Source organism: Pinus tabuliformis, chromosome X (assembly GCF_031772625.1).
Source record: "Pinus tabuliformis cultivar Carrire ecotype Pingquan chromosome X, CPIR1, whole genome shotgun sequence".
Taxonomy (NCBI): Eukaryota; Viridiplantae; Streptophyta; class Pinopsida; order Pinales; family Pinaceae; genus Pinus; species Pinus tabuliformis.
In genome coordinates, this window is record NC_142308.1 from 1,262,712,273 (window position 1) to 1,262,784,361 (window position 72,089).

Below are 72,089 nucleotides of genomic sequence, written 5' to 3' on the forward strand. Positions count from 1 at the left end.
CATAAAGGAGGATTGAGAACACTGGGGAGGATATTAGGTAGGATATACACTAAATCCAACTAGGAACAAAGCCAAAGGCTTGTATATCCATAGAAGGTAAGTCCAACTTAGACGGTCATAAGATTTAGATAGGTCCAGCTTGATCATCATGCCCTTTGATCAGAGACTTTTAAGGGAATGAATAGATTCTTGAGCCATGACTATACCGTCTAGTATTTGGCGACCCTAGACAAAGTCGGTTTGCTTTGGGGATAGTAAAGCCGGAAGAATATGGTTAAGCTGATTTACCATGATAGTAGAGAGTATTTTATAGATGACATTACACAAAGATATAGGCATGAAGCCCTGAGGCTATTCAGAATGCTGAGATTTATGGATTAGAGCTATAAAAGTAGAGTTGAGAGCAAGATGTACCTTCCTTGACCACCTAGATTCTTCTACCAGCTCCAGGATGTCTTTACCCAGGAGTGGCTAGGTTACCTGGAAAAATTCTATTGTGAATCCGTCAAGCCCCGACGCGTTGTTTTTAGCCAGACCTTTTACCACCTCCTCCACTTCTTCCAACGTAACAACTCACATGAGTGCTAAGTTCTGATCTCTGATGACCAACTGGGGTATATGCTTGGTTATCCTGTCAATAACTTCTAATCTGCCAGGGATCGACTCTGACAGGAGGTTTTGGAAATGGATGACCAACAAGTTTTCCATTTCTTTGTGTTGTACCAATCTGTTCCCTCCTTGGTCTAACAACGAGAATATTCAATTATGTTTTCTATGTTGTATCATAGCATTATGAAAGAAGCGTGTGTTCCTTTCTCCTTCCTAGAGCCATTGTACTTGCGATTTTTGCTTCCACAAAATATCTTCCTGCTTCCTCCTTTCCTCAAGCTTGGTTAGGAGCATCCCTTCTTCCATAACTAAGGAGGCCAAGCGTCCATTCGTTATCATTTGTTGTTGTACTTGTTGCATGTGGGTTTGGAGTCGTTCCTAGTCTTGTTGGATATGGCCAAATTCCTGTTTGTTCCATCTCTTAGTCTTCTGCTTTATCTCTTTCAAGCGAAGCTGGAATTTGTGCATGACATTTCTTCCCTGTTCCGAACTTGAGTTCCACCAATCCTTTACTTTATCAAGGAAGGATGAGTCACACAACCAAAAGGATCCAAAACTGAAAGGACGGTTGTGATGCCCATGCTTCAAGTCTACTTCTAGGCGAATGGGCTAGAGGTCAGAGCCCATACATGGTAGAATCGAAGCTTCATAGTAAATGTCTCTACTGATCAGATATTCAGATGCCAAGAACCGATCTAGTTGAGAGGCCACCTGGTGAACCCCTCCCCTCCTATTATTCCAAGCGTGTATTCCATTAATAGTTGGAATGTCTACCAAATGCAGGTTTGCTTGCATAGTCCTGAACCGTTCCATTTCTGGTTCATGTCTTCTTATTCCCCCTTTTTTCTCAGCTAGCGAGGTTATCAGGTTGAAGTCTCCCCCTATCAGCCAGAGTTTTTCATTATGTAGTTGACTTAGCTTCCCTATACTCTGGAGGAAAACTTCCTTCTCTCCTAGAGTGTGAGGCCCATAGATCGCCGAGATTAAAACCCATTCCCTGGTTCCAGTGTGCTGAAATCGCCCTAACAAGATATGTGGCATGCCCATCTAAGAATCCACCATTACCTTTGTAGGGTTCCAGATTATGGCAATACCTCCCGTACTCCCTTTTGCATCTATTGCTATTACTTCATACTTAGGTCGGAATCGTCTAAGTATTTCTTCTATTTTTTCTCCTGATACCTTTGTTTCCTGGATGAGCACTATCTGAGACTTCTCCTTTTTCAAACGATCTTGTAAGTATCTCTTCTTACCTTTGCTATTGAGGGCTCTCACATTCCAGGAGATTACTATCATTAAGAAACTTTGTGTAGTTGGTGGAATACAGATGATAGCGTATTACCCTTCCAGATTTAACTAGCATCTCGCCCACCATTTGGATTGATTCTTGAAGGTTTTTCCTTACCCTTTTCTTCCCTCCTTTTATTTGGCTTTGCCGCTCCTGCAAACTTCCCAATTGCATCCTAGGTTGCTCCACTGGATCTGCTTGTCTTTGGCCTTGATTAGCCATGTATTGCTGGAACATTTCTCTATACAGTTTCTTTTGGTCTTCTGGAATAAATCTATCATCTAGGTGCTGCCACTTATTTAGAAGCCTTTTCAGAAATGCTTCCTCCATACTCAACTCCTCCTTGGATGTATTGACCTCCATTGCGGTGATATCAATTGATTGTTGTGGTTCCTCTTTCTCTGTCAATTCCGTTTGGGCTTTCCTCTTTGGTGCGGTTGTTGATTTGGTGGGCTCTCAGCCATGATCGTGGTCCTCTCCTTTCCCCTTCCTCTTGCAACACTTCAAACCTGTTCTGGATTAACCTTTTCTTTTGATGGTTGGATCCTTGATTCTACTGCCCCTTTGCGTTCTTCTTTTTGTATGGAACCTCCTTAAACCCCTCATTCTTATCTTGTGGTGTGATTTGTTCCTGCGACAACTTTAACTCTTCCATGCTAGGTTCGTTCAGTGAGCATGCTTTGTATGGATGTTCATACTCATGGCAACAGCGGCAACAAAATGGTATGTGCTCGTAGTCCAGGGGTTGTTGCCAAACCTCTTCTTGATATTCCAACTTCACTGACTCTAGGAGGGGTTTCAAGATATTCATAGAAACACAGATGCAAACATAGGAGGTATATCTTCCCCTTCGAGTAGAATTTGTTATTTTCACAAATCTAAGGATTGAGTTACCTATACCTTCCAAAATTTGCAGATCCCAGAAATTGATTGGTAGGGCAAAGAGGCGAACCCAGACAGGAGCCGCAAGGAATTTCTCTTTGTACAAGTTGTAGCATTCCTCCCAGTATCTCATGAAGAGACCTGCGTTATGGTAGAAATAAGGACCATTTTCTAAAACCCTTTCCTTATCTTGTAGATTCTATAGTAAAAAAACCTCTCGCTCCTTGCTTGAGTTCTATATGGCCTTTTGGCTGCCATTTGTTGTTGGATCCATTTGATCAGGTCTTTTTCCGTTGGCCAAATGCCAATAAACTTGCATATCATTGCATGGTCTTTCATATAGCTACGATACTTCTCTATTTTATTCGTTGGTATCACAAATCAAGACTTCTCAGTTGTGTGGGAAGGCATTTCCCTTAGATTCATGGCTGCCATTGGGCTCCAAGAACAGGGCCAACGCTCTCAAGGGAACTAGGCTGCTAGTGTGGTTTACCGCTTGACTCTCCAATGGCTATACTATTGTAGGAGGGGATCTCTCCCCCCCGCTCGGGGCTCTCATCGCCCCGTTGGATTCAGGCTCTATCATATCAATGGCAGGTGATCAGGATGGCGTCTGTGTTATGGCAAGTTTAAGGAACCCTAGCAGAGCCCATCATTTCTGGTCTACCACAAAGTTATAAAAGGCATGTTGCACTCTTTTTCTTGAGCTCAAATTTCACACAGAGAATAGATGATAATAATTCAGACCACAAAGATTAGATGTTGTAGGCTTCAGATCTTCCTAAAGTAGCTTGGATGAAGTGACCTGAATGAGATGATTTCAAGAGCCTTCAATGACGTTTTTCAAGAGAGTAATGGTTGTTGCTTGTATTTATGCCACATACTGATTTGTACTTTTGCCTCACAAAGGAAGTATGTGACATAAACTTTGCATAGTACCTTTAAGTTGCCAACAATCGTGATCTCCAAACTACCTTTCTTTCGCCTTAGCTCTAATACCATGTTGAGAAATGAAAATGTTGGTAGATTAGGATTAATTTCTTTGTCATGATAATTACTTGTGAATTTTTGTTGGCTTTATTAAATTTTTATGTTCTTCTTCTTCATCAAGCAATTACCAAAAGTAAAAAACATGAAGATCACAAGAGAGAAAGAACACAAAGATGTAGGCTCCAAGCCAGGGAAAAACCCCACAAGGGGAAAAGCCAAACGATCTTCTTCTTATAGAATCAGATCAAAGCGATATATCCAAGACCCAAGACCAAGACCAAGACTACCACAAAGAACCCAAGTCAGCCCTCCTCCAAGTCTTCTTCATCAAGTCAAAGTCAACAAAGTCAATGCTAGTCAAACATCTGAAATTTGGTCAACTCATGAAATTTCGGCTCTTGCTTTTTCAGCCTCTTGAAATTTTAGGCCTACAATACTTTAGAAAAATTCTTCATCTTCTTTCTCCTTTGACCCTCTTCTTTCTCCTTTGACTTCGCTAGTTTTCCCTCTTCTCTCAGCACATAAATCAATGTAAATGAGTGAGTGAATGAATTGTCTCAAAAGTGGTCTAGTTTCCCTCTATGTATACAAATCAAAAAGGTTGAATAAGTGGCTCTTGGAGCCCAAGCTGATTCGTTTCCCAAGGAGGGTTGAATTAGCCTTGTGGTGACATTTTTAACTCAAAAATAAATATTTTTATTTTTCATACAAGTAGTCCAAATGAGACTTTGACTCACATACATTTCCTTGACTCATGACAACTTTTTTGTTTGACTCAAATAACCCTAAATGCATGAAGAACCTTCTTCGACTAATAATAATAATAATAACAATAATTTTTTTTTCTTCTTTTGTTTTTACATGAAATACATATTGATACAAGTACAAAGATAATTATGAAAACTGAACTTAATTACATTTTCAACACTCTCCACCTAGGTTCAAGTCTCATTAACATGACTGTATATGGTTATCCTAAAATATGATATAATATGTACCTCTTCCTTGAATTAAGCATGAAAAGACAAATCTACCTAAAAAGCATATATATCCTTGAATTAAGGAAAGAAAGAAAGAAAGAAATAAATTATTTTAATGTCTACGAGGCTAAAGATAGATTATGGGGCAAATTGCTTCCCCATTTGTTTCTTGTATGCGGCCCTTTTCCTGTGAAGCCTCACAATAAACGCTCCTAACTTCTCGACAAACCCCTCGCTGAATAGATTATCCCAAGAGCTAGTTGCTAGAATACCTGCATAACTTTCCCTATTGTCTTCGAAGGCCTCACAATCTAGAATGAAATGCTTTTTTGTTTCCACTCTTATGGAAGAGCAAAAAATACATAGTCCTTCCTCCCACACTTCTTTTGGCCTTTTCCAGCGTCATGTTTCACAACGGAGTTGATGAGAATTAGTCCTTAATTGAACAATAAGAATTTTGGCTCTCGAAGAAATATTGGCCCCTATGTATGTTTTTTGCTAATGATTATGAGTGAGATTAAACTCTTCAATATAATACCTTTTCTTACTCCCTAGCTCCTTATCTCAAATACGCTTGTGGAACTTATCCATAACAAAAGCTTTTATCTATTTACTGTTTATGGGACACATGTTCAAGCAAATGCCCCAATCACTAAGCTATTTGTTATTTTGCCACATCTAAGTCTTCGTTCTTTTGCACAATATGTCATTAAAGACAACCTTAGGCCATTTGCCCTCTTCCATTTGCTCAATTGTTTTTAAATACCTTATGACTCGCACCATCACAATCACTTCAATATGAGCAACTCGTGTTTCACTTAACAAGATAGCATAAGGAACTGCACTTTTAATTTTGAATTTGTTTGTAATCAAATGTTTATAAATTTTTTCAATTTGTTTTCACTGCATGTCAGATGTAATGCTGGCACACAGTTCACAACTGTAGAGAATCACCGGAATCACTAAAAGCCTAAAAAGAGTTAGAATGGTTTTCCAGTCCCATAACTTTGTCTCTCTACACCTATTTTGAAAAGCATAAAATGCTTTCCAACCCCCCAAAGTTCTTTTCTTTCTACAACCATCCCAACTTAGATATCTGTTGAATTCAATTCTGAGGTATTTGTAATCCGCAACTTCTTCTAGAATTTTGTCTTCAAAGTAGGACTTATGTTGGTTATGTTTTCTTTTGTTAGAAAAAACCACTACTTTCGTTTTGCTAATATTGAATTGCATCCCCACCCTTCTACAAAAATGCTCAAGGGAAAGTAAGTTCTCTTGCAAACCAACAGAAAATTTAGCAACCAGAATAAGGTCATCTGCATACAAAAGAAACCTTATAACAAACTTCCCCAAATGAATACCATCACCCCCTTGCAAATTCAACCACTCTTCAAACTTGTCGATATATAAACCAAAATGGGTAGGAGACAATGGGCAACCTTGCTTGACCCCGATATTGCCTAAAACTTTCAGAAATGCGTGTTAAAGTTCTAATTTTGACTTTCACCTCTTCATACAGCTTATGCACCATTACTCTCAGATGCCTATGAACCCCAAGTTACTCCATTATGTGCCAAAGCTTATGCCTAGGAACCGTGTCAAAGGCTTTTCTACAATCAACAAAGTAACAAAATAATTCTTCATTTTTCTCCCAAACTTTTTCAATGACGTGCCTTAAAGTTATACCATAATCAATTGTGGAATGCTTAGGTTTAAAAACTGCTTTCCCTTTAGCACGTTTATCTCTTTCTTTTGCCCACTTGTTGATTTTATTTTCTAGCATGCTTCCAAATAACTTTGCAAACAAGGGGTTTATCATTATGGTCCTATAATTGGAGGGATTATTGACGACACCACTCTTGAAAAAAGGTATTGCCAGAAAAGTTGTCCAATATGTGGGGAATCCCTCTTGTATGACGTTGTTGAATTTTTTGTAATGTGAGGTGCAATAATTTTTAAGCCCCACTTTAGATACTCTACTTGGAATTTAACTAAGTCTTTTGTTTTTTCAATACCCAACTTCTTGATACCCATCTCTACCTCCTGCACTATAAAGAGTTCAATATCAGTGTTGACCAAGGGGGGAGGGTCAACCTCGGGATCATGCTCATAAAGTTGTATTGCATAGTCAAACCGCTTAGAAGTTGTAATACTATTTTTAGTTTGCATCTTTATCAGTTGGAGCTCCTTCCAAAACAATTTGGGGTTATTTTTCCCAAGGAAGATTAGTTCTTCCCTCCTTGAAATAATGAAATCAACCTTTTTCTTTCTTAATATATGTTTGTAAGCTTTGAGCTTTATGTCATCTTTGCTTGACTCTTTCCACATTCTCCTTGCATTTTTGCATTCCTCGTCAAACCAAGCATTGCCCATAAAGCAATTTGTTTTAGACTTCCTATTTTTTGCTTTTTTGCACTTTGCAAGTGCGCTTTGAATTAAATGTGTTAATTTGCAACTATGAAGGGCATGGACTAGGATTTTCTCCTTCTCGAAGAGCCTCTCTAGCGTTATTTTGAAGGTAGTACAATTTTCTGGAGTTAAAAGAATTTTGCCCTTTGGGAGATTTTCTTGAACACTGACTTTTTGACCCTAACTGCTTCTTTCTAGTCCAAGAGAAACTTAAATAAACTGGCTTGTGATATCATTTTAAGTCCCAAAGTTGATCTCCGATCTAAACTTTCTCCATTTTCTCACACAAACCATGCAAAAAAATTACATAATCTACTACACTTGCTTCATTGTAAGTATTGCAAGTGAAATTAGCAGACTTTTCCTATCTAGTCAAACCATTAAAAATGACTAAATCGAAAGCCCCACATAGAGTAAGCGATTGTTCACCAAAGAGATTGCAACCCTTGTCCTCTGAAATTCTTTCCCACTGATGATTACTCTCTCCTATAAGCCAAATAGGGTCACAATCTTCTTTACAACAAAGAATGCTAGTTTGCTCACTGGCAGTCCTAGCATTGAGATCACCCACTATAAGGACTTCACCTAGCTGAGAATATGTTGCAATATCTGCGTTTAACGCTGCAAATGGATCTTTGTGTCAAACCCTATAGTTTTGTAGATTTTTGAAACTTGTGGCACAAAATAACACGCTGCAATTTTAACGTGATTTCCCTTTTCTGATATTTTAAACCAAATGAATTGTTTATTTGAGTCTTCTTTTTCCACTTGAATGAAACGACCTTCTTTTTCCTTCACGAATACTATGATACCCTGTGTCCTTTGCCATTCGTTGCTGCCTTACTCCACATTGTCATCTTCAAGTAACCTCCAAACAAAGGTGTTTTGCACCCTTCATGCTCATGTGTTTCTATGAGACAAATTATGTCTCTATCTTCCGTAATAGGCCCTAACCCAGGGCTCGTCTCCATAAATAACCTCTCTTCCAACCAACTAAAAAATAAATCTATTTTTTAATAAACAAAAAGACATAAAAATAAGAATAAAACATAGACACAACAAAAGCTCAAATTACATCCCCTAAGTCCACCGGAAATGTAACTTAGGTTGTGAAAACAAAACATGAACTAGGCGATTTTACCAAAAATTCAAATGTTATCCCCTATGTCCACCGGAAAGAAAGAAAGAAATTATTTTAATGTCCACGAGGCTAAAAATAGACTATGAGATAGATTGTTTACAATAGCCTATGGGACATATTTGTTACGAGGCTAAAAATAACCTATCGGACAGATTGCTTCTTCATTTGCTTGATGTATTCCGCGTTTTTTTGTGAAACTTCACCATAAATACTACGAGCTTCTCCAAAACAAAACACAAAACATGAACTAGAGGGTTTTACCAAAAAATTCAGAAGTTGAGTTGAAATGAACATCCAGCTTGATAGCGCTGGCTTGCAACATGTGGGAGTTGATATCTTCATCCTGTGTGAGTATTTGGAAATTGATTTGGTAATCCATCTTCCTTTTTGAGAAAATCGAATGCATGTATTATCAGTAAACGACTCTGATGTTTCCTTCTGTCCTGCTGCAACTGCAACTTCATTTCTACTTTCTCTAACCTGTTCAAATCCCCTTCATTTCTACTTCCTCTTAGGGCTTGTCAATTGCAATCATGTCGCCTGCTGCAGATATACTTTCTACTCTTCCAGACCCATTGCTTGGCCTCATACTTTCTAAAATCCCAATCAGGGAAGCCGTCAGATGCTCCGTTCTGTCGAAGAGATGGAGATTCCTCTACACCCAAATTCCCCAACTCACTCTCTCTCCCATTCTTCTTCTGCCCAATATTAACCCAAATTCAGATCCATTTCCAGATCCAGATCCACTCTCTGCTGCAAGGGTGGAGAAAATAATCTCCAACCTTCTGCTGTTGCATTCGCTAGATATTGAGGCTTTTCATTTGTTCAACGACATTACCCCTTGTTACTATCTGCAGTTTACTCGTGAAAGCGTATGGCAATGGGTGAGATACGCAGCCTCTAGGAATGTCCAACACTTGACTCTCTGTGGTGACCCTTACGTTTCCTATGATTCAATCCCGCCTGCCCTTTTCTCATGCACTCGTCTCATTACACTCAGGCTCTTCAACTACTATCTTGAGCGACTTCCGTCCCATTTCTCTGGATTCAACCGTCTCATTACTTGCTCCTTCGAAGGCATGAAGTTCACAGATGAGTCTCTAGCCCACTTTATCTCTCATACCCCGTTCCTTGAGCATCTTAGCATATTCGAAGACGATGGCCTAAGGAAGCCTGTTATCTCTGCTCCCAACCTTACACATTTATCTATAGATAGCGTGTTGGAGGTTTTAACAGTGAACTGTCCGAAACTTAGAACGCTGGAGATGAAGTTAGGTGGCATACGTTGTCTGAGATTAAATGGAGTGTTGTTTCACGAAGTTTCGTATATAGTCTCTAAAATTAAAATGCAGTGTGGGAGCAATGTTGCTGAATTGTGGTTGGATTTTGGTTATGGGGCCATATTTCAAATTTCAGTAGAGAGAGTTCTTGAGATAATGGGCGATTTCAAAACATTGAAGAAGGTCGACATCAATGACAGGTGGGGACGCCAAAACCAGATGGTTGTTCTCGTTGATAATATGCTCGAAAGGCTTCCCGGACTTGAGCGACTACGAGTGAGCAGCATGTTTTATCTGGTAAGGCAGTTTTACGCTCCTGACTATTTGCGATGGATGTTTCAATGGTTATGCTTTTTCGCTTCTGCTACTATTTGAGTGGCCTAACCGCAACGTCGTGGCTTGTGGTGTGTTTACGGACAAATATAATTGTGGGAAAAACTGAGAATTGCTTTATATGGGTCTATTTATATAGCTTGCGATGTGATTTTTGGATTAATATTAATTTTCTCGGTGATAGTTTGCATGGTAATATTTAAAAATTTTCAGGCAATGCGGAAAAAGATAAAAATGAATAGGGAAAAAGATAAAAATGGTTTTAAATTATTGTTTTCTGTAAAGATAATATATAACCTAATAAAGAATATATAACACAAATATTATCGTCTTTTGCTTTTTACAATAGTTGAGATTAACAACATATTTTTAGAGACAATAGTTGGGATTAAAGACATTTTTGGACACAATAATTGGAATTAAAGGCATGTTCATAAAAATGTTTTAATCCTAACTGTTCTCTCTAGGCAATAATAAAATATATTTATAGAGAACTATTTTCTCTAGACAATAAAAAATTGTAGCTAAAGACAGTACAATATCATTTTGTTTCTGGAGACAAATAAATATCATTATTGAAATAAATAAAATAAATAAATATAAAAAGTATTTCATAAAAAATAAACAATATCATTGATTAATTCATCTTAGGACACAGTGGAATCAAATCACCACTTTGAAATCAAATCACCTTTTGCTTATAAAGCAGGCAAATATCAGACAAGTAAAATTGAATCACCAACCTCTTGCTTATAAAGCAGAGCAGCATAAGATAGATGCTTTTCCATTAAAGTAACCCCTTTAAAAAATTATGGTTAACAATATCAAGGGGCTAAACAAGTAGCCTATAGAGAGTGCGCATCTATTAGACTATGAGCCGCACCTATTATCAGACTATGAGCAGACGCATACCAAAAAGAATTGAATCAACTTGTCCTCGTGCGCATCTATTAGACTGTGAGCCGCACCTATCAGACTATGAGCAGACGCATACCAAAAAGAATTGAATCAACTTGCCCTCGTGGTAGTATTCAGCCAAATGCTTCCAAAAAACAACGAAGTTTTTGGTATGAAACATTGTGGGATTTTTTTAAAGCCGAGAAAGAAGCATAAAATGTCAAATGGTTAGGCCTGGTCTACCATCCAAGCATTTACTAACACATCTAACATGGGAGATGTTGTTGTATGTGCAACAAATTATAATGAAAGCAAGATTCCCGGCAGTACTCAGCAACTACTAGTAGTTACTTGTGTGAATATATGATGCCTACCGTAGAAAATCAAGGCTTTTTTCAGGATACAATAAATAACATGCTAATGCTGGTAGTATGGTGTCAGAAATTCATGGAACCACAAATAATGAATACCAAGAAAAGGGTTCTAGAAAATATAACCAGTCAATGGCTTTAAAAGGAAGGATGTATGTACCTACAACAAATTATGATGAGAACAAGTTTCACAAGAAGTGCTCAACAAGTATTATTCTCTAAATTTATGATGGTAAGATAGAAAGTTCAAACTTTTTGCAGGATACAGAGAATAACCATTCTAGGGCTGCTAGCATGGCTTCAAAAATTTGCGCAACTACCAAAAATCAAAACCAAAAGAACATATGAGCAGATGCATACCAAAAAGAATTGAATCAACTTGTCCTCGCAGTAGTATTTACTATTTAGCCAAATGCTCCAGGAAACAACAAAGTTTTTGGTATGAAACATTGTGGGTTTTTTTTAAGGACAGGAAAGAAGCATAAAATGTCAAATGGTTAGGCCCGGTCTTCTATCCAAGCATTTACTAACACATCTAACATGGGAGGTGCTGTTGTATGTGGAACAAATTATAATGAAAGCAAGATTCCCAAGCAGTACTCAGCAATTACTAGTAGTTGCTTGTGTGAATAGATGATGCCTACTGTAGAAAATCGAGGTTTTTTTCAGGATACAAACAAAAAAACATGCTAATGCTGTTAGTATGGTGTCAGAAATTCATGGAACCAGAAATAATGAATACCAAGAAAAGGGTTCTAGAAAATATAACCAGTCAATGGCTTCAAAAGGAAGGATGTATGTACCTGCAACAAATTATGATGAGGACAAGTTTCACAAGAAGTACTCAACAAGTATTATTCCCTAAATTTATGATGGCTAAGATAGAAAGTTCAAACTTTTTGCAGGATACAGAGAATATCCATTCTAGGGCTGCTAGCGTGGTTTCAAAAATTTGGGCAACTACCAAAAAATAAAACCAAAAGAACATATGACCAGATGCATACCAAAAATAATTGAATCAACTTGTCATCGTGGTAGTGTTCAGCCAAATGCTTCAAGAAACAACAAAGTTTTTGGTATGAAACATTGTGGGGTTTTTTTAAAGCCAAGAAAGAAGCATAAAATGTCAAATGGTTAGGCCAGGTCTTCCATCTAAGCATTTACTAACACATCTAACATGGGAGGTGCTGTTATATGTGCAACAAATTATACTGAAAGCAAGATTCCCAAGCAGTAGTCAGCAACTATTAGTAGTTACTTGTGTGAATATATGATGCCTACCACAGAAAATTAAGGTTTTTATCAGGATACAAACAAAAAACATGCTAATGCTGGTAGTATGGTGTCAGAAATTCATGGAACCAGATATAATGAATACCAAGAAAAGGGTTCTAGAAAATATAACCAGTCAATGGCTTCAAAAGGAAGGATGTATGTACCTGCAACAAATTACGATGATAAAAAGTTTCGCAAGAAGTACTCAACAAGTATTATTCCCGAAATTTATGATGGCTAAGATAAGTTCAAACCTTTTGCGGGATACATAGAATATCCATTCTAGGGCTGCTAGCATGGTTTCAAAAATTTGCGCAACTACCAATAATCAAAACGAAAAGAACACTTCTAGAAATATGAACAACCAACACTTTCAAGAGGATGGATGTATATTAATGATCGTGGACTAATGTGCGGGCTTTATACTCAGGGAGAGCTCTTTGAAGTCCTTAGAAATTGTTTCCTTCCAAAAAAAACTTCCTGTTTACATAGTTCTCAATGGAGGACTTGGTGAACCTATATAATGGAAATCCCTATTCTATTGTGCAAACACAGAACTGTCAAGTGCAAGTGAGCAGACATAACTTTGATTTAGGCTCATTATGTCCAAATTTTATCTTCTTTATCTAGCCAAATGTTACCATTGGGGCATTGGTCAAGTAATGCATCTCAGAGCCATTCTTTTTCCTGCTCTGGCACATCACAAATGCAGTCAAAGCCACATATGAATGTTGGTGTCCAATATGAGCCTTTTTCAAATTCACAGAAAGAGTGCTGTGCAAAAACTAATAGTAACATTTCACTGATTACTACCCTACGGGAGAGACAGGTTTGCATCCAAGATGCAAGTAGAGAAGCTAGTAGCCATCTGATGACATCCTTGATGAGGCCTGATGGCATCCTTTGATGAGGGAATGGATGGTAGATTGAGTAGTCTATTCACTCTCTCACAACTCTCTAACTGGCATTCAATGGGATATATTGACAGTACATTAGAGGTCTGTCATACCAATAAGAATTTTGGGTCCCACACTCTTGAGTTTCTACTTACAGTGCCAAAAAGTGGTGGGATAAGCTTTTTAGAGATGGAAAATGACACTAATGATGTTTTTTTTTTGTTTTCTTAAGAAGATTTTAGCTGAAACTGTTGAAAATCCCCATGTAGAATTAAATTTAGGGTGTGTAAGGATAGCCCATCAAGTTGTTTAGATGAAGAGATAATTTGTGATGGTCTTCAATTCTTAGACTTGAAGAATTGGCACTGATGTACGAAATTGAATCGAGAAAGGTGGCAAGCTGTCGATAAACAGTCTACACACAAAGAGCAAATGATCAGGCATAACAGTGGAAGAATTTTCTGCATTCCACCTGAATTTGTTAGAATTGGGAATTTAGTCCATATCCAATCTTGTGCCGGGCCAGCATATGTGGTTTATGCGAATAAGAAATACTATCTATGGTTCCATGCGAGAAGGAACTCTGGGCTCACTGCCCACTTTGAAACAGATCTTGTAAAAGGCTCTGCAACTAACATATATTCAGATTCCTGTCCTTCATGAACAGAAGGATCCTGTACTCTCTACCTAAAATGAAAATGAGAGAAAGCGCTTCTGTGCAAGTAAGGTGAAATGATGGTAGTAAAGTTTATGTACCCGAAGGCTGAGTAGGCTGAACAGAAGAAGAAGAGAGACCTGGATGACTAGAAGAAGAGCCATGATTAACATGTGGTCTTACTAGTGTATACAAGGCTAAAGGCATGTTAACCAAAGACCAAACTGGGGTATCCAACAAAGAATCCACTATTACTAATTCTGTGACTTTGATACCTTATTCAGTGGCATAAGAACACCCTAGGGGTTATGGAACTTGAGACCTCTTTTACCTAGATATAGATCCTTAGTCAATAAACCAGACCGAGGTCTTGAGGTAGTAACTTTTGAGACACCTGTGTTCCTTGTGTGCAGGGGCTCTCCCTCTATGCCTGTGGGCAACAACGCCTGTGGTGGGTTGGATATTGTCTGACATCATAGACACACAAGTAGATGGACCTGCTTGCATTCCTCCCATTTCAGGGACACTCCTGATATCATCATCACTATCAATGCTGCAGCATTTTTCATGTTAGCTCAGCTAATGATCACAAAAAAGAAAGAGCAATTGCACCTTAGAAAGGGTAGGCACTAGAATGGTTCGTCAATTTTTGGTGTTTACATGTCTGTGTACAGAATTGTATGTTGAATCTAAACAGTACATTCTGCATAATGGGTACTGGCAAAACCCAGGTATAAGATGAATCTCCTCCAGCTTACATAGTTATACAAAGTGTGTTTGGAGATTACATGAAAACATATCAAATATTAAAATACTTGAGATATTTAGCCTTAATCTACTCAAATAGTGAAATATTCCAGAGTTCAGCTATGCAACCTGTCTTACAGACATCACCTATTGATTATGTTGAAGTATCTTCTGAATTTGCTATCCACAGAGATATTTCCTCAACAAAGAGTAATCCATCAAAAGGATTTTACAATGTCATATTTTTACGTAGTCTAGTCCCAGAGAAGGCATTTGTACCTGTAAAAGGATGAACTCTGTAAGGAGACTCTACACCTTCACCTTGGACTTTAAACAAAAATCCACCCATGCTGGTTTGCAAAATGAGATGCCCTGTAGCCAAATCCGACATCCTTGGTAAGGAAACAAAAGTAATTGAAACCATCTTGTGAGGGCTACTACCATCTCTTCAAAACTGTAGGCATAAAATTGTGAATTTGCACTAAATGGCTTGAAGACATGAAAAACAGTATCATGCAGTTATTCATCACTGTCAAGAATGAAACTGAAGGGGAAAATTAAGACTGAGGCTCCCAATCCATAAAGGATGGGTTGATTTGCACGTTGGGAGATGAAGATCTTTCATAAGGTGCAGGTTGAATCTGTTCCAAATTCTCATTCTTAATAGATGAGATTTTGATTTCAATGGTATGCTGGTGAAGGAAAGCATGAAACTGTAGTCCTGCCGTCTATTAGTCTAAATGTGACATTCTTTGTTGATTTGACTTGTTCTTGCACCATATTCTCATTGGAGTCCATGACTTGTCCCGATTTTAGTTTATTTACCCTGTTTCTAGTGGCATCCTCCTAGGATATCTCTCATTCTTTTCATTTTAAGCTTTTGAAACCAGCCAGTGTGCATGGAAAACACAAAGCTCGAGAATCACTACATATATGCTTACCCTTTGCTGAAAGTTGTTGTATATCATTATATTATCCATGTTTTATCATCTAAACTAGGATTAGCTCTAGCCTTGATACGATCTCCACATGCATTAAAATCTATATAGTCCTGCACAGTATTTTGCCTGGAGAGTAACTAACCTGCAGGCTACACATTATTTTGCCTAGAGAGAAAGTAACCTATGACAAACTAAACTCTGACAGGGTGAGGTGTGCAAAAGAATAGTGTAGGTTCCAGAGCAAGTAGGAGCAAGTATGCTATGCAATGTTGTTAATTTTTGGTGTGTTCTATGCTTAGAGAAATTTACTTCAATTTTTCATATTAGCTCAATAACAATATACAGATTAGCAATCACATCAGCATGGTAGTAAAGTGCAGATAGAACATAAACATAAACAGCAAAAGTCAAGCCAAGACAAGAGGACACAAGATGTGGCACCAGCCAGGGACAAACCCCAATGTGGGGAAACCCTTGATCAATTCTTCTTATATTCTTCAATAATTCAGCAGAGAGAGAGATAGTACAAATATACAAGACAGACAATTAATGCCAGCAGCAGATAAGACCTTCAACAGAAAGCTCAATGTATTTTCCTTGCTGTTTGGAAGATGGCAGCAACAGACTGCTGCAATCATGATTCAATCTAGTCAACACGTTGACCCAACACTCCTTCACAAAGTGCTTCTGTCCACCATTGTTTGCTTGCTGCTTCTGCAAGTCTGGTTAGGGCAGAAGAAGAAACCCCTTTAACTTTTCACGCTGTCTGTCAACTAAGCCCTTCAAGGGCTGCAGTCCACCTAGGAGAGTCTCTCCTAATCCACGCTGCTTCCTGTGATCAATGTATACTGCAATGTTGCCTTGGGACAGCCTTAGCTGCTTGCTATGGCTTGTAGCCTAGCAAAACAGCTAGCTGTAGCTTCAGATTCTAAATGAATCCTTAACTCATGCCTAGTCATAACCTTTGTCACCTACATCAATTCATGTCTCCTTCAAGCTACGGATCAGACCCTCCTTGCCTGCGGATAGACCACTTTTGGACAGCGTCTAAAATCCTCTTGTCTGCGGCTAGGTGACCTTGCTTTTGCTGTATATAAGGGCTATACTTTACAATGTATGGGAGCTTCTCTTAACAGCATATTATGGCTTCCTTTGAACAGCGTATTAAGGGTCTTCAAGGACTGTGTAATAGCTGCATTTTAAACCTCCTTTATCTGCGGAATTGGGTCTCTTCTAGATTGCGCATGGGAGCCAACCCTATGACTGCGGCTAGGGCTTCCACTGACTGCGGTTAGGGCACATTAAGACAGCGAATTGAACCTCTTCTTGCTGCATATAAAACCCTCCTTAAACTGCGGCTAGGACACCCTTAAATGCTGCGGATATGGTGCTTTCTTAACTGTAAGTAGGGCTTCTTTATGACAACGTTTAGGGCTTCTGTCGGCAGCATATAAGTCCTCCTTTGACTGCGTCCTAGTCTCTTTCAGAATTACGGATTAGGGCAGATTGTGACTGCGGATTAAGGCATGGCAGATCCCCTTCAACTGCGTCTAGATGATCCTCCCTTGACTGTGGCCAGACTGCTGCTAGGGCTTCTACCTTTTCGAACTGCGGCTAGGGATAGATCTCTAGGACAGCATACTCTCTTAGAGACTTCTCCTTCCAACAAAACCCAAACAAGTTGAGAGAGAGAGACTACATGCAATATTCCTAATTAGCCCTAGCTAATTGGAATATTTGATTTTGCCAAATTTTGCCTTCTATAGTTATTTTGTAAATAAAAAAAGTGAGAAAGGAGGACATAACTCACTTTTAGAATAAAAGTCACTTCCTAGTAGCACAACGTTGTAACTTAAAGGGAGAGCCAAGGGGGCCAAAAGCGGGACGCAGAAATGGAGCCCACGCAGACACATGGAGGGACTGTGCAGGAGGGGAGGAACACGTGGCAAAAGGGGAATCACGCAGGAGAAGGTGAGCATTGGGATTGAAAGAGGCAAAAGCAATAAAAGAGAGAGGAGCCCCCTCATTTTGATCATTCGGTTATGTGAATTTGTGATAGTCATTTTGGCTTAGAGCACGTTGGCTGTTTAGCTAATCTACAGCACTGTTTAGTGCATTGAGTGTCTCTGTTCGGAGATCTCACCCTTAGCCTCGGGGGACTTCGAGTGCCTGCTCGGGCAAGGTATTTTCGTTGGCATTTCAGCAGCAGTGTCTTCAGCATTTCAGCAGTGGTTTTATCAGTGTTCTAGAGGACTGCGCGGCACTGGGAGAGGGACGCAGTTCTTTTTGGGAGTAGTCTGGATTGAGGGTTTGTGGAGGATTTGACTAAGGGATTGAGCAAGAGATCAGCTCTTGCACATTGGAGGAGTTTGGCAGAGTTCTGGGCTGAGTTTCGGAGGGTTCTATTCAGTGGCAGCGCAAAGCAATGAGGAACTGCGCAGAACCCCAAGGGGGTGATTTTCGGGGGTCGGCCATTCCAGGAAAGCTTTCTGGGTTTTTCTGGGTTTCTTGAGTAGAGTCCGATTCCAGAGTTTCAGCTTTTTCTGAGGAGGGGAGCAGTCCCAAATCCTCGTTTGATTTCTAGTAGCAGTAGCAGCGCAACAGTTTTCCCAACAGCTTGGACGCAGATCAGAGAGGGGCCATTCCTTTGCTATTCTGAGTGTATTTCTTCACTTGCCTTGTGCAAGTAGAGGTGCCATCTTCCTGATCACCTCCTGTACTCATTTTATTACTCAGTATAATAAAATGGCTTAGCATTCTCTCTGCATTTCTTATGTATCTGTTTATGGTTTATTTGATATATATAGTATCATTGTTACTTGTATCTCTGTGAGCATTCCCAGCTATTATACCACTTGTGTGTTTCTATTATACTCTTAGACAGAGTCTGGAAAGGGCCAGGTAGCCTTCGGATCTCGTCCTCTTTTTAGAGGCGACATATCTGGGAAATGCCCTCCCAGTCCATCTCTGGTTGGAGTTTGCTTATGTTTGGGGTATATTCCTGATATGGGATATTCCAGTCGTATCAGAGCATAGATCTGGCTAAGCCTGTGGAGCTAGCAATCTATGACACCGGGGGAGAAACCCTATATCTGTTACAGAGGTCGGAGATACAGAGACGTTGGGTGTAGGTTGGAGAATACCTACGGAGAGGGAGACCGTATTCCGGTGGTGGACGCAGAACAGGAGGAGCCTGTAGTGGACGCAAAACAGATGGATCCAGTGGTGGACGTAGAGCAGGAGGCTCCAATGGCAGGTGATGACGGGAAGAGATTTGCGGATATGCTCCTCAAATTAGTGCAGGATCTGTCGAGGTTAATTGAGGTGACGGGGCAGAGATTCACAGCAGTAGAGGCTAGACAACGTGAGAGCCCACGGGTTTTCCAGGTTGATGAGGGATCAGGTGCATCCCACCATTTGCCAGAGCAGCGTGATACTGCGCAGTAGGTGGCCTCACATGCCCCTACACGCTCTACCATGCCCACTTTCTTAGGAGCAGACACGGGGGTCGTAGCCCAGTAGGAGGCAGAGCCTTGACACATGGGTGATTATTTTGCAGAGTACGAGGCCTATGGGCAGGAGTTCAGGGAAGCCCTCTCATTCTGTGATTTTGTTCAGCTCCAGCGGGATAGTAAACCCCGCGACCATCACAGAGGGTACCGACATTATCATGATGGTGACACCCACCGTACAGTGAGTAGATTCCACTTGCCTACGTTTGATGGCTCTTCAAACAGTTCGACAAAGTCTTGGGTGGAGAAGCTGGACATTTATTTCCAACTTAACCAAATGTTGGAGACAGAGACCATCAAGGTGGCGACATTTCATTTGGATGGTGAGGCCCAGGATTGGTGGTTTCATGGGATGGTTACACTAGGACACTCCATGGTGACGACATATGTCGAGTTCACCAGGAGATTGATAGAGCAATTTGATCGGAGGGATCCAGAGTAGCATTTTGTTGAGCTGACAAGGCTCAAACAAACAGGGAGCCTAGAGACCTACATTGCAGATTTTTTGAGGGTCTCAGTGATGGTGCCAGATCTATCCACGGCACGGAGGATCTATATGTATGTTGAGGGGTTAGCAGAGCCACTTCGGGGTCTAGTCAGATCCGCTAGACCAACCACCCTTCAGGATGCTATCACTAGGAGCCGGGACCTACAGGATGTCTTACCCAGGACCTGGACACCTTACCCCCAGAGACAGACTTTCCAATCTAAGGGGAAGGATGTGAGGATTCCACCTCCAAAAGGGAATCCAGGACGAGTGCAGATTGACGATGATGTCAAGAGGGAGCTAAAGAAGAAGCGGTTGTGCTTCACATGTCAGGAGCCATGGGCACCAGGACATAGATGTGCTGTTGGCAAGGCACATTTCATTGAGGTTTTCTCCGAGAGCAGTGGAGAAGAGGATGACGAGGATGGTGTGGAGGTAGGAGATAGCCATGATGGACAGGGACCTTTGCCACCTCCACCGCCAGCAGCAGGTGGTGCATCTTTTGCACCCACCAGAGGGGCCCTTGTCGCATTACGAGGAGTTCCCAAGTATCTGACGCTACGCGTACGAGGGATGGTACGTGACCAGCAAGTGTCAGTTTTGGTCGACAGTGGGGTGACCCACAACTTCATCGATGCACAGATGGTTGAGCGGAGAGGCATACAGACAGAGAGCTTCGATGGGTTTTCAGTCTTGATTCTAGGAGATCAAACCATGACGTGTGCTCGATACGTTCCAGAGCTTTCAGTGACGATGGGCACCTACACATTGACTGACCACTTTTTCGTGGTCAATATTCCAGACACCAACATGATACTGGGTGTTCAATGGCTCATCACTCTAGGGAAGGTCACGACGGATTGGAAGACCCTAGAGATGGAGTGGGATGATGAGAAGACAGGGAGGCATGAGAAGATACGGGGATAGCACACGTATCTGCCTCAGACTGTTTCGGTTCATCGGATGGAGGCAGTCTTCCGGAAGGGAGACATAGAGTGGGCAGTAGAGCTGCATGCATCGGAGGCAGGGACTACCGGGCAGACAGTGCACCCAGAGATACAGTCCATCCTTGACCGGTATGCCATAGTATTTGGGGGGATTTCGCCAGGTCAACCACCAGATTGGGGGTTTGAGCACACTATTGAGCTTGAGCAGGGCATACAGGCAGTGATTACTACCCCCTATAGGCATCCCAAGGCCTATCAGGACGAGATAGAGTGGGCCATTCAGGAGTTGCTGGCTCTTGGGCACATCCGACCGAGCACGAGTCCTTTTGCTTCTTCTGTGGTGTTGGTGAAGAAGAAGGATGGTACATTGAGGATGTGCATTGACTACAGGGCCCTGAACAAGAGGACACTGAAGAACAGGTACCCCATACCCAGGATCGATGAGTTGATGGATGAGTTGAGAGGAGCACGGTTCTTCTCAAAGATTGATTTGAGATCAGGGTACCATCAGATTCGCGTGAGGGAGCAGGACATTCCCAAGACCGCCTTCAGATGTCACTATGGGCACTTTGAGTTTTTGGTGATGCCCTTCGGGCTAACCAGCGCCCCAGCTACATTCTAGTCTTGCATGAATCACATCTTCCGTAGTTACTTGAGGAAGTTTGTGTTGGTGTTCTTTGATGATATACTCATTTACAGCAAGATGTGGGAGGAGCATCTCCAGCATGTTGAGACAGTGTTACGCATCTTGGAGGAGCAACAGTTCTATGCCAAGCTCTCCAAATGTGAGTTCGGGTTGACGGAGATGTTATACTTGGGACACATCATTGGAGTGGACAGAGTGAGGGTCCACGAGGAGAAGATTAGGGCCATCAGAGATTGGCCGGAGCCGAGAAATGTGACGGAACTTCGAGGATTCATTGGCATTTGTACTTACTACCGGAAGTTCGTCAAAGGTTTCTCACAGCTTGCTGCACCCCTGACAGATTTGACGAGGAAGGGGCATTCAGTTGGTTGGATACAGCGCAGCGAGCCTTTGACAGGCTCAAGGAGGTTATGAGCAGCTGCCCAGTGCTTGCATTGCCAGATTTTATGCAGCCATTTGTTTTGGAGTGTGATGCGTCGGGAGAGGGGATCGGCACAGTATTGATGCAGGGAGGTCACCCTATAGCCTTTGAGAGCCAGAAGCTCCTTCCGCACGAGGTTGTATTCTATATACAACAAGGAGATGATGGCCATCATGCATGCATTGGCTAAGTACCGGCAGTATTTGGTGGGGAACAGGTTCAGGGTGAGGACTGATCACAACAACCTTAAGTTCTTTTTGGCACAAAAGCAATTGTAGGAGAGGCAGTAGAAGTGGATCAGTAAGATCCAAGCATATGACTTTGACATTGAGTATGTCAAGGGTAAGAACAACGTGGTAGCAGAGGCCCTTTCACGTAGACCAGCCACGTTGTCTCTTATGAGCTTGGATACAGACTGGAGGGCTCGACTCTTAGTAGAGTACTCCAAGGACAGGTTTGCATGTGAGATTCTGGACGGGCAGGTGGCAGATGACAGGTTCAAGGTGATCGATGAGATCATCTATTACAGGGATCGAATCTTCTTGACTAAGGGGTCTCAGTTCAAGAAGAAGATACTCCAGGCATCACATGATTCACCATTGGCAGGCCATCAGGGGTTTACCAAAACCTACAGGGCCATTAGAGAGAGGTTCTCTTGGAAGGGCCTCAAGGAGGACGTAATTCGGCATATCAAGGAGTGCGATGTTTGCCAGCGGAACAAGGGAGAGATGAGCCATCCCGCGGGTTTATTGTAGCCGCCACCCATTCCGGAGGGGAAATGGGAGAGCATTTCGATGGACTTCATCACAGGATTGCCCACGGTACAAGGCAAGGATTGTATCTTTGTCGTTGTTGACCGACTGACAAAGTACGCGCATTTCTTTGCCATATCCACACACTACACAGCAGCACCGGTGGCCGAGTTGTTCTTCAGGGAGATCTTTAGGCTACATGGTCTTCCTAAGACCATTGTCAGTGACAGGGACAGCCGTTTCATGGGCGGGTTTTGGCAGGAGCTTTTCCGGTTGGTGGGGACGGAGTTGACTCCGAGTACCAGTTATCACCCATAGATGGATGGGCAGACAGAGATAGTTAACAAGTGGCTGGAGGGCTACTTGCATAACTATGTCAGTGGGCAGCAGTGAGCATGGCTGAAGTGGCTGCATCTGGGGGAGTATTGCTACAATACTTCACATCACATATCCATTGGTATGTCACCATTCTATGCCTTATATGGGTATCATCCTTTATCTTTTGTTGACTTGATGTTTGGTGATAGCAAGGGTCCAAGAGCCAAGATTTGGATCCAAGAGAGTCAGGATATCCTCCGAGCTCTCAAGGATAACATGGCTACAGCGCAGAACCAGCAAAAGCTGTATGCTGACAGGGGTCGGGTAGAGAGGCAGTTCGAGGAGGGGGACATGGTCTACCTACGATTGCAGCCATACCGACAGTCGTCACTAAAGCAGAAGGGGGCTGAAAAGCTCAAGCCCCGCTTTTATGGGCCATACAGGGTGATACGCAGGATTGGACAGGTTGCATATGAGTTGGAGTTGCCCCAAGGCAGCAAGATTCATAACATTTTTCACGTATCATGCCTGAAAAAGGCATTGGGGCAGCAGGTAACAGTGACAAATGAGCTACCGCCTATGGATGATGAGGGGCATTTGGTATTGCAGTCGGAGGCTATCATTGATACCAGGGAGAGGCAGCTGCGGCGCAGGACGATCCGAGAATTCTTGGTGAGGTGGAAAAATTTGCCAGATGAGGATGCCACTTGGGAGAATGAGAAGATCTTACATCATCCATCACTTCAGTTGCTTGAGGACAAGCAACATTTTGTCGGGGAGACTGTAATATTCCTAATTAGCCCTAGCTAATTCGAATATTCAATTTTGCCAAATTTTGCCTTGTATAGTTATTTTGTAAATAAAAAAAGTGAGAAAGGGGGACATAACTCACTTTTAGAATAAAAGTCACTTCCTAGTAGCACAACGTTGTGACTTAAAGGGAGAGCCAAGGGGGCCAAAAGGGGGACGCAGAAATGGAGCCCACGAAGACACATGGAGGGACTGCGCAGGAGGGGAGGAACACGTGGCAAAAGGGGAATCATGCAGGAGAAGGTCAGCATTAGGATTGAGAGAGGCAGAAGCTATAAAAGAGAGAGGAGCCCCCTCATTTTGATCATTCGGTTATGTGCATTTGTGATAGTCGTTTTGGCTTAAAGCACGCTGGCTGTTTAGCTAGTCTGCAACATTGAGTGTCTCCGTTCGGAGATCTCACCCTTAGCCCCGGGGGACTTCGAGTGCCTGCTCGGGCAAGGTATTTTCGTTGGCATTTCAGCAGTAGTATCTTCAACATTTCAGCAGTGGTTTTATCAGTATTCTGGAGGACTGCGCAGCACTGGGAGAGGGACGCAATTCTTTTTGGGAGCAGTCTGGATTGAGGGTTTGTGGAGGATTTGAGCAGAGGGATTGAGCAAGAGATCAACTCTTGCATATTGGAGGAGTTTGGCAGAGTTTTGGGCTAAGTTTCGGAGGGTTCTATTCAGTGGCAGAGCAAAGCAATGAGGAACTGCCAGAACCCCAAGGGGGTGATTTTCGGGGGTCGGCCATTCCAGGAAAGCTTTCTGGGTTTTTCTAGGTTTCTTGAGTAGAGTTTGATTCCAGAGTTTCAGCTTTTTCTGAGGAGGGGAGCAGTCCCAAATCCTCGTTTGATTTCTAGCAGCAGCCGCAACACAACAATTTTCCCAGCAGCTTGGACGCAGATCAGAGAGGGGCCATTCCTTTGCTATTCTGAGTGTATTTCTTCACTTGCCTTGTGCAAGTAGAGGTGCCATCTTCCTGATCACCTCCTGTACTCATTTTATTACTCAGTATAATAAAATGGCTTAGCATCCTCTTTGCATTTCTTGTGTATCTGTTTATGGTTTATTTGATATATATAGTATCATTGTTACTTGTATCTCTGTGAGTATTCCCGACTATTATACCACTTGTGTGTTTCTATTATACTCTTAGACAGAGTCTGGAAAAGGCCAGGTAGCCTCCGGACCTTGTCTTCTTTTTAGAGGCGACATATCTGGTAAATGCCCTCCCAGTCCATCTCTGGTTGGAGTTTGCTTGTGTTTGGGGTATATTCCTGATATGGGATATTACACTACAAGAGATGTGTGTGTAAAATGACTTGCAAGCCACCTTTATTTATAATAAAACGTTGAGGATAATTTGGGGTAATTTGGTTGCTGGCCGACCTTGACAAATTGTCACATAACACAAATAAATTCATATCTCTATGAATACATGTCGGAATCGGATGATCTTTAGATCAATCCTACACCTCTCGATGAGAGGAATCCAAGAAAAATATCAACTACCATAAATAAGATGATCGACATGGAGTTTGGCCCTAATTTCCAATTTTAGCACTCCTCAACTAGGGAGAACTCCATTTGCTAATCCATTTGCCAGTCTGTACTATCTTTGTCATCAATGCAATGACCTGTACTGCCCTGCTTTGCTCTGCTCTACTGAACTATGAAGAAGAAGAAGTGCTCGAGAATGTATCATACCATTCTCTACTGACCCGAAGTCAATCCCATATAAAGAGAGTGTATCATACCACTCTTACTGATCCGAAATCAATTCCAAATAAAGAGAGTATCTCATACCACTCTTACTGATTTAAAATCAGTTTCAATTGATCCCAGATCAATATCATCCTACCATAGGGAGTATCATAGTACACGATGCATCCATGGTAGTGCTATGGTCCCTATCCTCATTTCCCTGCTCATTGGCCAGATGTGAGGTACTTCCCATGAATCCCAGACTGCATGGGTAGGATGTCTCAGCAGGAGAAGGATGGACCACTCATCTTGCCTACATGTCACCATGGGGTATCCCAAGGGAAGGCTGAACCAATCACCATGTACACAAAAAATCACTAGGGGAAGGCTGAACAACTCACCCTATGATTGTGTCTCAGCAGGAGAAGGATGAACCACTCATCCTGCCTACATAGCAAACCACTAGGGTAAGGCTGAACCACTCACCCTATGGTTGCTCATCGCTCCAAGAAGTACCCATGCCCCCTGGAGCTCCCAGAGTTCGATATATCATACATGACCCTCAGGAGAGGGTCTCTCCACGACTCCTAGTCGTTCTCAGAAAGTCAAGAATTTGATCTTTCCCAGGGGTTTCATTTGAATATCGGCGACCTGCACATCAGTCCCAATGCGAAGGAGTCTTATTGCTCCTCGATGTACCGTATCCCAGATAAAGTGGTACCTGATGTCTATGTGCTTGGAGTGATCATAAAATACGGGATTCTCCGACAATCGAATCCCACTCTGGTTGTCACAAAGGATCACGTGTCCAAACAACTCACTGAAGAGCTTCCTCAACTAGACAACTTCGCAGGAGACCATACTGGCAGCTATGAATCCGGCCTCAGTGGTGCTCAAAGCAACCGACTTTTGCTTCCTGCTCATTGAAGCAGAACCCAAAGAGAAGTAGCACTCAGAAGTGCTCTTGTGATCCATCACTCTGCCTGCCCAATCAATATCAGAATAACAATGCAGCCTCACAGCTCTGACAATGTATCTCAATCCATGAGTGATTGTGCCCCAAAGATATCTCAAAAGATTCTTGGCACCAATCCAATGCGAGTGATGAGGCTCAACCATATGTTGGCTCAAGATGCTAACTGCAAAGCATATATCCGAACGGGAGTTCACCAAGAACATCAATGCTATTATGAGTTTATGAAACTCAGAGGCATTTCCCAAATCAGGTCCAACAACACTACCGCATAACTTCTTAAAGTTAAGCTCCATCGGGGTAGGCACGGGCTTGCAGTCCACCATTCCAAATTTGGAATCCAACTCCCTCTTACTTTTGTAAATGAGAGGGCCTGTACCTGTCAGAAAGAGGTCGTCCATATAAAGTACCAGTATGAGAGGTCTATCATCCACAACCTTCAAATGGATCGGCTTCACTCCTAGTGAATCTCAGCTTCATCAGATAGCTATCAATCCTCTCATACCAAGCCCGAGGTGCTTGCTTCAAGCCATAGAGGGGTTTCTTCCACCTACATACATGAGATTTCCGATCATGAATCTCAAACCCCTAGGGTTGTTCCACCTCCGTGGTCTTGCTATTACATGAGGGGAATGGTCCCCTTGTAAGTTTCCTTCGGTACATCTCAGACATGTACCTTATATTGAAGATGGGCAAACCTCCGGTGCCATAGAAGAGATGTGTCACACGACATGGTCCCCAATGGACTTCCTGCAACTTGATACAAATTGCCAATTTTGAACCCAAGAGTAAAATCATCTTTAAAATTCTTTTTCCAAACACTTACCTTTCCATCAATGAATGCCACCTTGTAACCTTTGAATTCCATTGCCGAAATGGACACCAGGTTCTTCTTGATATTAGGTACATATAGAACTTCTTGAAAATGAATCGAGTTAGCCTGATCTAATTGAAGAGTAACATTCCCTACACCTTTTACGGGATAGGTGGCATCGTCTCCAAGAATAATCTCCAAGTTTGTCTCCTTCTCTATCAAATTAGAGAGAGCTTCCTTATATCCGGTGAAGTGCCTTGAAGCACCACTATCAACAAGCCAATTTCCTAAAGTGTCTGGAGGAGAGGTAGTGGAGAGAGCCGATATAAGATAATACTCCTTTTGCTTATCAGAAACAACATTTGATTCTTCATACCTGGAGTTCCTTGCTTTCTTGGAGGGTCGACCATTTCCTTGATGTCTCGCATTCCTTTTTCCTTTGCCATTATATCTGTCATTCCTTCGATCATTGATGTTGCCCCTGGAATGATTGTGATCATCAACATGTGACGTGTCCTTTCTATTTGGACACTCCCTCGCATAGTGGCCAAACTTATTGCAAGCAAAGCATCTGCCTCTCCTTCCACCCTTAGATTCAGGCTTTCCATTGAAATGACCTTTAGGCCCTGCATTATTTCTCCTTTTTGTGTGAGTGGAGAAAGCAGTAGGGTTACCTCTATTAGAAGGCATTTCTTGCTCCACCATCCTGGTTTCTTCTTGAATGCATCTTGACATCAATTCTTAAAACCCTGGAATTCGATCATTATTGAGAACAGTGTTGATAATATCGCCGAAATATAGGCGATATTCGTCAATATCGCAATATTTTCGGCTCCCAAAAATGTCGCGATATTTCCAAAATATCGCCGATATTTCGGTAAATATTGCGCGACAATCCAAAAGATTGCCCAGCGATCGTCAAAAATTTCCGCACGGGCTATAAAAGTCCAATTTTGGTTTTTTTTCAATCATTTTCATTTCTAATTGCTGGAGAAGAAAGGGGAGAGCTATGTGCTTGCTGCTAAGGAGGGTTTGAGCGTTCCATAGCTATTATCACTACCAACAACTAAGATTTCATTGATCTAAGCTTCAAGAACAGTGAGACAATTTCATTTCTTCCATTAACAGGTATGTTCAAATAAACCCCTATTTTAATGAATTTTTTGTTAGTTTTAGGATTGTTCTTGCTTGCCTATTTGCCTACAATCATTTTGCTTGATTTTTTCTTCCATTTGAAAAGATTTTCATGCCCATGAGCAAATGCAAGGGTTTTAAGTTTTTAAGTTTTCAAGTTTTCTCCATATTTGGAGAGCAAACTCCATTTTTTTTTGAGTTCATAGCTACAGAGGGTATTTATTAATTTTATTATATATTAGGGGTTCATCTCTATAAAATTTCTTCACCTTAGAAATTAGTTTCTTATTGTGCAATGTGAAGTTGTGAACAGTGAGGTAGGTTTACCGTTTGCCTATTTCTAAAAGTAAATTCTATGTACGAATTTTCAATTTTCAATTCACATTGCAAAATTGCAAATTTGCAAATAATGTAGCAAAAAAATTGTTTTGTAAAATGATGTGGTTATTAGTATAACTTATTAAGTTACTAATTCCAATTTTTTTTGGGTGCCCTAGGTTTGAGTTAGCCCACTACAAAATACAAATATGCCAAAAGCCTTGGACCCATTTTGGGAGTATGGGAACCCTGATGGTGGGACAAATCGTGCATATCTTACATGCAAATTGTGTGGGACCAGGATGACAGGTGGGGTTACACGACTGAAATACCATCTTGCTAGACTCAGTGGACATGATGTTGGGGTTTGTACAGTTTCTAGTTCGGAGCTTATACAAAAAGCTCGAGGCAATTGATGAAAAGGACAGAAAGAAGGAAGAGGCAGAAAGAAACAAAGCTGAACGTGCAGGTAGATCTTTTGGGATATCTTCTCCTGATTTTGATGTTAAGGGTAGTGGCCCTAGTGGGAGGGGCCCCACAGCTGGCACACCATCACCTGCTACTGCTAGTGCGACTGTGAGGTCATCATTTTTTGTTCCACGAACAGGACCTGGAGCACAACCTAGCATAAAATCGCTTGTTAAAAAGAAGGAGAAGCAAGAAGCAGATAGAGTCATGGGGAGGTGTATTTTTTGAAGCGACTTACCTCTCAGCATCACCAAAACCAATCCATTTTGTCAGCCAATGTGTGATGCTATTGCTGTTGTGGGCCCAGGGTACAAAAGTGCCACATATGAGGAGTTGCGCGAGCCAATTCTTCAAGCAGAAAAGCAGGACATCAACTCTAGATTGGCGGAGTTGAAAAAGACATGGGAAGTTACTAGATGCACAATGATGTTTGATGGTTGGACAGATAGGAAGGGTAGGGCCCTTCTAAATTTCTTGGTACATTGTCCTAAGGTACCATGTTTATTAAATCGTTGGATGCATCAGAACATATCAAAGATGCAGCAACGATATGTGAGTTGTTAGATGGGTTCATTCGGGAGATTGGTGTGCAGAATGTGGTGCAAGTCATAACAGACAATGCAGCTAATTATGTGTCTGCCGGCAAAATGCTTATGGAGAGGCATTGCACATTGTTCTGGACTCCGTGTGTAGCACATTGTCTCGATTTGTTGCTTGAGGATATGGGGAAACTCTCCTTCATCAAGGAAGCGGTTGATATGGCTAGGAGCATCCCCAAGTTTATTTATAACCATGCTTTTGTTCTTAGCCTCATGAGGAGGTTCACTAAAAACAAGGAGTTGCGGCGTCCTGCCATCACACGTTTTGCCACAAACTTTATTACTCTTCAGTCTTTGCTTCGATGTCAGTTCGAGTTGAAGCAAATGTTTGTGTCTGATGATTGGCGTAATTGTAGATACAACAGGAGACATGACGGGAAAGCCATTGCAAAAATGGTGTACTCTGAGACATTTTGGCATGGAGTAGAAGAAGCATGTGCAGTTAGTGAACCTATAGTAAAGGTTCTTAGATTGGTGGATGGGGAGAAGCCTGCAATGGCTTATTTGTATGAGGGCATGGATAGGGCCAAGGAGGCCATTCGTTCCTATTATGCAGACAAGGGTTCTGTTGGCCTTGATAGGCAGATGATGTTATGGGATGTGATTGATAGTCGGTGGACAGGGATGCTTCATTGACCCATTCATGCAGCAGCACTCTTCCTCAACCCCACATTTTCATACAAATGCAACTTTGATTTTGATGGCGAGGTGATGGAAGGGCTCCATTCCTGTATTCAAAAGATGGTACCTAATCCTGAGCTTCGTAGCAAAATCAATCGCGAGATGCAGTCTTATCGAGATTGTGTTGGCCTATTTGGCTTTGATGATGCTATTAGGGTAAGGACCCTCTTCATGCGACGTAAGTGACAAGTCATCACTCATTAGAAATTAGAATTTTCAATTTAGAATTTCCTTACTTATAATTCTATTTTTTTTAATTCAATTATGTAACTTTTATTTGAAAGTTTAATTATGTTTTAAGTTTTTGAATTTTTTATTTCATTATTTTGTTGTAGATATTTGGTGGCGAAGCTATGGTGCAAGGGCACCAAATTTGCAGAAATTGGCCATACGAATCTTGAGTCAAACATGTAGCTCTCCAGGGTGTGAGCGCAATTGGAGTGTACTTGAGAAAATACACGCAAAAAAGCACAACAGATATAACTTTGAACTCCAGCCTTCAGTTGAGCAATTACACTTATTGTAATTTTTAATTTTTAATTTATGACCTTCAAGCGTCAAGAGTCAAGAGTCAAGACTCATTAGTTTTTTTGACACTCTTACAGGTTGGAGTTCACACACCTCAATGATTTAGTGTATGTGCATTACAACATCCAACTTTGAGTGAGGCAAATAGAAGTACCAATAGATCCAGATGCCATTTCCTTAGACAATATTGATGTATTGTCTCAGTGGAGGGTGGAGTCTGAAGAGCCCATCTTGGAGGAGTCACCTTCATGGTTAGAGCTAGATGATCCATTAGAACCCAAGAACCCAAGCACACGAAGAACCTGAAGAACCCGAACAACCCAAGAACCCAAGCACCCGAAGAACCCAATAACCCAAGAACCCGTTAAAGGAAAAGAACCCAATTTTTTTTTTTTTAAGAACTCGGTTCTTCATGGAAGAACCCGGTTCTTCTAGGTTCGTCTGGGAAGAACCCGTACACGAATCCGGTACTTTGGTGCGGGAACCCGGGACGGGTTCGAGAACCCCACCCCCGGGTGCGGGTACCCGTGCAACACAGGTAATATACATGGACAGGATAAACTGGTAAATACTAAATATTTAACGTTAACAAATTAATGCTAGCATTACTTTGTTTGGAGTGTTCCTGCTTGCTTGGCAGGACAAATTCTGTTCCTAGGTGTGACCTCCCTACTCTAGGCGTGCCTTGAATGGGACCAATGGGATGGGAAGGGAAGAGGTGACATTCAGAAAGCAAGGGCTTGGCACTTTTGATTCTCGCTTCCCTTATTATTTACCTATTATAAGGGGCAAGTTGGCAGGTATGGGTATCCTCTGGGGCTTACTATTACTATGCCTTATAGATAGTAGGGCTTTCTCTAATTGTCGAAAGGTTTCGAGGGACGACATGTGAGGCTAATTTATTTAGTATACTTGTGATTTGGGATTTTATTATTTGGTTTCTCCAACAAAAGGGATTTCTTCAGGGGATGTCTTCATGATTTAGGAATGCAAGTGCTTCCTATACCTGTCATTTTGTCATATCTTCTTTTATTGATTTGGCATTGTTCTATAATAATCTTATTATTATTTCTCCCAATGTGTCTTTCTTGTTATCCTTTCTCTATTTTTGGAAGTTTTAACATTTTACAGCACAGTCATCATTCCCATGGTGTAGTAGAGCACACAATTCATATCACACACGCAGATGAACCATTAAGCTTTCAACAACAATGATTGTGGAAATACAAAGAACATTTGACACTATTCCATGCATTAATTAGATAAATCATGTACATGACTTATCAAGCCAAAAGAACAGCTAGGTTTAAAGCCAATATGTTCACTAACATGAAAATTTTCAAGCTCACAGACTTTGCGGGGGTTTCTTCAAGAAATGGAATACCCTTCTTTGTAGTTACTTTTCCAACAAGAGAAAGCTGAAACGTTTCCTGGAGGTCACAGGTTGTTTATGTCAGAAGAATAAAAAACTCACCGGTAAAGAAGAGTCTGAAGGTTATAAGTGATGGAGACAACTCCATAAGTTAGAGCTCTATCGTAAAGCTCTTTCAAGCAACAGAATACGCTTCAGGTCTCTTAGTAAAAGGCAAGAGGCCAGCTAAAGGAAACGGGGGAGAGCTTTCATTGATCCTCTTAGCAAATCCATCAATGGTTTAAGATTGAGGCATAGGAAGCAGTAGACTATTGTAAAAGTAAACATTTTTTTGCAGAAAAGGTTACAAGAAACTCCCCATCATAACATTGTACCTTGAGCCAAAGGAATAGCTGTAAGTTATTGTACATTGCTTTCCCCAAAAAGAAAAAAAATGAAGAAACTATTCATAATTTGATTGGAGAAATGACACAAGCTACAATTTTTCATTGAGAAAAACATTCCAAACTTGTAGCAGTTATTGACTCTTCAATTTTTTTTTAGGGAAAGCGTTCTTGGGATTTGGCTTTGTATGGAAAAGGAAACATGGGCTGCACATATCTATTTTGTAACTGCCCAATATAATACGTTTTGAAAGGGAGATTCAAGGTGTTTGTAAGCATCATGCAAGGCTTGCTCATTTGTGGTCATTTTGAATGGGAGATTCAAGCCCAGGGTACTTCTAAACATCACGGAGGGCCTCTTAATGTTTGCAGTCAATCTCCATTGTTTATTTCATGAAAGTTGAAGTGCCTACAAATTCAAACCTATGTTATCATCATTCAATGATTCCATAAGTAGAGTAAATGCACTATTCTAAGAACATGTCTACCAGTCAATTTTCTATTCTGGAAAAGAACTGGGATGCCCAATATAATACATTTTAAAGGGAGATTGTAGGTGCTTCTAAGCATCATGCAGGGCTTGTTCATTTGTGGTCATTTTGAATAGGAGATTAAAGCCCAGGGTAATTCTAAACATCACGGAGGGCCTCTTAATATTTGTAGTCAATCTCCATTGTTCATTTCATGAAAGTTGAAGTGCCTAGAAATTCAAACCTATGTTATCATCCTTTAATGATTCCATAAGTAGAGTAAGTGCACTATGCTAAGAACATGTCTACCAACCATTTTTCTATTCTGGCAAAGAACTAAGATGTATATGGACTTGTCTCTTACCAATATGGATCCATGGGATTGTCCCATCCAGAAATCTCGAGCAGAAGCTAAAGTAGTTTAGTTGGTGCATACATCTGCAATTAATAATAGCATTCAAATTAGACAGTCATGAACACTTGAAAATTTTATATGGCTAAAAAACTCTCAGCTTACAATTCATTTCACCTGCATATATAAAAGATCAACTGTTCCTCCATTTCCATTTGAGAAAGTAGTAATAACATCCACACTTCAGCAATCCCGAAGCTAAGATGTGCGAGAATCTCTGCAACCTGAATTAAACAACAGAACATAAGCACCTCCATGCTAACACTCTTTCGAATCCATCTTTGGATCTAGATAGTCTGGATCCAACTCAACTTGGAGCCAAACCAGAGTGCATTACCTTGATAGTTACATGTTGAACTCTCAACTAAATCTTAAGTCATAATTTTGGAGCATGACTACAAGTTAGGTTAGTGTTGTTGACTTTTATGGCACTAGGATCCTGAGATCTACGGTCAATTAGTCAAACAAGGCTCATTGTAGTTATCAAATGGTTGGACTATGCCGTGTATTATATATCTGTTGTGCATCAATTCATTAATATTAATATTTAAGTGTCACGGTTGATTAGAATCAGGCCAATTCCAATCCGACCTATTAATGCCTAAACAAGATGTATCTGGAGTAGTAATACTCAAAATTTTCCCATCTACAATAATGACTCAAATTAACAACACCATAGTTTCAAATGTGAAAATTCCTAGATCTAACAATCTCTGGAATCCTACTGCAACCAGCGAAATCTACTTCACCTAGATCGTAAATTACATTACAAACTTATTTAAGATTTCTTCTTGAAACATTGAAGTAAATTATTGAAGCAACCTACACTAAATTAAATATGATTCTAAAACATAGAAACTGAGCAAGGAAAATAGAAACACATAGGACACCATTATTATTGGATAATAGTCCCCAGAAAAGCCCAATGCGGGAAAACCAGTGCAACAATTTTGAGGGTTTTATTATTATGCAGGAGAAAATCCGAGTATAATTCTAGGATGCTCAACTAGCAATCCAATACAGAGAGAATACTGGACAAAAAGAATGGTGAAATGATCTCACCCAGTCACTGGGAGAATCAATGACTGATCCTGCTGAACTGGAGGCTTTGGGTCACCCTCTGCGTGGCCTCTGCGCAGAATTGTGTCACTCTCGATAGTTTCTGTGTCACCCCTACTGGGTATTATGCTGCCTCTCTTCTGGATCCTCTGTTGGTTGAGAAAATCGATCTTCTGCCTCCCAGACTCACACCCCGACTCCCGACAACTGAAACTCGACTTCCCTTAGCAGGAAACTCGACTTCCCCTCAAGGACTATGCTGCCTCTGCATCAACACTGCATGGCCCAACGTTAGCCTTCTTCTGGACGTCTTTCTGTCCTCCCTATGCCTCGTACTCTCTGAAAATTCCTTTTTCTGGATTCTCACTGCCCCTTTGTTGCAAGAAATCTCCTCAATTGATTTTTCCTCTTGAGAACTTCTCACTTTAGAAAATTGATTTCCTTGATCTCTCAGTGTGTTTTCCAAATGATCTCAAGCCCCTTCTTATATCTTTCTGTTGGACAACCAACGACCTAGATTAAATTTTAATCAAAGGCTCAAATCTTTTTGGCTTGATCAGTGTCTTTTTTCTAGAAGTTTCTCCCATGATTAGATTAACACCCATTAATATTTTAATTTTCCTAAGTTTAGACTTAGGAACCCTATTAAAAATATTAGTTATTTTAATAAAATCACTTATGGGTGGAATTTCCAAAAACGCTTTCTGGGTTCTTTGGAATACATGTGCCCAAGCCTCCCTGCAAAATTTGAGGCTCAGAGCACATCCGATGCTACCCCAAATCAACATCAAACACATCTTTACCAGACATAAGCAACCAAATGATGCACATCATGTCCCTTACCAGTGCAAAATTGGTGATAAGATCAGGTTTTCTTTGCTGAGAGATTGTTTTACCAGTCATCAGTATCCAAAGCCTCTTTCGTCCAGTGCCTACACTGTCATTAGGGCGACCAACTTGATTTAATTTTTTAATATAACATTATGTTCATTCATTCGTTTACTTGTGACAACTTCTCCTCCATACTAGGCTATAGAGCACGTCACTGCTCTGGTGCAACATTGTATTTGAGGGACCATGCTGACATTGAAGAAGCTTATGGGAAATTTAAACATCAACATTACTGCACTCAAATTCACACTAAAATTCAATCAAAAGTGAAGTGGCAAACTGATTACCTGATAAGGTGGTCCACAATTGATAAAATCATCCACCATTGATAAAATCCACTTTCCTTGGCTGCTGGCATAGGCAGGTTTCTCCTTTGCTCATCAGTTAGCTTTGCAGCTAGTTTAGCAGCCTCTGTTGTAGAAATGCAATCCTCTTCATTCCCTCTCTTTTCCATGATGGACCTACCAATGCATCATCCACAAACTATTAAACACTAAAAGAGCTTGGGCCATGAGAACAAACAAGGTAAAGAATTTAATATGAAAGATACACGATGACCATGTTTAAGTTCTTGTCAAATGAATGTAAAAAGAATCATGAACATGCTCTTTAGTTTGAATAATCAAGTTATAAACTATATTTATATGGAACTGTAGTTTGCAAGTCTAAAGTCACTGTTATGCATGAGACTAACACTTCCAATAATAATTTACCTCAGTATTACATTGTGATAACATTGAAATTATCACAGAAAACCTCTGCTTCTGGATGGTTTAGCTTGAAAGCCTCCGCAGTAGGCTCGTCATACTCAATGGTCCACTTAGTGAAGCTCACCCATACAAAATCCCATAAAAAATTCAGTGGTGTAGTATTGAAGCAAAAGCAAGTCAATAATACGTCTAGAACTGTTTATGAATGACTTTTTCCAAAAGATGATATCCACTGACCCCATCTACAATATACATTTTATTAAGTCCAGAACAGTTGTTGAGAATTGTAAAATAGTGATGAAAAGACAGATAATGAAATATAGTAAAATTATTCAAATAGTTCATAACATACTGCCACACATGACTATGCTTTTTGACATCAAAGGATAACTTATGTCACCATGTCCTTTTCACTTGTATAATTTTTACAGCCAAACATGCCTAAGCATCTTAAACCATTGGCAACAACAATCATCTACAGTCTTTATTGTCGTTATGTAGACTGATTTGAATTTATTGTTGCATATTATGTGTGCTCAAAGCCTGCATAAATAACGGGTAAACCATAGGTACCTGATTGTTCTAATCCATGTGACAAACCTCCACATCCAGCAAAGATGTCTAGTGTTGCAAGGTAGTTCTGATGAGAACTGTCCATTTTGTCTCCTGCAGGAACTTGCAGGAAGTTCCCCTACAATAGACTTTCCCTTCATCTTCACATCTCCCCTATCCACATGAGACTTGCCCTTTGCATCTGCCATACCTTTTGAGGAGCTCTGCTTAACAATGGCAAGCAACTACAAACAGAACCCAGTCAATTTCATGCAATGCAGAGGTGCAATACAAATGCACTTCCCTGTTGACGAATTAGAGTGAAAGGAAGAGGGAACCCACCCAAAATTAAAAAAGAAAAAGAAAAAAAACAACTTACTAACAAATACACCTTGCCCTAGCCAATGACAAGGTTCAAACTTCAAGCCTGGATGCTCAAAAAAGGCATGTTATGCTTGTACGTTCTTGATGAAGGAGAGCTGCCTACTCCCAAGGAGTCTTGGAAACCTCCAAGGGAGGGGAAGATAAAGATCAATTTGAATCGGATAACAAAAGAGAACCCCAGAAAGCATGTTGTGGAAGAGATCTCCTACTGGATCACGAGGGTCAGCTCAAAACAATCTCAATGAAAGGATTAGGGGTTATACAAAAAAGCAAGCCAAAGTCAATTCCTTGATTGTAGAGATAAGAGTTTGCAAAAGCTTGGTTTCCAAGATATTGGAGTAGAAGGGGACTCTAAGATAATCATAAACACCAAAAAGGCAAGGCTATCCCCAAAATTGGAAGCTTTTAAAACAACTAATAGAAGTACTACCATATGACTAACAGATTTGGTGGCAAATCAGGCACTCAAGCTAGAAGATAGAGATCTGAGAGTACTTAAAAATTCAGAGATGAACAAAGAACAAAGCTGGGAGGGAATTTTGTAGATCTTAGGAGAGAATCTGAATCAAATCATATGCGGATAAAACCCATATCAAATAAGAAGGAATTGCCTTTGGTTTGACTAGCTTTGATAACCTTAGCATCACCTTGGCAATATGAAATATTATCTTGTCCCCCTTGAAAGAGTACCACCTTTTAAATGAAACACAAATGCAATAATTAAGGTGGCACAAGGGTTGGCCCAAATATGAGGATATTGAGCATTAACTAGACCACCTGTATCACTGACTATGCCAACCTGTATCATTCACTGTGCCAACTTGGACTAGAAGCAGAATAGGAGAATGAAAACATGGCCCCAACATTCCATCAGCTGTTTCCTGCACTCTTTATTTATACACCAAGATTTACCCCATATCTACCCCCACAAAATTCAAAATTTATTTGGGATTAATATGGGATTGAGCAAAAGCTTGGTGACATCAATGGAAAGCTTAACAAGCAGCCAACAGACTAGTCTGATTCCACAAGCTTTGAGGAAGGATGTCTGTGAGCTGCTGGAAAGGCACAAGGAAATTCTAATAGAGCAATTGCAATTGGAAACCCACTATCCTGACCAAGTTAGTGGAGTGCACCAATATTTTTTTATTTTTTTAGTTGTGGTGAATCAGTGACACTGGAGCAGTGTTGTGAACATTGCGATCGGGATTAAATCGGCGAGGGGAAAAATTGGAAAAAATCGTAAAAATGGGGAAAAAATCGGAAAATACAAAAATATTCATTTTTTTTAATATCTAAAGCATCTACAACATAAAATAAATACATTGACACATAAATATGATAAAAGAACTAATATATAAGATGTGTAATATCATTTCTAGTGCTACATCACACATAACAATGAATAATGTCTTGAATAGTAAGCCCTGTCTCCTGAGTCCCAATTCAGCCTCAAAATATCAACAAAAAATATAATAATGTATCTCATATCATGAGTCATAATGTCATATACAATGAAATGAACCAAATAACTAATATTACTGATTTCCTCTGCCCCTCTTGCGAGAAAATGCAATAGCTTTCCCTTTCCCTCTACATGTAGATGTTGGTGGAGTTGGCAGTGGACTCTGTTGTGCTTTAGAAGTTGAAGAACTAGGAGCTACAGGAGGTAGACCACGTCCTCTACTGGTGGCAGGGGTAGCTTGCGTAGGTGGTGTCACCTCCTCCTCCTCCTCCCTCGCCCCCTCTACGCCTTCCACTACCTCTTGCCCTAACCAATCATCGACAGACTCCATGAGAGGCCTCTCGGCCTCAACCTTCCATGTAGCAGTGGTGTCAATCCCATCCAATGAGATGGCCTCCATATCAGGTGTCCTCTCAAGTTGCCTCACCCACAATCGAAGATTGTAGTAGACGTAGACCATGTCATTAAGTTGTTGGGACTCCAACCTGTACAAAGATCATAAAATAATAATTATAAAAAAAAATATATTATTTAATGAATTCAAAAAATTAATTGGAAATTTGGAATATTTTAAATTTTAAGTTTAACCTGTTGCGCTTCTTGTTGTGTATTTTTTCAAATATACTTTAGTTGCGCTCGCATCCTGAGGAGTTACATGTTTGGCTGAGGATTCGAATGGCAAGGTTTCGCAGATGAGGTACTTTGGCATCATAGCTTCTCCACCATGCATCTACAACAAAATTACAAATAAGATAAACATAAGAAAAAAAATGAAATTTGAAAGTTGAAGCAAAGTATGAAGTTATGAACTTGAAGAAACAATGAAATTTGAAACAAACTAAAAAATACGTGGCATTTTAGTATTCCTATCAACCACAGTGATCTCAAAGCTAAATGTGCCACCTTGTATATCTCCGTTTCTTTGGAGATTTCTGCACGTTTTGCTGGAGATGGCACCATCCTCTGAACACAAGTGAAGAATCCATCCATGATCTCAGCATCAAAACCCATAGGGGTAAGAAAATGTGGGGTTCAGGGAGATCCCTGCAGCATAAATGGGACGATGGAGTGTGTTGTTCCATCGTTCATCAATCACTTCCCATAGGAGGAGTTGTTTCTGAAACCCTTCATAACCCTTATCATCATAGTAGGCACGAATGGATTCTTTGGTCCTGTCCATGGCCTCATACAAGTAGCCCATTGCGGGCTTGTCACCATCAACTAATCGAAGAACCTTTACCAAAGTTTCAGTAATGTTGCACACCTCCTGCACTCCCGCCCAAAAGTTTTCCTGGTATGAAACTAATCTGCATATGGCCTCTCCCTCTGGTTTGCGGCAACTAATTGAAGAACCTTTACCAAAGGTTCAGTGATGTTGCACACCTCCTGCACTCCCGCCTAGAAGTTTTCCTTGTATGAAACTAATCTGCATATGGCCTCTCCCTCTGTTTTGTAGCTAAATGTCAATGCAGTCCACTCATCTAAAAGAAACATTCTCTTCACATCCCACATAGAATTCAAGAGGGATCGAAGAGATATAAAACTGGTGGCAAACCGTGTAATGGCGGGGTGCACCAACTCCTTGTTGTTGGTGAATTTTTTCATCAAATAAAGCACATATGCATGATTATATATAAATTTTGTAATGCTTCTAGATGAGTCAACAATATCTTTGACAAAAGAAGTCTTTCCTATGTCCTCCAATATCAAATCAATGCAATGTGCAGCACAAGGTGTCCAAAATAAAGTAGGATGCCTCTCCATAAGCATCTTTCTAGCAACAATATAATTTGCAGCATTGTCCGTTATGACTTGGACAACATGTTCTGCACCCACCTTCAAAATAAACACATCCAACAAATCACATAATAATTTTGCATCTTTGATATGTGCAGACGCATCAACGGATTTCATAAACATTGTCCCCTTGGGACAATTAACCAAGAAATTTATAAGGCTTCTCCCTTTTTGATCAGTCCAACCATCTGACATCACAGTGCATCCTATGTGTGCCCATGATGCCCTAAACTCCTCCAATATTTTGGTGCAGTAAACCTTTTCATCTTGAAGAATGCGGCCTCTAAAGTCATCATAAGAAGAGACTTTGTACCCTGGGCCAACAATTGCAATAGCATCAACAATAGGCTGGAAAAATGGATTATTCCTTGCAACGTTGAAAGGAATATCACTCCAAAGGAGAAACTTGCCCAACAACTTGTCAGCTTCTTCTTTTTCCTTTCTTTTAAACATTGAAGAGATAGATGGTTGTGAACCAGCGGTGGTTCTAGGAACAAAATATGATGAGGTAGCTACAGGTTTGGTTGTAGATATTGATGCTGAAGTAGAACCAGTGCCACTTTCATATTCACCTTTTAACACTCTCCCTGCTAGTTGCTTTCTTAAATCTGAATTGGACAGTTTGGCTTGCTCTAATTATTCCAATGATCTGAGAGCTCTTTGGATGATTTCTGGAGTTGTATTTTTGCAAGGCCCTACTTCATGTCCAAGGATTTTTGCAAGGTGATACTTCAATCTATAAACCCCCCCGTCATATGATGCCCACACAACTTGCAAGACAAGTTTGATCTATCAAACCCTCCATCATACTCACCAAATTCCCATAGAGTGTCCAATTTCCTTGGCATGTTTGTCACTTGGTTGAACTCTTGAGTTTTAATGTAAGATAAAGTTTGAAGTTGAAACTTGAACCTATGGCACAAGAAGAATTGCAAGTTAAAAAAAAAAATTACATATATCACACAACACATTGAATTTTTGACAAAAAAAAAACTTCAACTCAATCCAAAAATAATAGAAAAAATGCACATTCAAACTCAAACAAAAATGATGCAAAAAAATAAAGCACAAGAAGAAATTAAACTAATAAATCTAACAATCAAGTTTTTGCATTTTTTAATTAAAATGAACCCTCTCCACTCTATGCAAAAAAAAAAAAAAAAAAAACACAATCAAATCCACTAAAAATCATTGATAATCAATGGGTTATAGAAACCCAAGCAAAAACAAGAAAAAAAAAAAAAAATGGCCAAATTTGGTGCCCATACCTGGAAACCACAGTTCGCTGAAGAAATTTGGTCCAAACACGATTTTGTCTTGCTTGGGATGCCAAAATCTTCCATTTTTCTCCTCCTCTGCCCTAGTAGTCACCTTCCTCTCCTCCTCAACTCTCAAACAAGGCCGCTGTCTGCAAAAAATGAGAAATAAAAACCAAGAAATCGCATTTAAAACACGCTGTTTCCGACCAAGGTGATTTTTCCCATCGAATCTAGATTTTTTGGAAAAAATCACGATGTTTTCACAATCTTTTTGGGAAAAAAAAACCCGAAGAAATCGCCCGATTTTATCGGCAAGCCAAAAAAATCGTGATTTTTTGAAAACATCGCGATGTTCGCAACACTGCATTGGAGTAATCTGAGCCATGGTGAATCAGTGACACATTGGAGTACTCTGGGCGAGGCCCAAGATCAAAATCTTCTGGCTGTGACAAACTTTGACATGAGTGAATATGATTTGAAAACTATTGAAAGCTGCACATTGCCCATAGGAGCTGCAAAGCGTCTCAAATCTGAAGCTGAGTCAGCTGTGGATGGACCAGTGAATAATGGTCTCAGTGCTGACGAGGAGTGCACATTGAGGTCACAGACAGAGACAACTAATTATATTGGCAAAGCAGCTAGAACTGAGTGGCTGCCTCTTATATCGCTCCAGCGGAAATGAAACCCATTGCAGGTACATCATCAGCTGCAAAAAATGCCATTATACAATCAGGATCTCCAAATGCAATTGCACAATGTTAATCTGCAGAGGTAGTACTCATGAGCTACACAACCTCATCAGCTTGGGATCTGCTGTCAATAATAATAGTAATAATGGTAGCAGCTCCACTCCAGGAATTTACACCAATATCTCCAATTCTCTAGCCATCAAAGGTATAATGGGGGCCAATCGCTCTGATTATAGTGCAGTCATCTTCGGTGAAAATTCTGAAGGGTCCGCTGCTCCAAAATCCTTGACTTATGGAAAACATGCTAATGCCTCCAGAGTAGTTTGCAAGGATTAACTTACGCTACTTATCCCAGCAGCAACAACAGTAGCAATCTCCAGGTCTTGCCAAAGCTGCCTGTGATAATATGGCATATAACAATGGGATGGAAGCAAGGTCTAATCTCAAAGTAGCTCATGGCCCAATTTTCTCAGTTTTTGGTGATTCACAGGGCTAAAGTTCTGTGAGCAGGTTATAATTATATATATTTGCATTATAATTTAATTTAAGGTCTGTCTTTAGGGCTAATACATTAGGCCTGGTTTGGAATGTTAAAGTTTCTCAGGCCTAATAGCTAGTGGGTATTAACAACAAAGAGGACTTGTAGAGAAATCTGCAAGCCAAGTTGCCTGGAAATGCATTTTGTGGTAGCATTAGGTCTCCAAGCACATGAAATCGTTACTGTTAGTAGCTTCCTCTCTTTTTTTTGTTTGTAAATAATATCCTGATTTAATTGTGATAGAAACACTGCATTTCGTCCCTTCAGCTACAGCTTAAGGAGAATATCTATACATATTTATGTACAAACGGTTTATCATCTCTAATGCCATAATGCCATTGATTGAATGTATACAGGAGCTATTTAATTTGGCTCTAGCTTTGATATCTTGGAATTATTCAAGCAACATTGATTAAAAGTTTCAAAGGATTATGCTGCTTACCATTCCTTAATAATTTGCTTTATTCTGTGTACTTGATTTCAGCTGTTAAGAGGAGTAGAAATGAATATCTTTTATTTGTCTGGGAGCAAGAGCTATATGTAATAATTCCATAAGAGTCCATGATCTGATCATGGCATAAGCACTTTCAATTGACATAGCATATACATAATTCCATAAGAGTTCATGATCTGATCATGGCATAAGCACATTCAATTTACATAGTATAGCTTAATTCTGTGTTGTACACCATTATCATGGTCTGTCTCTCTCTCTCAAACAAGTCATGCATCTATGTATGTAAACTATGGTTATGGCTATAACAGGCCTCTCTTAAATCCATACATAACATGGAAGGCTCAGTGTTTGGCATAAAGCTCATGAATTCAGTGAGACGCCCTGTAGCTAAGCATGAGAGATGCTGGTACGTTATCATCAAATTAAAAAAATAATGCCGGCTGAATATTGTCGATATCTTTTTGGTTAGCCAAGGTGTTGAGGTAGAAATTTCAAGGAGGAAAGGCGGGCTCCGGGTAGCTCTGTATATATAAATTGACCAGGGAAAAAGGCTATTGTGTATTAGTTAGGCTATCGTTAAATTTACGATCCTTTCACTGTCCAAATATAGTTAATTTACAAGAACTCTCCGAAAAAGATTGCATGGACTGATTACGAAAACAGCAATAGTAACTAATAAATGTAGAGCACAGAAACCTAATTTGAACTGATCCTTCTCGCCATTTACAGGTACTGTTCTCTCAAATATTCTCGTGGGTTCTCTTGCATGGTTTAAACATAGATGGAATTCTGGATCGTGAAACATTCCAATTTATGATTCTAGGCAAGATTCTGCATGTTGCATAATGTTCAGGCTGGTTCACACAATCATGGCCGAAACATTCCAGTTTAAAACACTCCAATTTATAATTCTAGGCAAAATTCTGCATGTTGCATAATGTTCTGGCCAAATACATTCCAATTTATGATTCTAGGCAAAATTCTGCATGTTGCATAATGTTCAGGCCAAATATACCGGATGACTTGTAATTGGCCCCAATTACATGAAGCCAACCCTATTTATACAGGACTGGAACCCTTGTGGTGTGTACAAAATAACAGTCACCAAACCCTTTAAACTTTAGTACAAAATAAAACACTAGACAAAACCTTCAAAATATAAAATAGCTTGTTTAATTTATACGAGAAGCAGTCTTGACACAAAGTCACAGTTACATAGAACTGATGCAACAATTAGATTCAAAATCTTTTTTCATCCCTGTTCAAAATTTTTGACATATAAATTCTTTTAAACTAAACTTTCATGTTCCATATTGATCATCATTTTTGACAAATTTGAAAATGGTTTAATCTAGAAACTAATATCTATTGATAACTACCTTCCATCATTATTCTGGAACTTAACAGAAATTTCCATTGATATCAGAAAATTTCTATCCTGGAAGGATTGCTTCCCAAAAAATGAGGGTGAGGAAGAACCAAAACTGAGTGGGAAAATGAAACAGTAAAGAAGAAAATTTCGATTAGGACATCACTCTATTCCTTACCAGAACAGAGAAAGGAGAAGAGGGCATTTAACAGAGCTCAAGGTAAAGTTCTTCCCGATCTATGTTATCACTACTTCGTATCTAGCTATTTGAATGGCCAGACAGATTAGTAAGGCTGGCCTCAGATTCAGCCCTCTTATTTCAACTACTTCAATTTAGCTATTTGAGTGGCCAGACAAATTAGTAAGGCTGGACTCAGATTCGGCCCTCCTATTTCAACCATTATTCCCCATTCGGTAGGAACAAATATTATTCTCTAATTACGCATTAGGGTAAGAGCCTTGTCTAAGTGTAAAATTAGGGTAAGCAGATTCAAGAGTTGGGCATTGCCTTTCAAATCAGGAGGATAAATTGGAAAAGAGAGTATAGCATTTATCCCAGGAGCAGCGTTTATCTCATCACAACAAAGAATCTGAAAAGTATCAAAAACAACTTGCCTAATTACTATTTACCATTGTAACAGAGCACAAAATGATCTTGTGAGTACAACGAGAAACCAAATCCACACAACATTCCAGCATAGGCCTCATCTTTCTTGAGATCCCTCATCAAAATTTACTCATAATTCTGCCAAATTTTCATTTTTTTTTTTACCAATTTCACTAGATTTAACAAATTCTTTCACAAAAATAGCTAGAACTCAAATCTAAACAAAAGAAAAACAGGAATAGACAAAAGTAAATTATTGTGTTGGATTGGATGACTGAATTTCCATCCTATAACCTATGTCCATAAATTATTGTATTGCGATGTTGCCATCGTATAATATATGTATCCATGAGTTATTGTATTGTGATGGACTAATGTGTTGCTATTGTCTAATGGATATAATATCCTGACCATAATCCTGTATATTGATAATGTGATAGTTATTAACGGGAAGACCAAATTTAACTTGTACATGGTATGTAAATGCAGGTGTTAGTAAGAGATCCAACACTACCCTGTGAGATCTCTCTACTGGGTAACCTTCGGAAAGTGAAGGTACGTATATACCAATTTGATAAAGGGGAAATAACCATATTGGATAAGTTGCTTAAGAGCGCTTCTGCTCTTGAAATAATGGAAGTGGAATTACCATGTTTATCCAAAAGGCAATCGGCTGTTGGGACAACTTCTTCTGTAAAGAAGGAAGCAGATACCTTTCTGAAAAAGCTATTGTATCTGAATGAAAGTGCTTCAACTCGAGCAAGAATATGTGTGAGCTTTCAGAATTTTGAATGAAAATATGCAGCATACAGAAACTCCAAAAGGCTCTCTGCCATCCTATAGTCCATGTTTTAAGTGTTGACCTCCTTGTTGCCATGGCTAAGGAGCGGTAAAACATTTTTAGGTAATCTACATCTCTATTTAGTTATGTCTGACGATAAAATATTTCTTACATAAGTTAGCAGATCAATCTCTGTTTCCTGATGTACCGTTGGATGCATTACAGTGTGAATGTCTGGACTTCCGGAAAATTTTTGTCCATTACAAATCAAATAGCATGGTGTTATCAACTATATGGGTTGCATTTCACCTAATTCTTTGGCTGACAATATTGTTTTCATGGGTTGTTAGTTTCTCCTCGACGAAAAGCCGATTTAAAAAAGCAATGTAACCTCTTCCGGAATACTTTATTGCCATTAAAGCTGGTCATTTCATAAAGAATTTTGTTAGTAAATTTTTTTTTCAAAGCATTTCATGTTTTGTAAACATTATTTTTTTATATGGTTTTAATTTATTATTTAGTGGAATAGTATGATTATAAAGGAAATGTTGTTATTATATAAGTGTTATATAAAATAAGATAATATAATTGTATTTATGTCCAACTAATGACTACAAAGTAGGTCAAAGGCACTGTTGAGTATGATGATGTCTATGAAATGCGGGAGAACTAGACAGTCTCCTATAAAAATTACAATGCATGAATATAGAAGGTACAATGCAGGAACATAAGAGATACAATGTATGGAATGCCCTGATGAAGAGGATCATACCCATCTCTCCTAACATCCGAGACTGACTCAAGAGCACTGAAAAATTTCCACAAAGTTTGCTGGCCTGATGAATGGTCAATGGGAGGTACGGACTGTCCACTAACTCGTTGTCTGGGGGAGTTTGTGCACTGCTGAGGTTTGGAGGACCTAGTCCGTCTCCCAGGGATGGATCTGAGACGATTTAGCTGTTGGGGTCTCGTGTGGCGAGGTGAGGTCCCACGAATCCTCATTGGTCTACAGTGTAGATATGAAACGATATCAATTGTTCTCTTTGTGCCCTTATCTGAAGGTAGTACCCTGAAAAATGTCGTGATCCTTTGTGTGGGGTCTGGTCTGATGGGAGGCTGAAGAATATGTGCTCGAAACCTAAGAGCCTCCAGCATATATAGGGCCAAACATCTCTGATCGGGATACCTGAAAAAGTCTGCGAGGGTCTGAGAGTCTCTGAACAAGCAATGAAACCTTCCTCTGATCTCGTAGTAATTAATTTTGAGGTTTAGTTTAAATATAGTTAAATTAAAGTAAAAAACAATAAAGAAATAAATATTTTATCAAATAATTTATATTAATAAAAGTTACAACTAAAAAAATGGATAATTATACTTTATCTTTCTTCTTGAGAACAAAATTCTTTTAATTCACTCTTTGGATCAAGCTATTACAAAATAAATAAATAGTGTTTAACAAATCTTGACCACTCAATGCTTTGGATAAGTGGTTGTCATTTATTTTTTTGAGGGTACAGTTCTTCAACTAAACCAAATCATTACATAATAAGATTTAACTAAACCACCATCCACCTTACCTGACATTCACTGGGCAAGATGAAACCATTCATGGTTCGTGGTTCCAACCTACTTGGTGATAGTTTGGGTCACTTACATTTAATTTTGTAGCAATCATATCTTCCATTGACCTAATCCAGTGAAATAAGAAGTCGAAGTTCCCATTGATCCAAAACTCTAATATGTTGGTTTAGAATTTGGGCAAAATATTAACATAACTAAAAGTTCTATTGCATTTTTATTACAAAATTGTCACTAGAAAAAGATTTATTGCCTATGAGATTAACTTGTATTTAAACATTAACATAGCATGTAATTGAATGATCAATGACTAAAACTTTAGTTGACAATTCAATATGGGTTGGTTTAAAATTTGGGCAAAATATTAGCATAACCAAAAATTCTATTGCATTCTTATTAAAAATTTGTCACTAAAAAAAGGTTTATTGCGTATAAGATTAACTTGTATTTAAACCTTAGCAAAGCATGTGGTGGAATGGTCAATGACTAATATCTTTTAATTCATTACTAAACCATCAATGATTTATGTGTTTTGATTTCTTTATATATTTGTATATATTTTGATTTCTTGTTTCACATAACGGTGATGAGAGTATTGTCTTGCAATTTAAATTATCACCAGATTATTTATTTATGATCATGGAGAACTAGGAACTAGTGTTAGGCTACATTCCTGGCTTTCACATCTTATCGAGGGGTTGGTTGTTCCTCGAAGTGAGGCAGGATGTGGATAGAGATAAACTGTTGGCTTCTAATTGGCGCTACGGAAAACAGGTTTAGTCTTGAAGTGTTGGAGAATTGATTTTGATGCTAGGAGAGAGTCGCTCAATCTGCATCAAGTGCAGGTTCTTTTACCAGGCCTTCCAATATTTTTATGGAACCACTCTTTCTTCAAAGCCTTAGGAAACAAGCTAGGCCGATTCATTGGCTTGGAGGAAAATTGGGATAAGAAACTGCACAGACGATGTACAAAAACGTTGGTGGAGTTATATTTAAGAGAAGGATTGTTTGAAGAAGTCACGATAGAGATGAACAAGAGTAAATGGTTCAAAAAGCTAGATTATTGGAAGTTTCCCTTCCATTGTTTCACATGCAGAGAATTGGGCCATCTAGCTTAGGAGTGCTCACTGGCCAATCAAGAAGTCGCATAGAAAAGGAGGACGAAGAAGGTCTAGGTGAGAAAGCAACTAAGGAAACTTGCGCGACCCCTGTAGAGGGACCTTCACACTTGGAAGAAGGTAAGGCAGAGGCGAAAGGTGGTGAAGAACAACATGCAATTAGCACGTTGAAGAAGCCAACCAACTACGAAGGTTTTGTAGCCTCTGGGGTGGATGTTGTGAAAATTCTTACACTGGAATCCTATTGCAACAATTGGTATTATTTATTTTAATTATAAATTAATTATCAATTTATCTGTTACGACAAATATCAAAATAAACACACTGTAACATTCACAAATAAATTTTTGAGGAAAAATAAAACGTTGGAAGTTGAGAAATGTTAGCACACACACATAAAAGTAACACAATTATTTTTGGACAAAAGTCCTCAAAAAAACCCAACTTAGGAAAACTGGTGCAGTAGTTGAGGGTTTTTGTTATTATGCACCAGTGAGAAATTATGAGTACAACTGGATGCTGAAATCTGGCAATCATACAGAGAAAAACATTGGCAAAAATCTAGTGAGGAGATTTCCTCACCCAACAGAGGAATCCGGCTTTGAAGACTGACCTCTGTAACCTTCTATGAATTGCCTTGCATCACCCTCTATGTGGGCACTACGCAAGGTCTAATATGTACGACCCGGATCTCAAATTGATCTGCCTCTTTTGCTTGCTTCTAACTTTGGAAATGCTTCTCCTGGCCTTTGCAAAATTCTTCTGCAAATCGAACTACCTCTAGAAGCTACTGTGCAGTGCATGCGTTGGCTTCTCTATGGTTCTTCTGCCTCTCTACAAATGCACTCGCTGGATCTGGAAAACTTCCTCTAGCCTCATTGTCCCTGCCTCTCACTAACTGCTTCGATCTCTGGCTCTCTTCGACCACTGAAGACTGCTACTCTGGAAATCAATCTGCCAAGGAAATTGAACTGCATAAGTGTCTCTGGTGCATTCTCCATCACCACATCGATCCCTTCTTATGTCTTTCTATTGGGACTCCAACGACCAAGATTAAATCTTAATCAATGACCCAGATCATCTCTCGATTGATCCGTGTGAGTTTCTAGAGAATTCTCACATTGAGTTAATTAATTCTGATTAATTAACCATATTACCTAAGTTTAGACTTAGGAAATATTAAAAAATTTGGTTAATAATCTAATTAAGTCATTTCTAGGTGAAATTTCCAGAAACCATTTCTGGGTTTTGGAAATCCCATGTATTCTAGTCTCTCCACCAAATTTTGTGGCTAGAACACATCTGGTGCTACAAAAATTAACACTCCCTCTTAGGGAGGAATGTGTTCTAGTGCTGCAAACCCTGCCACAACACCCTATCTTTGCATCATCTCCTGTCACGCTATTGATGTCTGGTTGTTGTTGCCCACCAACTTCTATGCAACTCTGATATACGTTGCATTTGTGTTGCAGCTGACCCTGCTGTACTGCTACCAACACTGCAACTCTATTGATGCTGCAATTGTAACATTTGCAACTGAAAAACATCCAAAATACCAAATCATCTGTGAGTAGTATGATGCATCTGTCTCCCGAGTCTTTCACTGCTACTAGCCTCTACACTATCACTAAAGAATCTGCGTTGTTGCTGACTCTGCATTGCGCTCTCTAGCATATCACTGTTACTAGCCTTTGCAAGTCACTATGGCATCTAAATGCATGTACTGCCACTGATCCATCTTGTTATTGAATATTGTGGGCCTCTGTAGCTAGGTGCTGATCCATGAGGTGGACTCCTCAAGGACCCTGCTCATCTAGCACACTTGGAGCCTCATACTCCTCCTCTGCCTAGATTTGGTGCCCCACTACCTCTTTTCGATCCTTGTCCCTTACTAGGACCTTTCTTCACTTTGCAACTCGCACTAGACAACTCATACTTCCTTTGACACATGTCTCCGACAACTGGAAGTCGATTTTCTACCCAGCTCTGCATTATGGCTAACTCACACGGTCTCCTCTGGCAATCTCGTCTGATCATCCCTGTAAAGCTGCAAAATCTATGAAATTCAAAACTAGAAAAAAAATAAACCCAAGAATCACCCTCTTTCCCACTGCTTGGTTGCTGGATCGATCTACTACTCGCACTCCCTTATGGAGTGAGAAGATCTGCTCGCAACTACTGCCAATCTGCGACTGGAAAAGTTAGATCTCTAAAACTCTAGATCCCCTGAGAGAAATTTTCCCTCTGTGTGTTATTTTCTCTCTTCCACCCGACGTTGGCTTCACTCTAGCAATTTGTTGAGAAACCCTCTGCGTCCAGCTAGAAATCTAAGCAACAAAAAGCTTGAGCGATTCCCTCTGCATCTGGAATCACTCAATTTGGAAAATCAAATTTTTTTGTCGCTCTGCTAAGAAAAATCGGACTTCCTTAAGCAACTCGGCCTCCCTGGCAATGGACTGCGCTGCTCCTGGGAATTTCGGCCTGTTGCCCTTGCTAAGCAGTGGAATTCCTTTACTTCGTTTCTGAGATCTCTAGCTGATCAACTGTACTATGGTACCATGTGAAAATTCCTACACTAGAATCCTATGGCAACAATTGATATTATTTCTTCTAATTATTTATGCTGAGGGTTTTTATTATTATGCAACAGTGAGAAATTCTCAGTACAACTAGACGCTAAAATCGGGCAATCCTACAGAGAAAAATACTAGCAAAAATCTAGTGAGGAATTATCCTCACCGCACAAGCAAATCCAGCTCTGAAGACTTTCCTCTGAAACCCTCTAAGAATTGCATTGCGTCACCCTTTACGTGGGCACTGCACAGGATCTAATCCGTACAACTTGGATCTCAAATCGATCTGCGTCTTATGCTTGCCTCTGACTCTGGAAACACTTCCCCGACCTCTGCAAAATTCTTCTACCACTGTAACACTGAAATGACTTCCTGTATTTGCAAATCACACTGCCTCTAGAAGCTACTGCGCAATCCTTGCGTTAGCTTCTCTGTGGTTCTTTTGCCTCTTTGCAAATGCACTCACTGAATCTAGAAAACTTCCTCCAACCTCACTGTCTCTGCCCCTCACTCATCGCTTCGATCTTTGGGTCTCTCCGACCACTAACCACTGCTATTCTGGAAATCGATTTGCAAAGGAAATCGAACTACTCAAGTGTCTCTGTTGCATTCTCCATCACCACATCGATTCTTTCTTATGTCTTTCTGTTGGGATTCTAACAAGCAAGATTAAATCTTAATCGATGACTCATATCATCTTTGGATCGATCCATGTGAGTTTATAGAGAATTCTGACATTGAATTAATTAATTCTGATTATATAATTATGATTATTCAACCATATTCCCTAAGTTTAGATTAGGCAATATTAGCCACAGAGTTCAGGGCTTCAGCGATCGAGACTTAGGGAATATTAGCGTGGAGTCCTCTCTGCATAGCATTAGCCACAGAGTTCAGCCTTCGGCCATCAAGAAGGTCCTGGAGTCCAGGAAGGATAGAGCCGTCTACACAGTGATAAATGTTTACGGTCCCTTTTAGAATAGAAAGACCTTTTCGCAAAACCTTTTTGACTATGGTTGGATGGAAGCAGATGATATAATCCTAGGTGGAGACTTAAATCTTTCTCTTTTGGTCAGAGAAGTGTGGGGATCACAGGCTGCGGTAGATCAGCTCGCAGAGTTATTCTCCTCAAAGTTTGAGCGCCATAGATTGGTGGATGTTCAGCCGACGAAATTAACGCCAACATGGCGTAATAAGAGGGGGGAGAAGATGAAGTGGCAAAAAGGTTGGACCATTTTCTGGCAGCTAAGGCTTTAGTCAGAGGGCAAAGAAAAATCAGATCCTGGGTGGAAAAAGGGGGCTGATCAGATCATGTCTCTGTAGTGCTCGAAGTGACGTATAAGGAGGAAAAGCCACCTGCTCCCTTTAGGTTCAACCCCGCGTGGCTAAAATCTGAGGAGTACAGGGCCTTAATAACCTCCACTTGGCGCCCCTTAAGGGATCCCTCTTTGGTTTCCTGCATGCAACAATTCGCCTCGAACCTGGCCAAAATCAAGGAAGTATCTAAGCGCTGGTCGAAAGCCCAACAAGTTAAGGAAAGGATCTCGCTAAAGGGAGGTAGAAGAGGACATAAAAAAGTTGTACGAGGAAAACTCTCAAGGTATTTTCAGTGCAGAGACCAGGGAAATCCTGGAAAAAAGGCGTTAGGACATTATGGAAAATGAGGAACAACTCTGGAGGATGAAAAGCAGGGCCATTTGGGTGAAGGAAGGGGACAACAACAGCAAGTTTTTTCATCATTTTGCCTTTCACCGCAAAAACGTAAACTACAATCCTCAGGTGAAAAACGTAAACTACAATCCTCAGATTAAGAAGAACTAGGAGGGAGTTTTTGTCAAATCCTTCAAAGAGAAAGCTCAGGCAACCACTTCCTTTTTCTGCTCTTTGTTTGCGGCTCCGATAGGGTGCCCAATCTCGGAGATGTTGGAGGTTCTGAGGCTTTTCCCGAGGTTGGTAACAGAGGAAATGCATGACTCCCTTTTGGCAGAAGTGACGGCGGAGGAAATAAGGTCGATTCTGTTTTCCTTTCAAAAAGATAAAAAGCGTAGGCCTGGATGGTTTTTCGGCAGAATTCTTCGTGGGCTTCTACGACCTACTAAAGGAGGACCTGTTAAAGGTGGTAGCAGAGGCAAAAAGACCAGGTAAAGTCTTGGGTTCCTTAAACGCCACCTTTCTGGCTCTTATCCCCAAGAAGCAGAAGCCAGAGGTTTTTGAAGATTTCAGGCCCATTTCCTGTTGTAATGTGATATACAATTTGATCTCCAAGGTTCTAGCCCACAGACTCAATCCCATCGTCAAATCCATAATTTCAGAAGAACAACTTGGGTTTCTGTTTAACCGTCAAATCTATGACGCGGTCTCCCTAGCTCAAGAAGCCTTGCACTCTATGGTTAGGGCAAGGGCCAAAACCTTTGCCCTGAAATTGGACCTATCCAAAGCCTATGAAATTGGACCTATCTATCCAAAGCCTATGACAGGGTGAATTGGACTTTCCTCAGACTTTTCCCAATTCATATTGGGCGGCAATCACCCAATAGATTCAATAAATTGGATAATGGGCTGCATCCAGTCAACCTCTTTTTCCTTTCCAGTCCTTATAAATGGTTCCCCGTCTCCCTTCTTTTCCCCCGTGGTCTAAGACAAGGCTGCCCTGTCACCTTTTCTTTAACATTTTCTTTTCGTGTGGTTGCAGAGGCCCTGCGTAGGTTGGTAGCCAAAGCTGTCCAAGAGGGCAAGATTAAAGGAGTAAAAGTATCTGACAAGGAGGCTATCTCTCGTGCCATGTTTGTTGATGATGTCCTCTTGCGGGGAGAAGAAACATTGCAAAATTTTCAAGGCTACAAGGACATTTTGTATCTCTATAACACTACCACAGGTATGCAAATAAATGCAGAAAAGGTCAGTTTTTTACTGTAATGCTTTTTCCGATGATCTTCTTGCATAAGCCAGCCGATAGAAGAAGGCATGAAGTACCTGGGTTTCTCGTTCAAGCCAAATGCTTACGACTTTAAGGATTGGCTTTAAGAGAGTAGATTTATGGGTAAATCAGTTTATGTCGAGGGGAGGCCGACTAGTCCTTTTGAAGTCAATTATTCAGAGTATTCCTGTATAATGGGGCCTCGATATCTTATATCCCAAAACGAATTTTAAACGAGTCCTTTGAAAGCTAAACTAGTTCTTTGGCTCGCTTTACATAACAAATTGCTGACTTGTGAAAATTAAAGAAAAGAGGATGGCATGGCGCAAGTAGATGCCCCCTTTCTAAAGTTGCAGAGGAAGACAACTCTCATTTGTTTATCCATTGTCTTTACGCAGGGGCAACTTGGAAGGAAGTTGTGAATAGTTTACATTTTGGCTCAAGATTGGGAAAGTCCTCAGCTGGATCAGAATCCGAAAGCTTGGTGGTCAGATCAGATAGTCCTTCCATATGAAACCATTTCTTCTCTTTTCATTTACTACGGTATATGGAGGCAAGGAATGCGACAATCTTCCAAGAAAAGCTTATTCCTATAGAGATATCCGTGGCTATGATTTTGACTTGGGCACAGGAGTATAAAAGGGACCCCAAGCGGTCGAAACCCAGAATTCCAATCATGCCCACATCATATACAAGTTAACTATGAAGGAAATAAATATTAAAAAACAAAATAAGTATATGTAAATCAAAAGTAAATGCTATTTTAAACTTAAAATATATAAAACGAAATAATTATTATATCTTTGATTAATTTCTTAATTTGTGTTACTGTAGATTGAAAATGTAATGAAGTTTGAATGATACCACATTCAAACTTAGATTCGACCCATTTTGTTTTTGAAATTGGGTGATTTTTAAAGAGGAGCTCATATCTATAATCTGTTTTTTGAAATTCTGCACAACAACTTCAAAAAATGATAGGAGAGTCGTCATTCATCAAGTTAAAAGTAATCATTTTTATAACTACAATGTATGATGTGGAGAGTCGTCATTCATCAAGTTAAAAGTAATCATTTTTATAACTACAATGTATGATGTGTTAATAGAGGTATGTTTTCTTAAAATACAAATTATGCTAATTAGTGACAAAATTATATGTATACAAATAAACTTTTATGGACAGTAGAATTGAAAATAATTCAAATTTGGAAATAATCCAGTAGCAATTCATAAATGATTAAGCAAGTAGCATGTACACAATTCATCATAAAAGATTAAGCAAATTAAATTTCATATAAGATATAATTACAGCGAAAAGTAGTGGGGAATCTGATTAAGATGGGAAATGTTGAAAATATAGCTAGTAATTTCTAATTTGAATTAAGAGAAATTTGAAATTCCACATCAACAAACAATTTGAATGAGTTAACTAAGGTGATATAGTTGTTAACGCTCAGTTAGCTTAGTTAATTCGAGCTGGAGGCATGAACTTAAGTTGTGTACAATGATTCCAAAATTTTAGGAGCCTAGGTTGAGTTAATTTCAGTTGTAACAATTTAATTCAGTTAAATTGAGTTATGGTCAGTTAAACTAGTTCTTAATGTTAGAAGAAGAGTTATGGTCAGTTAAACTAGTTCCAAATGTTGGAGGAACTAGTGGAAGGTGGTGTAACATCAATGATCAACCAATTAACTAATCAATAAGCTCACATTAACTCATGCATGCAAAGAATTCAAGTTATTAAGTTGAAATTGGAGCTCAAGGACAATGTACTATCAATTGTAAATTATTCCAAATTTTACACGTGGTGCATTTAGTCAGAGATTGCCCTAAAAGAATTGTGCAATCTAGATTGAGGAATTCCTAAATAATAGGGACTAATTCCTTGAGGAACAATGCAAAAAATTAAGAGATTGGAAAGGCTTGAATTTGGCTAAAGTATTGGTCAGGTTTAGTCAGTGAGACATAGGATAGAAGATACAGGTGCAGGTTGTGCTCAAGCTTGAGCAAACATATTGTATTCATCCAGATTCTTTGATTGATGCAATACAAATAGGAAGGGGTTTTGAGCAGTTGATTTCCCCTAGATAAATTTCTGTGTATGCGTGTTGAATCATGATGCATGTTTTTGATATGTGTTCTCTATCGTGAATTTGCTTTTGCAGATGAGTAGAGTAGATTCGAGTCTTATGTTTTAGTAAATTACATGAGTAGTTTTGAATCTACATTAAAATTCTACATGGTATTAGAGCATGATTCACATTAGAACCAGTCATTGAAATCCTCATGTACAGTGGTGATTGAAGAACTAATGAGCTGTTAGGAGGCAAAGTTTATGGAGCCCTAGTTTAGGGCAGATCCAGAAGACCCTATGTGCATACTTCTTAATGGAGCAAGAAGGTTGTTGTGGTCATATCAGTGAGCCAATGTTTAGTGACACAAAAAGGAGTTGTGATCATTAATATTGGCAGATTAAGGGGCAGATAGATTTCCCACTGGGAGATCGAGACTCAGAGGGAGTTTAGTTTCAGAGGGAGCAACCCTATGGAAGCTAGTACTTTAGGATTTGGGGAGGTCATACTTATTATTGCAGTGGTTGCAACAGTAGTGCGAAAATAGCAATAGAGCAGTAGCAAAAACAATATGAGTAGATTAGATTTCGCCATGCACGCAAACATACCTCCAGGAGTGAGGTGGGGCGATGTAGATCCTTGGACTAAGAGTTGCAGAAATTTGGGCAGGGTCCATTGAGGTGTTCTCCTCATGGATCATTACCTTGCTACAGGGGCCCACATTATTCAGTAGCAGGTGGACCAGTCTTGGTAAGATATTGACGAGTGTAGCGGAGTGTTGATAACATAATCAGAGGCTCAGTAGCAGAGTCAATAACACAATTTTCTCGGTAGACAATTGTAGACACATTTGATTCAATTTGTTTCTTTTGGATGCTTCTCAGTTGTATATATTGCAATAGAAGCAACAACAGTGAGAGGTGTTGCATGGAGTACATTCCACAGGTACAGGATTGGGGTGGTTGATAATATCTTTCTTGATGAGAGGGAGTGTTGAAAATACAACAATAAATTCCTCATTTATTTTTTCTTGATTAAATTAGAAAAAAAATTGAAATTCCACATCAACAAACAACTTGAATGAGTTAACTGAGATGATATAGTTGTTATCACTCAATTGTCTTAGTTAATTCTATTTGGGGGCATGAAATTGAGTTGTGTACAACGATTCTTAAATTTTAGGAGCCTAGGTTAAGTTAATTTCAGTTGTAACAATTTAATTCAGTTAAATCAAGTTATGGTTAGTTAAACTAGTTCCAGTTGTTGGAGGAACTAGTGGAAGGTCTAGTAGTGGGGTGTAACCTCAATGATCAACCGATTAACTAATACATCAACCTACATTAACTCATGCATGCAGAGAATTCGAGTTACCCAGTTGAGATTGGAGTTCAAGGGTAGTGTACTATTAGTTGTAAACTATTCCAAGTTGTACAGATGGTGCATGTTGTCAGAGATTGGCCTAAATGAATTGCCCAATCCAGATTGAGGAATTTCTGAAATAATAGGGGATAATTCCTTAAGGAGCAACACAAGGAATTAGGAGCTTGGGAAGGCTTGAATTTGGTTAAGTATTGGTCAGGTTCGGTTAGTCATGCAGAGGATAGAATATACAAGTGTAGGTTGTGCTCAAGCTTGAGCAAATAGACTGTATTCATCCATATTCTTTGATTAATGCAATACAAACAGGAATGGGTTTTGAGCAATTGCTTTCCCCTAGATAAATCTCTGTGTATGTGTGTTGAATCAAGATGCATGTTTTTGATATGTGTTCTTGATCATGAATTTGCTTCTGCAGATGAGTAGAGTAGATTTAAGTCTTATGTTTTAGTAAATTACATGAGCAATTTTGAATCTACATTAAAATTCTACAGGAAAGTTGATCCTAGGACATAAATCGAATAATGCGTATACCAACACCATAAGTTAAGAAGATAAAAAGAAACTCAGAAAAAGACATCAAAGTCATTACGTTAAAGACAAAGAATAATATGTGCAAAAAATTGATATATATGTGAAATATTTAAAATAATATACACAAATGTGTGAGGACCTTATCCAGACTATATACTCTTTTTTTTTTTTTTAAAACAACAATGACAACCAGAAAGAAATGCATTGAAATTCAAATTTATTTAGCATACATATTCCTGCCACTCATTTCAGGAAACATACCATAACATTTTCATACCTTTAACTAAGATCAATAATAATGAAATACATATGTACCGTTCACCAGAAGGCGAGACTCCGCTTGCTCTGCTGTTGCTGGTATTCCCTTGTACCTGGTCACCTCCGCGAGTGAATGATGGCGCACTTGATCCGAATGCGAAGACTCACCGGTTAACCTCCCAGCCTACTCCTTGGGTACTCTTCTTCCCCGCGGACCCCCGAGCTGCAATGGGGTTGTACAATGGAGACAAGCACTAGCTAGTAGAGGAGAGCACACCTTGGCTCAAGAGTCCCCTCTCTAAATCCTCTACCTCACCAAACTCACTATAGCTTCGTAATCACTGCTCTCACAACATCTTATCCATCCAACCATAGGGTTCCCCCAAAAGTCCCTTCTTCCATGGCTTGTCCCTTCTTTTATATGAGTCCTCATAGGTGACACTTGTCATGTCATGCATAATTAATTATATTTTTTTTTTATAATTCAATAGCTTGATTATTCACCCACCCATGTGTCATTCTCAAATCAAGGGTCTCCCAAAATTAATTACTTAAATTTTTATTTAAAACTAATATTTTCCCCACCTCAACAAGATTCCTATTTCTTCTCCTAGTTGTCTCTTTATTCCCCCCTTTTATTCCTTAATTTGTGTTCATTACTTGAAGTCCATTAATGAGTCAAGATTTTATCCCCAATCTACTCCCTAATTTAACTCAAGTTATCTCCTAGATGGATATTCTTATGTTGGTTGTTGACACATGGAGCTTCTCTACATTTCTCTAAATTTAATTTATTATTCTCATTTTAATTCACCTTCCCCTTTTCTTAATTAGGTTTAAATTAGTTTAGGATTAATCTTTATCCTTACCATTATGTTTGTCTTTCCCCTTTTTCCTAATTAAACCACATAATCTTCCTAGTATTTTCCAAAATGGGAAGGGTAGAGTTTTTAAGGTACTCTATTTTAATTCTTCCTATGATCCTCCTTATTCCAAGTTTTATTTTTGATTTAATTACATTGGTTTCTAATCATCATTTACCCTTGATGTAAATTTACCTAGTTTTCATTCCTTACTTATTTTTATTTATTATTATTTATTTTTAATGATTCCAAGGATGCCAAGTTTGGTTGTGCCCTTCAAGAACTTCCCTAGAAGTTCCAAGGGTGCCACACCTAATAGTTTATTTGTGATGTCAAGGGTGCCAGTTTGGTTGTGCCCTTCAAGAACTTCCCTAGAAGTTCCAAGGGTGCCACACCTAATAGTTTATTTGTGATGCCAAGGGTGCCAAGTTGGTCGTGCCCTTCAAGAAATTCCCCTGAAGTTCCAAGGGTGCCACACCACTTGCCCTTCAAGCATCCAGTGATTACGAGGGGAAAATATAGTGCAACGTCATAGACCACTATCATCTCTTATGTTGCCTGCTATAGTGAGACTAATGGTGTCGGGGATCAAGGAATCCGCCTTGATGCGCGCCCCCCGGTAAAGTCCTCATGAGCGGCCCAACTTTGGAACCTGCCCTCATGGCATCGTGATCTTCAAGGCGAAGGTGCTTCAACCCTTCCAGCCCAAGTCACGGCGGGAGTGCTAGTGGGTGGGATCAGGGACTCTGTCCCACCCCTCCCATGTAGTTCCATCCACTTGTACAACCCCATCACCCATATGTGAGTCATTCGGTCAAGCAACTAATCTGTGCCTGCAACCATTAATATATCATCAGAATATAGTTAAACATATATGGCAGATTCTAAGATCGACTTAGACTTTCAAAGATAAAATAATATGAATTTTCGTCAAACCAGGTGTCATCAACTCGTCATATGCGAGTGCCTCTGATGGTTCCCTGCCATACTCAATAATCATCAGTAACACGGTTTCTCAATGTTCGCCATGGGAAATTTGATCCAAAAAGGACCAAAGGCAGTAACAGGGAAAGGCCAAACACTATTCCCCAGAAATCCCTAAGGGTTGGAAAGTTGTCATTAAGTCTTGCAAAAAGAGTCATGGAAAATTCGAATGCTAACTATTTACCACTTAGTTGAAACAAAGATTTGAAAAAACTCATTGATAAGAGCTACAAAACATGGAGATAAGAAGTTATCAGAATTCTGTCAAGTCGACATCCAAATCAACTTCCTGTTGGAGATATTGAGGGGAGGGTAGGGGAGGAGAGGGGGGGGAGGGGGGAAGGGGAGAGTTAATTGATATTTCTTATTACAATTAGTATTTATTATTTTTTAGAGCAGTAAACAATAAATAACCTTCAACACATAGAAAGAATAGTGCACACAAAATTTTAAGTGGAAACCCTTTCGGGAGAAAAACCACCAAACAATTTTCTAATATAATTTTTGAGTACAACACATAAGCTCCAATTGAAAGAAAAGCCCCAACTCCCTAGTACTCTAGAAAATTATTCAAGATTTATCAGGTAGCTCCAACTCCTAAAATGATGCTACAACACCTTGCTTTACCAACTGCTACTAGAAGGATGCTCCGACACCCTGCAAGCTACAACTTTTCCCTAGCACCACCCTACCACCTTGAAGTTTATTCAGATTACAACATGAAGGTGACTTCAATCCCCTGACTTGCACCACTCTGAAAATAATGATAGAATAGATAAACAATTGTGGGCTCCCATACTAGGGATAATGACCCACTTACAAATATTTTAATGTGACCCTTACTTCCATACTTCTTCAGCTGCTAAAAAATGATATGCTACTTAAAAATTTATTGCAAAATAGCCCACAATTCACTAACAGTGAATATACACTTAGGATATACAACAAAAGACCAGAAATAGTGTATTGAGGAAATGTTCTTGTACCTTTGGCCTTTGGATCAAAATGTTTACTGTTATAGATGTACCAAATTTCTTCAACTTGCTGCTAGATATTGTATCAATAAAAAATGAGCAATGTTGCCTTCGGTCGTTATCTCTTTGTGGAAGTTCCTCGTTGATGGTTCAATCAAAATTTCATTGTATAGATAGTACTAAGTCTTTGTAAGCAAAAGTGTTGCTTCAAAAACCATTATAAGTTTTGTAGGGACCAACCCTATTTTTTTATTTATTTATAAAATACTAAAATACAACCATAAGAAAATAGCATTGGGAACTCAAAATATTGAGCATTATATAAAACTTTTCTGAATTTCACTTCATTGAACATATCATCAAATTTACATGTTATTAACTAAAACCATAATAAAGTCATACAAAAGAGTATTATAACAACATAGGTACCATTCACCAGGAGACGAGATTCAAACTTGACTTGCCGCTATTTGCCCTCCTTTGTTGTCGGTCACCTCCAAGTGTGAATGTCAACGTACTTAATCCGAATGCAATGATTCACTGGTTGACCTTCGAGCCTAATCTTTGGGTACTCTCATTTCCGGCGGACCCCTGAGATGCAATGGGGTTGTACAACGACATAATGTATAAGATGGTAGAGAAGAGCACTCATTGGCTCAAGAGTCCCCTCTCTATAGTCCTCTACCACACCAAACTCACTATAGCTCGTAGTCACTACTCTGACATAGTCTCATCCATCCAATAGCAGGGTAAAAAAAAGTCCCTTCTCCCATGGCTTGCCCCTTCTTTTATAAGAATCATCATAGGTGACATTTGGCATTTCATGCATAATTAATTATTTTTGATAATCCAATAGTTTGATTATTCACCCACCCATGTGTCACTCTCTCATCAAGGATCTCCAAAATTATTTACTTAAATTTTAATTTAAAAATAATATTTTTCCTCACCTCAATAAGATCCCTATATCTTCTCTTAGTTGTCTCTTGATTCCCCTTTTTTACTGCTTAATTTGTGTTCATTACTAAATTCAATTGATAAGTCAAGATTTGATCCCTTATCTACACCCTAATTTAACTCAAGATATCTCTTAGATGGATATTCTTATGTTGGTTGTTCCCACATGGAGGTTCTCTATATTTCTCTAAAATTTAATTTATTAATCTTATTTTAATTCAGCATCCTCTTTTCTTAATTAGGTTTAACTATTTTAGGATTAATATTTATCCTTACATTTATGTTCCTCTTTCCTCTTTTTACCTAATTAAACTACATTATCTACCTAATATTTTCCAACATGGTAAGGGTAGAGTTTTTAAGGTAAAATATTTTATTTCTTCCTATGATCCTCTTAACCCAAGTTTTATTCTTGATTTAATTACCTCGGTTTCTAATATCATTTACCCTTGATGTGAATTTCCCTGGTTTTCATATCTAGATTATATTTATTAATTTATTTATTTTTAATGATTCCAAGGGTGCCAAGTTTGGTCGTGCCCTTCAAGAAATTCCCTTGAAGTTATAAGGGCGCCACGCCTAACAGTTTATTTGTGATGCCAAGGGTGGCAATTTGGTCGTTCCCTTCAAGAAATTCTCTTGAAGTTCCAAGGGTGCCACGCTACTTTCCTTCAAGCATTCAGTGGCTACGAGGGGAAAGTATAGGTGCAACAACGGATACCACTCTAATCTCTTATGTTGTCTGCTATAGTGAGACTAATGGTGTCGGGAATCAAGGAATCCGCCTTGATGTGCGCCCCTCGGTAAAATCCTCGTGAGTGACCCAACTTTGGGACCTGCCTTCATGACATCGTGATCTTCAAGGCGAAGGTGTTTCAACCCAAGTCATGGCGGGAGTGCTAGTGGGTGAGATCAGGGCACTGCACCACCCCTCCCATGCAGTTCCATCCAATTGTACAACCCCATCACCCATATGTGAGTCATTCGTCCAAGCAACAAATCTGTGCCTGCAACCACTAACATATCATCATAATACAGATAAACATATATAGCAAGTTTCAAAATTGACTTATAATTTCAAAGATAAAATAATATAAAATTTGCATCAAACCAAGTGTTGTCAACTCGTCATATGCAAGTGCCTTTGGTGGTTTCCTACCATACTCAATAATCATCAATAACAAGGTTTCTTGGTGTTAGTCGTTGTCATAATAGTATCATCAACATCACCTAGTCATTCACATCATTGTTCATTGTGAACTAGAACTAATGCAAGTAGGTAACATAGGGGACACATCATCATGGCTATCATCATCATAACATCAATGGAAACATACATATCCATCAAAACTATCATCATCATGATATCAATAAAGAGCATACATATCCTTTACTACCATCATCATCATAAATTCAATAGAAATCAAACATAGCCATTTATGCTACAATCATCATAATATCAATAGGGAACATGCATAACCATTAATGCTACAATCATCATAATATCAATGGAGAACATACATAATGTTTGGGCCCTAGGGCTAACTAAATATTAATGTCATATCACTGTCAGTTGACTAGAGCAGGGCACTACATACACCCCCTCTTAATAATAGATTTCATCTCGAAGTCCTTGGAATAGATAAGGAAAATGGCAACGAATATCCTCGACATCCTCCTAAGTAGCTGAACTGGGACTATAGTTGTCCCATTGGACCTTAACCTGGTCCACTAATCGTCGTATAAGATGCAAAGTTCGTTGGTCCAGTATGCGAACTGGTTCGGCCATTACTGTTCCGTTGTCCGAAACATGCAAATGACCAAAGTCAATAACATGCGAAGGATTTGAAATATAATGACGCAAAATAGAAATATGAAACACATCATGCATATGCCCTAAAAATGGAGGTAAGGAAAACTTATAAGCCACCAACCCTTTCCTTTCTAAGATTTCAAAAGGTCCCACAAACTGTGGAGACAATTTTTCTCCCTTTCCAAATTTTATAGAGTTTTTTTTTTGGCCTCACTCTCAGGAACACCCTATCTCCCACTTCATAACTTCAGTCTATTCGATGAGCATCAACATAGCTCTTTCGTCTATCTTGTGCCTCTTTTAGCCTTCCCCTAACCATAGTCATTTTTTTTCCATCTCTTGCACCACTTCTGGTCTTATTAATACTCAGTCCTCTAGTCAGTCCCAATTGAGAGGTGTTCTGCAAGGTCTTCCATATAAGAACTCAAATGGCGCCATCTTGATGGAACTCTGTTAACTATTATTGTAAGTAAATTCCATGAGGAGTAAAAAATCCTCCCATCTCTTTTGTTGGTCCATCACATACATCCGAAGCATGTCTTCGAGGATTTGATTAGTCCTTTCTGTCTGCCCATCTATCCTAGGGTGATAAGCAATGCTGAAGTTCAACTGGGTTCCCAAGGCTTCTTGGAAATTGGTCCAAAACCTTCCTGTAAACACTGGTCCCCTATCAGATATGATATTCCTATGCACTCCATGCAATCTCATAATCTCATCAATAAAAACGCTGGCTATTTCTGGTGCCTTATATGTAGCCTTAACTGGTATGAAATGGGCGCTCTTGGTCAACGTGTCCACCACTACAAATATGGAATCATGTCTTCTTGAGGTCATTGGCAGTCCTATAATGAAGTCCATTGATATAACTTCCCATTTAGATTTTGGTATCTCATGGGGTTGCAATAACTCTGCTAGATGTTTGTGTTTCGCTTTTACTCGTTGACACTCTAAGTATCTTGCTACCAAGTTCATGATGTCCTTCTTCATCCCTTTCCAAAAGAAGAGTGGTTTCTGCTCTGCACTCATCTTCTTAACACCAAGGTGCACCATGTATATTGTGCGATGTGCTTCATTCAAGATTAACTGGCGTATTTCTTCATTCGATGGTATATATATCCTTCCCCGAAATCGTAGTAGCCCATCATTATCCAGGGACTATTCTTCATATTTTGGGACCCTCATTTCATCCTCCCTCAAACTTTTGCTAACCTCTTAATACCAGGTGTCTTTAAATTGTAAATCAAGCAGTTTCTCTCTCAAATTTGTCTTTAAGGGAATCACTGAAATTATCCAAGGCCTCCTTGATCCGAGTTGGCTCAACTCCCGGATTTAACCAAGATCTTTTACTTCCATGATGTTGTTGGAATTGCATTCAAAAGAGCATAAAGGAACATATATGCATGCTGTAAAGAAGAGAGAACATGACAAGAATCAACAACATAAAACACAAGGCGTTGATAACAAAGTTAATCTAGTGTGGACTATGTCTCCGGGTCTTGGTGTCAAAATGGTGTAGGCCGCTGCATTAAGTGCCGGAAAGAGTGATGATGTACATGAGTGTGTTTTCTCTATCATGCAAGGAATATGCTCTCATGCAGGAGTGCCCCCCCGAGATGTTCCCCTACAGGAACTCTCATTTACTGAAGGACTTCTATCAGCATGACATAATTTCACGTATGATAATAATGAGCATCCTGCGAACATGGCATCAAAGGGACCTCAATTCAAACATACATGGAGACACATGTGTTAAAATTGGAAACCAGGGCAAAACTTCATGTGGGTCATCTTATTCATGGCTGATAATATTTTTATTAGATTCCTCTCGTCGAGAGGTGTAGGATTGATATAAAGATCATCCGATTCCGATAAGTATTCATGGAGATATGAATTTATTTTGATTATGGAATTATTATCAAGCCGACCTACAACTCATGTAGGCTCAGAAGCCCAACAGTTGCATCTATTCACCCACCAACGTTGTATATAAATATAAGAGGAATTTTCCTCATTTAGACTCACTCATCTCATCACATCTCTCTCTCTCTACTGCGCAGATATGAGTCTCTTCTCTACTGTGCTGAAATGGGTCTCTCTCTCTCACACATGTGAAACCGGAAGCTGTTGAATTTGAAGCTGCAACTGCAGAAGTAAAGATTGACTTGCGTGGCCTAGAAGATCTCCTCTTTGGAACTGCGCTGTAGGTTCATCTGAACCTCCTCTGAAAGCCGCAACTTTTGGTGGTGGAATGAAGTCAATTCGACGAATGGTTTGCAAGATATCGACTGCCCTAGTTTGAAGCCGGAAACTGCTGAAACTAAAGCTGTAACTACAGAAGCAAAGATTGACTTGCGTGGCCTAGAAGATCTCCTCATATGAATTGCGCTGTAGGTTCATCTGAACCTCCTCTGGAAGCCGAAACTTTTGGTGGTGGAATGAAGTCAATCCGACTGTCGGTTTGTGAGATATGGTCTGCCCTAGTTTGATAATGAAGCCGCTAATGCTGATGCTACTGATCTAGGGTTTGCTACTGCTGATATGAATAAGATTTATTGTACTATTTCTCTCTGCTGAATTATTGAAGATAAAAGAAGATTTGATCAAAGGGTTTCCCCACACATTGTGGGGTTTGTCCCTGGCTAGTCGCCACATCTTGTGTCTCTTGTCTTGGCTTGTTTTCTGTCGATCGTTTAATGTTCTATATCCACTTTAGTTTATGTACATGTGATTGCTAATCGGTGGAATATAATAAGAAAAAGAAGTAAAATGTTATAAGCATAGAACATACCATATCTTAACATGGTATCAGAGCTGAGGTGAAGACAAAGCCCGAGCAAGAGCAAGAGCAATCATCGAAGAGAATATTGGCAAGGATATCCTAAAAGAACTATGGGGTCCTCAACACTCTTTCCTGTTGAAGACAAGCTCCGTGAGAAAGCTGACTATCACAGATGGAAGATGTCTATCGATCTAACCCTTGATAATCAAGGAGTGTTGGATCATGTGAGAGGCAATATTGTTGAGCCTCCATCAAATGCATCCGCTGCTGCCTGGAACAAATGAAAAAATGGAGAAGTCAAAACAATAGAATATCATCCGGGACTCTATCGACAAGCACTTGGTGGTCTACATCTATGAACTGAACACCTCCAAGGAAATTTACGATAGACTGGTGAGTTTATTTAAAGTTAATGATGCAAATCAAGTTTTGTTTCTTAGAAATAAGCTGAGGGAAATCAAGAAGGGTAAAGATGAAAGTATGCAAGCATACTTCTTAAGAATCACCAAGATCAAGAATGATCTCCTATCTATTGGGGAAACTATTACTGACAGAGAAATGGCACTCACAACTCTTGGAGGATTTCCATTTGAATGGTATGTGTTCAGGACTACTCTTTTGAATTATAATGTAATTCCTGGTTTCGAGGAATTAATGGCTAGATGCATTCAAGAAGAAACAAGGGAAGAAGTGCAAGAAATGCCCATGCCTAAAGGTCCTCCTGCTGCCTTTTCTTCTCATGCAAAGAAAAGAAATAATTTCGGGACTAAATCAAAAGGAAAGGCTGGACCTAAGGCTAGAAGAAAATGATGATGTTACATTTGCGATAAAGCAAGTCACTATGTATGAGATCATGAGCATCATGATGAATGAGATCATGGACATAAAGGGCAACATGAGATCATGGACATATAGGATAGCTTGATGATGATGCACACTAGTTTGAGCAACATTATGATGGATAAAATCATGGACATGGGCAGCATGATGATAATCATGATTAGAGAAGCATGGTACAGTATGCAGTGGTGCAACTCGAAATCCCTCTGATGGCAATCAAAGGAATGAAAAATTCAACAACAAAGGTAAGAGGAGAGCTGGGAATCAAGGAAGAGGACAAGCATTCAAGAAGGCTAGAAATTTTAGGATATATTAAATGCACCTGACCTCAAAAGGAACCTAGTGTCCATCTTGGCAATGGAAGACAGAGGCTACAAGGTAACCTTCAGCAATGGCAAGGTATGTATATGGAAAAATAATGTTAAAGATGCCTTTACTCTTGGGTTTAGTGTTGATTCATTATATCAGGTCGATGGAAGTCCGCTAGGTGTCATGCCTTGTGACACAACTCTTTAGTCCGAACTTTGGCATCAGAGGTTTGCCCACCTTCATTACAAAGCTCTACCCGATGTAAGACAGATGGTAACAGGGATGCCCGAATTCCAAGTAGAGAAAGAAGGTGTATGTCCGGGATGTGCCAAAGGAAAGCTCAAAAGGGGACCATTCTCCTCAAGCCCAAGCAAGACCTCCGATATATTACAATTGGTTTACTCAGGCATACCTGAGGTTGGCATTAAGAGGGAGACTACTACACCACATACTCCTGAGCAGAATGGTGTGGTGGGAAGGAAGAACCACACGATGATGGAAGCTGTCTGGGCCATGCTACATGATCAAAGACTTCCAAAGTTTCTATGGGCTGAAGCTGCAAACACTGCCGTATATGTACAAAATCGATGCCCTCATCAAGCATTGGGTTCCAAGACTCCTGAAGAAAAATTCACCGGTAAGAAACCTGATGTTTCTCATTTTAAAATTTTTGGAAGCCCTGTATACTTTCATGTGCCGAAAGAGAAAAGAAATAAATTGGGAGCATCTGGAAAGAAGGGAATTTTCGTGGGCTACGATGAAAATACTAAAGTCTATAGAATCTATGTAGCCGGTCAAAGGGAAGTCATAATTAGTCATGATGTCACCTTTGACGAAGATATGGCTCTCAGCAAGGTGATCAATCTGCTGACTTTGAGTAGCTCTCAAGAAGCCGACACCAGGGAACCGAAAGAAAAGGATGATGAATCAATGCCTGATGTAGAAGAACCCATGGATCCGATTGATCCTCATCCACATGAGCCTTCCTCTTCTAAGAAGAGGCCTTCATGGCTTAGGGGGATACTTGATGATGCTGAAGGACATGCTGCACCCTGAGGAACCTTCCATCAAAGTAAGAAACTTAATAGGTATCAGGGATACCTGACCATCATGAGCACGATCATACAAAATGAGCCTTCGTCATTCTCAGATGCCGTCAAGCATCAAGTATGGAAGGATGCTATGACCGAAGAATATGAGTCTATCATAAAGAATGATGTTTGGGAAGTAGTTCCCAGACCCCAGGACAAGACTGTTGTTACTTCCAAATGGCTTTACAAGATAAAGCATGCAACAGATGGAAGCACGGAAAAGTATAAGGCTCGTTTTGTTGCTCGAGGTTTCTCCAAAAGGAAGGTATAGACTATGATGAGATATTTGCACCTGTTGCCAGATATACGACCATCCGCTCGATCATAGCCCTTGCTGCTTCACAAGGATGGAACCTACATCAGATGGATGTCAAGACTGCGTTCTTGCATGGCTCGATCAAAGAAGAGGTCTACGTGGAGCAACCCGAAGGATTTGAGATTTATGATCGAAAATCTCATGTATGCAGGTTGAAGAAATATCTCTATGGGCTGAAGCAAGCACCCCGAGCATGGTATGAGAGGATCGATAGCTACTTGATGAAGCTGGGATTCACTAGGAGTGAAGCCGATCCTAACCTTTACTTTAAGGTTGAAGATGACAAGCCTCTCATACTGGTGTTGTATGTGGATGACCTCTTTCTAACAGGTGCAGACCCTCTCATTCACAAATGTAAGAGGGAGCTGGCCTCTGAATTTGAAATGAAAGACCTAGGACTGATGCACTACTTCCTAGGACTTGAAGTGTGGCAAAAGCCAGGAGAAATTTTCCTATCTCAAGGAAAATATGTGGTGAAGATATTGGAAAGATTGGAATGATGGACTGCAAGCCTGTAACTACTCCGATGGAGCTTGACTTCAAGAAGTTAAGCGGTAGTGCTGCTGGACCTGTTTTACGAAATGCTACCGAGTATCGGCAACTCGTTGGAGCATTAATGTTCTTAGTGAACTCCCGTCCAGATATATTCTTTGCAGTAAACATGTTGAGCCAGCATATGGTTGAACCCCACCACATACACTGGATTGGTGCCAAGAATCTGCTGAGATATCTTCGTGGCACTATCACTTATGGGTTAAGATACATTGCCAGAGATGTGAGACTATTTGGATACACAGATGCTGACTGGGCAGGCAATTTGGAGGACCGTAAGAGCACTTCCGGGTGTTGTTTCTCCTTGGGATCTGCTTCGATATCCTGGATGAGCAGGAAGCAGAAGTCGGTGGATTTGAGCACCGCCGAAGCAGGATATATTGTTGCTAGCATAACCTCGTGTGAGGCAATCTGGTTGCGAAAGCTCTTCAGTGAGCTGTTTGGATTTACATTGGATACCACTGTGATTCTCTGTAACAACCAGAGGTGGGATTCGATTATTGAGGAATCCCATATTCGTCAATTGCTCCAGTAGATAGACATCATCTGGGACATGGTAAGTTGATGAGCAAGGAAGCTCCATCACATTAAGATGTGTACAGGTTGGTACACCTTGTCAAAGCCCCGAGGAAAGATCTAATCTGTGATTTTCCAAAACGACTTGGAGTCGGCAAGAAACCCTTGTACAAGGGTCCTGCATGTTGCATACATTGAGCTCTAGGAGCTCTGAGGGCTTGCAGTTCCTACTGGAGCAACATATGACCACAGGGTGACTCACCCTCCCCTGGTGGTGCACACTGGAACAAGATGATTCGCTCTCTTGTGGGACAAGAAGATTTGCTCTCTTGTGGAACAGGATGATTCGCTCTCCTGTGTAGCAGGATGATTAGTTCTCCTGTGAGGCCTGGATTGATGTGTTCTCCATGGCAGCCTGGATTGATGTGTTCTCCATGGCGATTGTAGCAGGATGATTAGTTCTCCTGTGAGGCCTGGATTGATGTGTTCTCCATGGCAGCCTGGATTGATGTGTTCTCCATGGCGATTGTAGCAGGATTGATGTGTTCTCCTGTGAGGACAGGATTGATTAGTTCTCCTGTCGAGGCATCCTACCCATGCAGTCTGGGACTCATGGGAAGTACCTCTCATCTGATCAATGAGCAGGGAAATGAAGTTAGGGACCATAGTAGTACCGATGGACGCATCGTTGTATCTACCGTACTCCCTACGCTAGGATGACCTCCATTGATCTGGGATCAATGATACTGGTCTGGGACCAGTGGTAGGAGTTGTACCATACTATGACGCTGACTTCGGGTCGGTTGAGACTGGTCTGGGACCAGTGGTACATACTCCGAGACTGACTTCGTGTCAGTGCAGTACTGGTCTGGGACCAGTGAGAGTGGTACATACTATGACGCTGACTTCGAGTCGGTTGAGACTGGTCTGGGACCAGTGGTACACTCTCTGAGACTGCGATACTGGTCTGGGACCAGTGGTAGGAGTGGTACTTACTATGAAGCTGACTTCGAGTTGGCTGAGACTGGTCTGGGACCAGTGGTACATACTCTGAGACTGACTTTGAGTCAGTATGATACATCCTCGATCATTTCTTCTTCTTCATAATTCAGACAAAAGCAGAGTAGAACAGAACAATGCAAGAGCAGAGCAGAACAGAACAAAACAGTACAGATCAGTGCAAGGCAGAACAAGACAAAGCAGAACAGGCAAAATAGAGCAGAGCAGGGCAAGGTTCAGGCTGTACAAGGCAGTGCATTTGATGGATGAATAGTAACGACCGATAGACAGATTGCAGATGAAGTTCTCCATGGTTGAGAGGGAGTGTTAAAATTGGAAACCAGGGCAAAACTTCATGTGGGTAATCTTATTCATGGCTGATAATATTTTTATTAGATTCCTCTCGTCGAGAGGTGTAGGATTGATATAAAGATCATCCGATTCCGATAAGTATTCATGGAGATATGAATTTATTTTGATTATGGAATTATTATCAAGCCGACCTACAACTCATGTAGGCTCAGAAGCCCAACAGTCGCATCTATTCACCCACCAACGTTGTGTATAAATATAAGAGGACTTTTCCTCATTTAGACTCACTCATCTCATCACATCTCTCTCTCTCTCTACTGCGCAGATATGAGTCTCTTCTCTACTGCGCTGAAATGGGTCTCTCTCTCTCAC

General features: G+C 40.0%; 1 protein-coding gene across 2 annotated transcripts; it reads left to right on the top strand.

Annotated features, from left to right (window-relative positions):
- The first annotated feature begins 8,526 nt into the window (after positions 1-8,526).
- Positions 8,527-46,313, top strand: LOC149144588 (F-box/LRR-repeat protein At3g26922-like). Of its 2 annotated transcripts, XM_089447906.1 has the most exons (3): positions 8,546-8,646; positions 9,716-9,876; positions 45,694-46,313. In XM_089447906.1, the coding sequence occupies exons 1-3, from the start codon at positions 8,586-8,588 to the stop codon at positions 45,997-45,999; spliced, it is 528 nt and encodes a 175-aa protein (XP_089304032.1). In that variant the 5' UTR covers positions 8,546-8,585; the 3' UTR covers positions 46,000-46,313. The 2 variants fall into 2 exon arrangements, with proteins under 2 accessions (XP_089304031.1, XP_089304032.1); XM_089447905.1 differs by having other exon boundaries at positions 8,527-9,876.
- The last annotated feature ends 25,776 nt before the right edge of the window (positions 46,314-72,089 follow it).

Excerpts from the sequence above, each read along its gene's own strand:
- LOC149144588 (XM_089447905.1), top strand. The coding sequence starts at position 8,833 with ATGTCGCCTGCTGCAGATATACTTTCTACTCTTCCAGACCCATTGCTT. Across the intron at positions 9,877-45,693 it reads TGAGCAGCATGTTTTATCTG|GTGTTAGTAAGAGATCCAAC; the intron begins GTAAGGCAGTTT and ends ATGTAAATGCAG.